This window comes from Diceros bicornis, chromosome 1 (assembly GCF_020826845.1).
Source record: "Diceros bicornis minor isolate mBicDic1 chromosome 1, mDicBic1.mat.cur, whole genome shotgun sequence".
NCBI classification, from domain to species: domain Eukaryota; kingdom Metazoa; phylum Chordata; class Mammalia; order Perissodactyla; family Rhinocerotidae; genus Diceros; species Diceros bicornis.
In genome coordinates, this window is record NC_080740.1 from 4,149,121 (window position 1) to 4,210,068 (window position 60,948).

The following is a 60,948-nucleotide window of genomic DNA, read 5'->3' on the forward strand; positions in this document are numbered from 1 at the left end:
ATCACCCCAGCACGCGCTCCCAAACAGACTGGACGCCGTGATTTGTCAAGAAAAATTAAACGTTACCTGGTGAAGTTCTTCGTGAACAATAGGTCCAGATGTTGGCTTGAAAAATGTCCCTTGTGCTTGTTTCATTTTAAAGTGTGTGGTTAGAAGACTCTGGCATGATTTATTTGTTGGTTGGGCGTGTGGTGGAGTAGAGGGAAGGGGGCAGAAATTATATGACAATTTAAAGCGTAACAGATTTTGTTTGGCACTCCTTGGTGGGAACTTGAAATCGAATACAGTAGCAAAGTCATCTGTCAAGGGCAACTTGCTCTGATGTCCAAGAGAATCTCCTTAAGAGCCTATAAGTCATCGATGTAAGAAATAAATGACATTTTCGTTCCTTCCATTCTTCATGTCTTGGGGATATAGGATGCAAAGAATGAGGTCTTGGATTGTAAATCATGGTGACTGGCTGTTAAATCTGAGACAGGGCTCACAGGTTAGCCTGTATGTTCAGCATGTTCATTTCCAGCTCTCTCATCCCACTCCCCGTCACCTCCTGGACTACTCACACACACACACACACTCACACACACACTCACACACACACTCACACACACACTCACACACACACTCACACTCACACACACACTCACACTCACACACACACTCACACACACACACACACACTCACACACACACACACACACCCGTCTTGTTATTCACCTTCATTTATCTTGGTAAAGATGACTTAATGGGAAACTGTTAAGGCTTGAAGGAATTACAAAGAAATGGTCAAAAGAAAGATTAAATGTGGTCCTGCCTCCTCTTTTGGACTGGTGATAAAACTAAATGATAAATGAGGGAGAGGGGGAGAAATTGAGTTAAACCAGCAAGTTTCTTTCTCACACTGAAAAAATACATATTTTTTGTGAATATGACTCAACATTGGCATCTGCTTGGAAGATCTTTAATAATCTGATGGTTCAACTAAGAAGATAATTTCCAGCCTATGTCTGTTCCCTGCACCTAAAAGAAGTCAGGATTATAAAAGTTCATCTAGGTCATCAAAGGAAAATAAAGAAGTTGCTTTATTTTACATAACACCAACATAATTGTGGCCCTGAGTCCTCTTAGCGAAGTGCATGTGTGTGTTGGAGGAACGGAAGGAGAGCAATAAGAAGGTGGGTCACCCTGACCAGACGCTGGCCTTTTCCAGTATGTGCAGCTGGAGCCCTTCTGCCCAAGTCCACAGCCTCCACGCGTTTCTGGAGAGCGTGCTGCCAAGGCTGCCAGCTCCGGTCGCATGGGTCTCTGCTCCACTCAGTCCTGGACACGGTCAAGCCTGGAATCCAGGAAGGGTTGCGGCAGGATGGAGGAGCAATTATCTCCTTCCGCGCTGTCGAAGGGCACACTGCTATCACACATCCCCAGGGGCAGAAGGAGGTCAGGCTAACTCCATCCGAAAATCTCTTTTTGCAGAAGGAAAAAGAAAAGTTATTTCAGTCAAGAAGCTGACACACTGATTTACATCAGTTCTGGCAGGAAACTGACAGGAAAGTAAGTTTTTACAAATAAACAGTGAATGCTGTGGCCCCTTAAAATGGCCTACAGCCATCAGTCCTTCACAGCCTCCATGTCTAAGGCGGCATCCCCGTGAGCAGGAGCCTTGCAGAAATCTTATTTTTACATGTGATTATTCAGGTCCTCTGAGAATGGCAAGAGGTCAGAGGGAGTCAAAATAGTGGGTGGAAAGAAATGAAAATAAATTAAAATACACATGAAACTGAAGCACAAGCTGGTAGATGAATGCAGTCACTTGCCAAGTCCAGTCCACAGAATCAGAGTGGCCAGCAGCCCCCAGGCCCATCGACAGTTCTCTTCAAGACCAGGAAGACTCCAGCTACGAGTCGTCTTCTGTTTCAGGTCAAGGAGAAAAGCACATTCCTCTACAACCTAGTCTTCCTCTCTCCTTGCTCCGGTTGTTCTCCATGTCATCTTTGCCAAGCTCACAAGACATTGGCCAGCAATCCAAAATTCTTGTTTATGACTTTAGGGGTAAACATAATGGCCAAGATAACTGGACTTCTCATGTCAACCTCTTTGAACATTCTGTTTCCAGCAGGAAAATCAAAATAATAGCAGAAGCTACCTTGGTGGGTGTAATCATTGCCAAGAGAGTTGGACTTGAGGAATATTTTTATCAAGATGTTACAGCTCAAGAAATCACCTTCTCTCCCTGTAGGAATTCATCTGCTGCTTGGACCACGGTTGGTCTCTCTGTCCCTTGAGTTTACAGCCTGGAGAACTTCAGGTTTTCCTGTGGTTAGTACACCCCAGTTCATCAAGATGAGAAAAGAGTCAGCGATTTGGGGCAGAAAATCAATCTACGTGGGCAAAACTTCTCTCTCAGAAGACCAAGTGAGGCAAAAGTGTACAGAAGCCACATGGGCAAAACAAAAGTCTGCTAATCTACAGAAGTGGAATCACGATCATTGTCAAGCGTTCATGCTCTGGATGCAAATCCAGGCTCCACCACTTTCTAGCTGTGTGACTTTAATCTGGTTATGTATCCTCTCTGAGCACAAGTCTCTTTACCTCTAAAATGGGATAATAACGTTGCTGGGAGGCTTAGAAGAGTTATAAAACAATACGCAGTGCCTGGCACATTATAAGTGGTCAATACACGTGAGCTGATATAATCATCATCATCTACCATCTTGATTTTACCATTTTCACCTTATACACTCTCCAACTTGCTCTAGATTTCTCTCTATTATGCAGTGATCCTTCTATTTAAAAAGATGGGTCTCCCTGACCCACTATACTGTCCAAAATTTTCTTATCGAAGGTAAAAATAATTTAAGTAGTCGATTGGAAAGGAGAAAAGACATTCCTTAGTGCATATTCCTTATTTCCCAGAGAGGCCACCTATGACCACGCTGCCCACCACTTGGCTGCTGCCCAGGAGACTTGGGTGTCTCACCCAGTGGCATGGAGGCCATAGGAGACTGTCCTCTCTCTCTCATATGTGGAATCTAAAAACAAAAACAAATACTGAGCTCATAGATACAGAGAACAGATTGGTGGTTGCCAGAGGCAGGGCGGGGGTGTGGGGGGTTGGGGTGAAGGGTGGACAAAGTGGGTGAAGGGGGTCAAAAGGTACGAACACCCAGTTATAGTGATTATAGTTAATAATACTGTATTGCATATTTGACAGTTGCTAAGAGACTAGATCTTATAAGTTCTCATCACAAGAACAAAAAAATGTAATTATGTATGGTGACAGATGTTAACTAGACTTATTGTGGGGATCGTTTTGCAGTACATAAAAATATCGAATCATTATGTTGTACACTTGAAACTAATCTAATGTCGTATGTCAATTATACCTCAAAAAATAAAAAACTGTCCTCTGAGGAGAGTCTCCCAGAAGCCAGGGAGTGCAACCCAGCCTACCATCCCTGGGCCTCTTGGCTCCTGAGAAGAGTATGCCTGACCTGGTCCTACCGTGGCCTCATCCTCAGCCAGCTCTGCCAACTCAGAAGGGGGAGAGCAAAACATTCTCTGACTTTCTCCAAGTCCAGGGTAATTGTCTTCAGAGGAACTTTGTTTCCAGAGAAACTATTCATTTGGTATCTCTGGATGTTGTTTGGTGTCTTTACGAATGTCCAAGACATTGTGACCCATATGCTCCTGGGAGAAAATCACTTTGCGTGGTGACGTATTCTCCAGGTGCAGAAGAGCACAAGTATGATTATGAAAACAGAAACGGAAACCAGGGTCTCTTTTATCACAGTGGATCATCATCACCACAGCAAACAGGTAACTTATTGCTGCTCTCCCTCAGTCCCAAGAAAGGAAAGTCTTCATATCCGTCTACCCAAAAACCCCACTTACGAATTTGGCATGGATAAGGATATTCACTGTAGTATTGCTTCTAATAATAAAAAATTGGAAAAAGTCTAACTAAAGTATAATAAACTACTATACACCTATATTTTAGAATACCATCTAGAGTTTAAAAGAATGATATAGATCTTCATGTAGTGACTTAGAAAGATATCTAAAACCTATTAAGGAAAAAAAAACTCAAATTACTGAGCAAATATAATCTCGTTTGTGTTAAAATGTGTACACACATACATCACACAGAAACAAAATATATTTTTCTATATGCACATATATGCATATAATTGTAAATGCATAGAGAAAGGGGGCAAGGTGGTCGGATTCACTGGAGAGGGGGTTGGCACAATTTGGCAAGAGGGCTTTAATTTTCCTGTATTATTTGTGTATTTTACAACAAGAGGATATTTGTGCATTACTGGTGTATTTAAATATGGGTTTATTTTTTAAAGGAGTTATTAGGAAATTTCGTGAAATACGTAATCTCAATTAGATGAAAATAATACACATAGCCTCAATGTCATTCACAGCCCTTACCAGCCCTTTCAACAACAGAGAGACCATTTTGTTTGGCATAAAAGAAAAGCCTGAGGCAAAGATTTAAGGGAATCCGAGGATCACATATTTTAATGAAATCAGGTTTAACCATCTGGTCAAATTAAAGATAACCCATCACCTGTTGAGAGCCACAAATCGTTTACTAAATTTGAATCTACCTACCAGGCAGGCAAAGATTAATTTGCCAAGCCCAGCAGTAATTCGCCCCAAATCACTGCTTTCCCACTAACCATGCCTTTCCTGCGCAATTTTCCAGTCTCTTTGGTTTATAAAATGGAAGCAAGGGGCATAAGCCCGTCTCACACAGCAGGGACGCCAACATGCAGCAGGGAAGGTGAGCAATTCACATGAGGTTTTCATAAACTCTGAACTGTTCTTTCGGTGTCCTGTCGTGGGACACAATAAAGGGTGATCGCAGCTGTGAACACAGAGCCAACTGTTGTTGCATTATCACGTTTCTATTGATTAGTTGACTTTTCAGCCATTCAGCTGCACAATGTCGTATATTTTCAAAGATAACTCTTCTTGGTGAATAAAATGTTAGAGAGACATTCTGTATCAAGTTCACACTAAAGTTTGAGAGACACAAATTGAAGCCTTGCCACCCTCCCGCCCCCAAAAAGAAAGCAGCAAGTGAAGAAGCATCACTTCTCTGGTGAGCAGCACATTTTTGAAACTCATTTCCCCAGGATGTTGTCAACAAAAGTCTGGCTCAATTCCAAGAACACAACGGGCATAATTGCCTTCCTTATTTCCAAAGCATTTTAACATCTCTTGTTGTTGATACAGCACCCCTGCAGAATGGGCAAGCAGATAACAGTGCTCCCACTGCACGGATGCAGGCATCGTGAGAGAGATTTCAGAGTCCAAGGTCCTACAGCTAAATACTGACGGGGTCGGGCAGGAATCCAGGGACATTGACCAAATCAAGGTCTTGGAAATTGCTTAAGTAAAATATCAATTACCTAGTTGGAAAAGAATATTTATTCTCTAAAAATGACATGACTGGTCGTTTAGTCAAGTCGTGTAGAAATGACTGCCTGCTTAGGGTGGGCCTCAGCTTCCCTCAGTGAGGAGCAGACCAGTTGTCCCGGTCTGGGCATGTTCTTGTTGCTTTGCAGGCCCGGCCTGGCCTGCAGCTTCAAGTTGTTTCAAATTTCCGGCACACAGTTGTCACAGCCTGTGATGTTTCCATCCAAATCATTTCAAGGTCAAAACATGTGGGCGTCAGAAGAATATCAGTGGGGCCGGCCCCGTGGCTTAGCGGTTAAGTGCTCGAGTTCCGATGCTGGTGGCCCGGGGTTCAGATCCCGGGCGCGCACTGACGTACTGCTTCCCCGGCCATGCTGAGGCCGCGTCCCACGTACAGCAACTAGAAGGATGTGCAGCTATGACATACAACTATCTACTGGGGCTTTGGGGGAAAATAAATAAATAAATAAAATTATTAAAAAAAAAAAAAGAAGGCTATCGGGAAGCGGGTACTGCCTGCTTTCTCCTTTTGAGAGCCATGTGCTGCCCACAGGCTCTCCAGGAAGCCTCAGAGTAAGCACGACGTCCCTTACGGATTAGTCTTTCTAACTTTCCACCAAGATGACAATCCACATCCCTATTAGTAATGCCTATCCAAGTCTCCCAGACCTTGGAAATGAGAGCTTCCTGGCTTCAGGAGAACTCCAATTATCTAGTGACACCACCCTTCCTCCTATTCAGCAGACACACTGTCCTCCCCTAGAGAAATGACTCACACAAATGACTTGAGGCTGTTGTTGCAGGATCAATGACCTGAATATATTGGAGCAAAACTCCCCTAGAGAATTAGACTCAAGAGACTTGACGCTTCCCAGGAATCTGAAAGAAATGGCATTTAGGTTTTCATGGCCCACTAGAGCTGGTTAAAAGGTCAGAAATAAAAGGTTACTGACCCCGGGAGATTTTCTTGAACAGAGGAGGAGGGCACAGCAACAGCAGCCCCTGGGTCCCTCTAACTCGGGGATCATAAAGGAGCTTACAGGTCACTGACTCCGGAGAAAATAAAAGTAGGGAATCCATTGGAAAATCTGCTCTGCATTTTATGTGATTTTTATTGGAGTAAGTTACTAGGTGATGCTCTGCTTCCAGAAAAAATACTCTAGCTCTGGAGCAAATTATATTGGTTTGTCTTGGGTTTTATATTCAAATTCATATTCCTTTAATAATTTCTGCATTGGAACTTCCTGAGGTCCCAAGTAAGTAAAGAATTGTGTTTCTGGCTGGTTCTCTGTTATCTCCTAAAAATTACCCCATTGACTTGCAACCAGGAAACAAAGCAAACATAAAATTCCCCTTAGCTTTGATCAAGACAAAATGCCAGTCATCTGAAACTGCGCTTGAAGAGTGGACGTACGATAGGAAGTGAACTGGTAAACTGGGTCATGAAATTGGAGAAAAGGGAAAAAGAAAAAGTTCACTGATCAAAAAGCTGTCACAGCAACTAAGATTAAACGTCTCCAGACATGACACTGGACACCCTTTTGGAAAGATTAGCCTTGCGGAAAGTGCAGTTGTATATTTCCTTAGCATGTTTGGAAAGTTCTCTGGGTCAGAATAATCAGGAGGCTGTGAAAATGCCACTTTCTCTCAGAATCCACAACAACCTGGAAAAGCCCCTTTCTTGGCAATTTATTACACCCAGCCTGAGCCATTAACATGCAGCTTCACACACTTCTTGGAGTTTGACACCGGTTGAGCTTGTTTTTCTGGTCCCCTGGGGCCAAAAACAAGCAATAGCCAACAGTAATTTCACATTTTAAAATGTCCTTTCCTCCCCCAAACCCCGCACCGCCCCCCCCCCCCCCGCCCCAACCACCATGCAATACCTGAGCTGGTGTTCAGAAGAGGAATACGAAAGGAGAGCCGACACAGCTCAGCAGCCAACACTCCCAGTCAAACAACGGGGCCATTGGTCACAGACAGTTGACCACCAATGACTGGACCGAGACCAACGAACAACTTTGCACAGGCCTCTGAGCAACCATTAAGTGGGAATGACTTGGGGCTGAGTTAGGCTTGAATCAAGTGACTTGTTAAGGCATCTCAGGCTGCCATCAATCTCAAACCTTATAGTTCCCTGTGCCTTTTGATGGTTTCAGATCAGTACAGCATGTCCAAATTCAAGCTTTTCCCTTGGGTACGTTAGAAACGCCAAGGGGCAAAAAGTAAACATATTGTTTGCCTGGCACTATATCAAGTACAACGTCACAGAGGTGTCATTCCTACAGCAGCACGTCTGGGAAACTTCATGAGACAAATCCAGTGATGTGCATGTTCGCAGCGTTACTTTCTTGACTCCAGAATGAGGGAGATGGATAGAGAACTGGAGAGAAGAAGGAATGGAAGAGACAAGAAACAAAGAGAGAAGGAAGGGGCTGGACCAACTGGGCATGGGAGTTTTTGCTTGTTGGTGTTTGGATTTATTTTTTTGGTTAGAATTAAGAGTACGGGAGAGAGAGAGATGGGGAAGGAGCACTCCTTTCTGCAAAGCACCCTACAAGTAGCTGAGAAGGGAAGATAAGACTTTGAAGATAATTTGGCATAAATTAAGAGGGTATTTCCTTCTGTCCTTTCTCTACACATAAGTTAAAAATGAAGTCGCTATTAGTTATATTTTTCAGTTAAACAACTGTTACTGTAAACCACCCTGAGACTGGGCCACATGGGGCCCCAGTTATAATCAAGTTATTCTTGAAACCAGTAGTGGCAAAACAGAGCTCTAATAGGAGTTCCTATAGTCCTATAGTCACGGCTGATTAGAGCCCCACTCAGTACAGAGACCCATTTTTGCCAACATTGGCCATTCTTATCTACTGATAAGAATGACACCTACATGACTGCTGTCCCCTGATGTACTTGAAAGATAAAAATATGCCAGACTGACATTGACCATATCGTTACACTGATAAAAGTGTTCCATCAACCAGATGTCTCCCGTTGAGTAAACAAGATCTAGATGATTAACAGGAATTTTCTTTTCATCTGGATGTTTGCTGTGAGGGAAATGTGGTCTTCGACATTTCAAGTGTCAAAACCCTGGTAGGTTTGATACAACGCATGCTGGTACCTCAGCAGAGAAATAAGCTAAGAATAAAAGCACTAAGTAAGATAGATGATGGAATGGGTCCTTTGGGGGAAAGGATAGCATACAGTCCAAATCATGGTGTTTAAGAAGCACTGGGAACTCAGACTCGGTGCCGTACCTGGAGTATTTGACACAACAAGTGGATAATTTTTTAACACCTTCCCTCTCCTCAATACAGCAAAATCATTTTTAGTAATAATCATGAAATAAACCTAAGAAGAACAAAGACCAGAAAAGAAACAAAAACAGTGAAAATGTTCTTTTATTGAACTGCCTGTGTATAATCACGCGTTTAAAAAATAATAAGAATAATAAATATCAAAGTAAACTAAAGTATATAAAAGGGAAAAATTAATTATTAATACTTTCTAATTTACATTAATGTATTTTTTAAAAAAGAAAAGACTTACATATCGGCCTGTTACAGTAATGAATCTCGCAGTTTCACTGTAAAATTTTAAACACTAACAAAAGCTCCAAGTGATCATGTTTCTTGGTGTTCACAATCACTGTGCCATCACTTATTTTTAATCTACTGTTTAAATACAGGACTGTCTGGTATCACAGGGCTTGGAGATGCTTACTTGTGCCCTAAGCGAGCTCAAATGATTCTGAATTGTCACAACTTAGGAAACAAACATGCGTCTGAGCCTGCCTGCGTTGGGGGCCAGTTGTATAACTAGAAGTCCTCAGAATTGAATTCCATGTTTTCATGGAATGTGTATTAAAGGACAATAATAAAATGTGTATTACAATTGTATTAAGATGTGTGTTACAACTATATTAAATAACAATGTGTACTGAAGGACGAAAATAAAAATGTGCTCATTTGACACATATATTATTAAAAGTCACTTGTTTAGAACTTAGAAAATGTACCCCCTTATTTTTTGCACCCTGAGGGAATTGCTCCCGCTGCCCTGCCCTTAAAATGCGACTGGGCAGGCTCATTCTCGCCCAGCACGGTCATTTTGATGAAAGGAGCCCGGCTGCAGGAATCTCTAAGTAGCTTCAAGACGGGGAAACAGAGTCTGAATCAGAAACTGGACACGCACAGAGGGAGTTGGGAAGGCTACAGCGTATTTGGCACTCAAGACTGACTCCACTCCTTACCTGCTCATCAGAACTGGATTTTAATTTTCTGCCAAGTTTGGCCTAGATACTCAGGACCACGTGGGTGGGGGGGGCCTCGGGGGAATGTCCTTTGATCTGAGGGTGAGTGGGGCAGCAAGCACTGGCTTGGACCGGTGCTTCAGGAGGTGCTTTATCAATATCCGACGAGCGGAAGACTCAAAGCTCTTGCAATCAAGCAAGCGTGTTCACATTATTATTCCAAAGTGTGCTTATTTATAAAGTGAATGTTAATTTGGGGAAGTCCTCATTTGTCTTGTTCTTGGAAGAATTGAAGAAATGAAAGGAACAAATAAAAAGATGCTATAGCAAACTATTTCTTTGGCTGCTTTTCCTGGGGTTTCTGATGTGGCCACTTTTGAAAAACTTTACAGATTTCCCAAGTTACTATGTGACTGTAGTGCTTCAAAAATTACCTGCTCAGCAGGTTCCTGAGCAAACTTTAATTTTTAATTATTATAACCACCATTTATTGGGCACTAACTATGTTCCAGGCACTCTGTTAAGCCACATCTATAAAAGTAATAATTGGCCTTTTTGGTGCAGATTTACAAGGAGATAGTCCCCCATCACACATAAGAACAAGCAGACAGAAAATAGCTCAAAGGAATTAGTCATCATCCCAGCTGATAGATATAATCACATGAAAGTATGTCAGAGTCAGGAAATACCACAAGGTTAAGAAGATTATAAAGGACGAAGATGACTCTAATTACTTACGTTTAACTGAATAGCATAATTGAATCACATAATTCATTTCCATTATTTAAGTTCCTGGCTTAAGAGGGGGATGTTATCAGGAATCAGGAATGACCTACACTCCACTTCACTCTTCGTTGGCCAGAGATTACTGGGGAGCGAGGGGCATGGTGTTCAATGTGGCAAATAAGGGTCTCCTGCCATCCACCTCCCCCTGAAAATTCAGTGACAGATGAAGGCTCTGACATTGTAAACTACAATAAGACAAGCCTTTGACTTCTCCGGAAAGAAGATTCTAGGAAACAACTAGAACCACTCGAATGACAATGCACTTACGTGGGGGCTGTGTGTTAGGAAGAACGCAGGATTCTGCAATAGATCTGAATTTACCCGTAACTGGTTTTGGACCTTAGCAAGGTGGCAGCCTCTGGGATTCCTGTCTGTGAAATGATGACTCTGTCCTGCTTACCTCGCAGGTCACTGGTGAGGATGACGTGAGATGATGCAAGTGAGCGCGCTGTGGTAGGCAGTAGAGTCTACCGAAGAAAGAGGTCTCATCCGTCAGTGTATTCTACCTTCCATCCCAAGCGTATGCTAATGACCACAGTTTTTCTGAGCAATAGACAACATTAAATTCAAAATACACTGTGTTGTAACAATTATTTCAGGCAATGCAAGCTTCATTTCTTTTTTGTCTTTTATGAGAAATGGTTTAGTCATTTTGCTGTCATACAATCTGCTTTTAATCTTGCCATGATATTCCATCGGGCCAAACAGAAAGCAGAAGTTAGACAAGCAGTGGGAGGCTGGACCAGACTCTGGCATTGTTTCATTTCCACGGAGGACTCTGTGGCAGTGACACAGGTTTTAGGGTAGAGGAGGTGGGAGTAAAAGAAAGTGAGAGAGAACAGGAGGGGATTTCCAGCTCTGTGAAAATATCCCTGGCCAGGACACAAAGCCTCAGGGCCTCAGATTCCAGAAAGGCATCAATTCAGTGTCAGCTTGAGCCCACCACCAGCTCAGCCCTCAGCTCTACTGCTCTTTGACAAGAGTCCAGTTGGAAAGCCCACCCCTTGGGCCATAGGACTTGTGCATTTTGCTATAGCCCATGGCCTGGAGGACAGTGTCAACATCAGAAGAACGTGTTTACTGAGGTTGTGGCAAGGCTGGCTTCGCCACAGAGTAGGTGTTTACTTAAGCCTCAAAGCTTATTAGATAAATTAGCAGTTTGCTTTCCCTGCCAGCCACCTGGGCCAGCTCATTGTTTTGGTGACTGTGTGCCTTGGTGTTGGTGCTCATTTGTTTGTGTGGCTGGAGGGGGGTGAGTTGTAGACCTTGTGTGTTGGAGAGGTCTCAATAGATTATTTCAAATAATGGTTCATTTCAAATCATCTATTTTTAATATAAAATGAACCTTTCTTTTAGAAGGAATAGGCCATTAGCTTAAATCGTATTTCTGGTTCTACCAAACTTCCGCTTGTAATACTTTTGACCACATTCACATTTTTTGATTTCCATTTTGCTTTGATACCATAAACATTATCTTGCCTGGGAACATATATTATACAACAAGGGGAAAATAAGTCAGCAGACCACTCAACATTGATTCTCCGTCATCATTCATCCAACACTATGTGCCTAACACAGATGCCCCAGGAGTAAGCAGAGGCATGAAATGTTTGCAAGAAGACCTGATTTCCCCCCAACCTCCTCACCTTACTCATCAGGGGCAAGAGGGATCTCCCTCACTGGGGGTGACATGAATGAGCCCTGTGCCCAGAGACCACTAAGACCAAGTTATCATGACAGCCTTTCTGGAGAGTCTTATTGGAAGGCTGGACACTTTGAAGAGAAGCACAGCATCAGGAAGGCACCAGATGGCCTGTGTTTCAATCTTAGTTTTGCTGCTTACCAATTATTACCTTCAGGCAAGTTCTTAATCTCTCAGCACCTCAGTTTCTCCATCTGTAAATTGGGAGTAATTATGGTATTTTATGATGTGGTTGTGAGGAGTCATTGATTTAATACATGTAAAGCAATTACAACAGCACCTAGGTTATAGCAAATGCTCAATAACCATTACTTATTATTATTATTATATTTGAAAAATACACTGACAATTATACCAAAAAAAATCTTTTCCCCTCCTATCTCTAATGAAAGGGACTAAAACTAAAGAGGTAGTAATAGAGACAAATAGGATTTCTGAGCTCACAGAAACATTCAACATGGTAGCCATGATCTTAAAACTATGCGTATGAAGTAAACCCAGACAGAAATCAGCCTTGTTAACGCAGAGTTTTGAAAAGGGGAAATGCACCCCTGGATCTGCCCACTCTGAGTCCTGATTCTGACTTTCATTGTCCTGGAGGATCTGCCGAATCAGGTTCCTCGATACAATATTACCTATGAGTTCTTTAACTCATGGCTTTATGGGGACAACAAAAGATTTTGTTGGGAACAAAAGAACCCACTCTCTGAGAGTTATGTACAGTGTACTTTGTACGGGTATTATAGATATGTGTGTGTATTTAAAATAAGCATAAAGGATATACAATCACTGTTGATCTCAATTTTAATTTCTCTTTAGTGCAAAACCACTAGGAAACTCTTTCCCAGTGTTAACCAGTGTTAACCAGGACCTGTCCAGTGTGCAGCCTCTCCTGGGTTTCCCAAGTTGACCATGACAGTGCAGCCTGGTGTTCACTGCCTGCTTCGGGGCCCGAGTTTCCAACCACTTGTAGTTCTTAGTCTTTGTTGCTCATTAACCCCAGGAGTGGCTGCATAATGTGATGGTTCCTACTCCCTAACTAAGCATTCTCTATGTGTCTTATTGTATTATTCAGCAAAGGAAGGGTGGCAGTTCAACACCCCTTTTGTCAGAAAGAATTTCTGGCTTAAAGCGGAAGCTAAAGCAGATCTCTCACCTATAAAAATATGGGTGTCATGATGCTTCTCTGGAACTCTGTTGAAGAGCCTTCTGGCCACAGGATTGGGATGTTACTACCTAATTTTTCTGGGCTTGATATTGTATGAGTTGCTTGCCTTTCCGGCAGGGTCTCTCCCAGCTTTTTCCTTTCCATGCTTACTGAAAGGAGAAAACTTTTCCTAGGTCTCTGCTCCAGATTTGCTGCTGGAACCAGACAGCATTCAGGCTCTCCAAAGAGCCTCCATAAAGCCCAGGGTTTCCAAACTTCAAGACCCTTGACTTTGAGTCAGTCTTCCCACCCTCAGATTTAGCTCATATGGGGGTGAGAGCAAATTGATGAATTTGATTTAGAAGCAATATTAGTGTTGAGACTTCAACTACATGCATGAACAAGTTTGCCACTAAAAAGATCAAAAGTAAATACAATAAAATGGAGAAAAGATAGGCTTTCCAACAAATGGCGGTGGAACAACTGGACATCCACAGGCAAAAACATGAATCAGATGCAGATCTTACACCCTCTGCAAAAATTAACTCAAAATGGATCATAGACAAAAATGTAAAATGCAAAACTATAAAACTCCTAGAAGATAACATAGGAGAAAATCTAGAAGACCTTGGGTTTGCTGATGATTTTTTATTTTTATTTTATTTATTTTATTTTATTTATATTTTTATATTTATATATATATAAATATATATTTATAAAATATATATATAAATATATATAAATATATATTTATATTTATATTTTATTTATTTATATTTATTTTATTTATTTTTTTTTTTTTTGGTGAGGAAGATTAGCCCTGAGCTCACATCCAATGCCAATCCTCCTCTTTTTGCTAAGGAAGACTGATCCGAACCTTCGAACCCTGGGCTGCCAAAGCAGAGCGTGTGCACTTAACCGCTATGCCACCAGGCCAGCCCAGTGATGACTTTTTAGATACAACACTGAAAGCACAATCCATGAAAGACAGAGTTGATAAGCTGAACTTCATTAAAATTAAAAACTTCTGCTCTGTGAAAGACACCATCAAGACAATGAAAAGACAAGCCATAGACTGGGAGAAGATATGTCCAAAAGACATAGTTGATAAAGGACTGTTATCCAAAATATACAAAGAACTCTTAAAACTCAACAATAAGAAAACAAACAACCTAATTTAAAAATGGGCCAAAGATCTTAACAGACACCTCACCAAAGAAGATATATAGATGGCAAGTAAGCAAATAAAAAAATATTCCACATCATATGTCATCAGGGAAATGCAAATTAAAATGACAATGAGCTACCACTACACACCTATGAGAATGGCCAAAATCCAGAACACTGATAACACCAAATACTCGTGAGGATGTGAAATAACAGGAGCTCTCACTCATTGTTGATGGGAAAGCAAAATGGTGCAGCCACTTTGGAAGACGATTTGGCAGTTTCTTACAAAACTAAACATTCTCTTATGCTATGATCCAGCAACAATGCTCCTTGGTATTAAAACAAAGAAGCTTAAAAGTATGTCCACACAAAAATCTGACACAGATGTTTCTAGCAGCTTTATTGATAATTGCCAAACCTTGGAAGCAACTAAGATGTCCTTTAGTAGGTAGATAGATAAACAAACTGTGGTACAAACAGACCATGGAATATTATTCAGTACTAAAAAGAAATGAGCTATCAAGCCATGAAAAGACATAGAGTAACCTTAAATGCATATTACTAAGTGAAAGAAGCCAGTCTGAAAAGTCTGCATACTATATGATCCCAACTATATGTCATTCTCGACAAGGCAAAAAAAAACTATGGAGACAGTAAAAGATCAATGGTTGCCAGCGGTTAATGGGGAGGGAGGGATGAATAGGCAGAGCACAAAGGACTTTTAGGGCAGTGAAAATACTCTGTATGATACTGTAATGGTGGATGTATATACATCTGTCCAAACCCATAGAGTGTGCAACACCAAGATTGAACCCTAATGTAAACTATGGACTTGGGGTGATAATGATGTGTCAGTGTAGGCTCACTGTTTCTAACAAATGAACCACTCTGATGGAAGAGGTTGATAATGGGGGAGGCCATGCATATGCGCAGGGACAGAGAAATCTCTGTACCTTTCTTTCAATTTTGCTGTAAACTTAAAACTGCTCTAAAAAAATAAAGTCTTTTTTTAAAAAATCACAATTTAATCTCCACCCTTGAGCTCGAGGCCCCAAGCCAAATGGCTGCTCATCCCCACCCTCTTTCATAGGATCTGTGCATGTGTTCCCAAACAAATCACTCCCAAGAAAGCCTGTGTAGCAGAAATGTGCATAAAGTAGTGTTTCTTGGCATTTTGAGGAACACAAAGGTGTTTAAAGTGATAGACTCTTTCTCCAGAAAAATTATACATCACAAATTTTCATGAAATTTTGGAAAGCTATGCATCCACCACTCCTGCGGCCATCTTTGGACTCCAAGAGGTCTGTGAGACCTGAGCTAGAGGTGAGAATCAGGGTTGGGACATAAAGTATTTGCTGCCCCAGGAGAGTGGAAAGCTCACCCCCACCTGCACTCCAAAGAAAGTCTGTCGCCCCATCTCTCTACTGGGTTGATTCTTCCTGGAAACCAACCATGAAAGAATTCAGCTCACAGCAGCAATGGATTTAGTGGCCCCCAAGTTTTGGGAAAATCCACACTGTGCTCGCCTACCTCTAGCACAGGTCATCTCTAAGCTGCCTCTCAGGGACTTGCACTGAGGAGAGAAAGCCTCAAGCATCCCCAGCTGCCCAGCTGTGAAGACTGAAGCTACAGTCCTCAGAAACTTTCACTTTCACACCATCGATCGAGTTCTTGTAAACACATACTCTGTCTCCAGCACGGAACCAGGTGCTATGGGAAATGGGGCATCTCCCAGAACTGTGCAAGACACGGTCTCTAATCTCAAGTAGATTAAAATCTCCTTGGAGGCTACAAAACAGATTCAAATCATTTTGAGAGAGAGAGAGAGAGACCATGTGGTCAGGGGTTCGCAGCCATCTAAGTCCAGAATATTTTACGAAGGCCAGTGTGCTCCATGACCTGAGGGCCCGCAGAGCATAAAAAGCTTCCAGGAAAAGGTGGCGCCTGCGCCAGGCTTCTTTTAGGTGCCCCTGTAACTACCGTTCCCCTCAGACTATACTTTCTTCTACCCACCTCCACCCTAATCCACCAGAATCCACCTCTCAAATGTTGTCTCAGCACCTGTTTACTGATTAACACTAATGAGCCACACAGGCCCGCGTGAACGCTGCCGCCGAAACTCAGACCTCGGGCTCTGGGCTGCTTGCATACCGTCACAGAGTTTCAAGGTCAGAAGTGACTGCAGAGGTCACCTCGTCCAAACTCTTTTCTGTAGCTTAGGAAAGAGACCTCTGGGGACGCGTTCTCCAAACTTCCTAGGAGAGTAAACCTGGTGGCTGTGGAGGTCTGGTCAACAGAATTAGCCTTGTGCCCCTGAAGAAGCAGAAGCTGTTAGGACACGAAGCCACCTGAACCCCCTCACAGGCACGAGCAGAACACAGCCACCTCCAAGACTCAGGCCATGATCATGCCAAATTGTGTAACTATGGCCATGCATTGAATTATCCCTCCAACCAACCAAAATTCACCAGACCAGCCCTACTGTGGTTATCAAGTCTAAATCTCCAAGTGAGGTGGCAGTCTGGTAGTTCACACCCACGCCAGCTCTAGCCCGACTTAGAACTCTTGGAGGGCAAGGACTGAGCCTCTTCACCTGAGCATCTGCAGGCCTAGTACAACACCTGACACTCAATAGAGAGCTCAGTGTGGCTTTGGTGAACGGAACCGAATTGCACAAACTAAATTGTACTCAATGATACAGAACTCATTACTGCGAGTTAGAGCAGTATCAGGTAAGGAAGTGTGACAGTGGCTGGAAAGGAATAAAATGATGAGCAAACCCCCTCCCCACCTCCCCAGCCACCTCAGGATCTCTCAATCCAGAGAGAAATGTCCATTCAGAAATACGGTGAGATAAAGATACTGATTCCTTCTGGAAACAATATTTATAATAGCCAACATGTATCTAGACCTTCATAAATGGCAGGCAGGCACTGTGCTAAATTCCTTACGTTGAATCTTCACACAATACTGCGAAATAGGTTCTCTTACGATCTCCATCTCACAGATGAAGAAACTGAGTCTTAGAATAAAGTTACGATCAGTAAGTACAGAAATGGGATTGGATTTTTTGGAAGGAGTAGAAATTGAGCTGGGTGTCAAAGGATGGGTAAGACTACAATATCAATATTTGGATAGAAAAAGAGGGGAAAATGTGAGAAGACATTCTCAGAGGGGTAGGAAGAGAACCAGGACAGAGTGACATCACAGCAGCCAAGAGGAGATGGGGCTTCAAGGAGAGAACTGAGAGAGTTTCATGGCAGCAGACTTGGCAAATTGGATAAGGACTGAACTTTCCGCTGAATTTAGCCATTAGGAGGTCAGAGTTGGCCTTAGTGGGAGCAGTAAGTGGAACAGCTGGGCTGTTGTGGCCGGAACAGGAACGAGTGGCCGGAACAGGAACAAGTCAGAGGACCCCTGCTGTGGGTCGCTCGGTGGAAGCAGCCTGAGCTGGTGTGGAGCAGAATCAAGGAGGGTTCTTTACGATGAGAGAAGCTCGTGCTTCTCCACATGTGCAGCGGCAGGAGCCAGAGAAGAGGGAGAGGGTGGGAAGGCAACAGAGAGGGATGGTATAGATGGAGGGGGGATTTACCTCAGGAAGAAACAAGAGCAAAACATCCTGCACCTTGGCCGTCATCCTCTTCCACAACCTCGGCACAGATTTTCATGAAAAAAAATTAATTTTGTCTTTTTGCCTTTAAAAAAATGGCAAGACAAGAAAACTCACAGGTAGGGAGTACGCATTCTGTGTCAGGCTTTGTACCAGGTAATCTGACACTTACTGGATCATTTAAAAGTCTCAAATGCTCAGCTGGCTTCAGGAGTGAAATGCCAGCCAGGGGACATATGGTCCCAGTTCTGTGAGACTGGAATTCAGGGCTTCAGAATGCTCATGCCAGAAGGGCGTCGACGGAGCAGGCAGCCCACCACCATCTGCCCACTGAACCTTCCAGGACGGCAGAGAGAGAACGACTCAGTCCCTGGCATTCCCCCAGTGATCTCCTTCTCCGGTAGTCAACGTCTAAGTTAGGCAGCTCAATCACAAAACATTATCTTCTCTTTCATCTTGTAAAGGATAATAAAATACCCTCAGGTACTCACAACCTGCTTACTCACCGAACACTTATTAAGCACCTATTGTATGCCAGGCTGCATCAGTTTGGTTTTGCCGCATAACAGTTACCCCAAAACAACAAGCGTGTGTCATTTTTCATGATTCTGCACGTCCAGGTAAAAGTCACGGATTCTGATGAAGGGACAGTGGTGGCCCAAAGATGGGAGGGACCATTTCCGCTTGGGGAGCTCAGGGAAGGCTCTGAAAAGAGAAGCACTCAGTGGAGGTCTCAGACCTAAGACGTTAGGTAGAAGTTCATCAGGCAAAGAAGGAAAAAACAGGGGCATTTCTGAAGAAACAAAAACAGCAGGTAAAGTGCAAAGCAATGTGAAACAACTGGGTGAGTTTGGGGAACTGTCCAGAAACCAGTGGAAGCAGAACATAAGGTGAGGCAGGTGTGGTAGGCGATGACACGGGAGAGGCTGGAGAAGTCAGATCTTGAAAGATGGTCAGCAATGCAAGGGAAAGACAATGGGGAAGAGGAGACATTGCTGAGAGCTACTTTGAAGTAGACTTGACGATTGGGTGCAACAAGTCAGAGAGAGGACGAGCCCCAGGTTTTGGCCCGTGTTAGTGGATGGACAGTGGTACCATTAGTCAGGAGGGGGTTAGAGGAAGAGGACAACAGGAGAAACAATGATGAATGTGGTGTCCCTGGGACATCCTGGAACGTCTGTTCAGTCGGTGGTTGTCTACACCGGTTTGGAGCTCAAAAAGAAAGTTCTGGGCTGGGGAATTCAATTTGCAAGCTGTCAGCATATGTAGTGCTTTAGGGATATTAAAAAGAATAGAGATCTTAATCGTGGATCATCCCAGCTGGCAAAAACAAAGAAGAAAAAAGTAATTTATTTTTTAAAACGAACAATCATTTTCAAATTCTTTTCTCTCCTAACAAAGGAATCAGCCAAGGGTTTGTTTCAAGACCAAACAAAAAGGGGGAAGTGATCAGCTTTCTGTATGAATGTAATGGGTAATTCACAAGGCTCTGAAAAATGCAGCTGCAGTTCTGCCAATAATTTTCTGTGCCTATGTAAGCAGTACCACATTCTCTGACTTTTTCCCCTTTCAAAAACGTGAACTTTGCTTTGCCAATAAGTAGAGGCAAAACAGTGTACTCAGTCTTCAGATTCTTTCTGAGTAAGACCATGTTCTTCTACAAGAGTCTTCAGATATTAAATGCATGGTGTCCTACTTTGGTTACTTCTTCACTGGAGAACTGGGTTCGTAACATGTTGGGTACAAGTGCTCAATACAGTTAGCTGTTACCACTCATGTTGCTGATGAAGATTAAAGAGAAAGGAGATGGGTCCTGGCAACAGGTTTCTCACTGAAGTATATCCCTGCATTGTAGGAAGTGCTTGCTACTCTTTCAGGAACATTTCGCTACTCTACCAAAAAGAAAAACAGAAATAGTAAGTTTGCCATCAAGGAAACTGGGGGAAACTGGACACTAAATCCGCTCTTAGAAAACCACTGTCGTGAAGACACAGTTTAACTTGATCTAAGTCAGTGTTTCCCCAGATTTATTTGGCCAAGGAAACTTCATTTCACGAAGCTCTTACTATGATCTGATGGTCTTATGAAACCCCAAAATGCATCTTGGGAACCACTGTCTCCAGAGCATCGGGCCGCTGGCTCCGCACACGGACCTGAGCCTCCTACTGGGCATTTCCATCAGGGCTGACTTGGATGTGTAAAATCTGACGATACGTTCTCCTATCCCCACAGACCTGGAGACAGGACCTCAGCTCTGGGCAGTCTCTCCCCATTTAAATTCTGAATTTGAGCAGTCAAAACAGCTGCCTCCCCTCCCCCAGACCTGCCCTCTCAGGGAGGGATCCTACTAAAGAGGAAATCCACCATTTCCTGCCCAAGCAGCATCTCTGGTGAAGTGGGCCTTTGACCTGCTGAATCAGGGGTCTGTCTGTGGGATTTTTCCAGGACAGAGGAAAAACTCCTCTTAGAAAAGAGTCTTTGTCCTTGAACAGCACACCTCTAGGGAAAAATAAAAACGAACACAGTCATCTTTTGTAGCCTCATTTTCTATTCTATTCTGTATATTAGGTCAATGGGAGGTACTCTTTTTTTTGTTATTTTTAAACAAAATTCAGTTCAGGAAAAGTAAAAATGTTTATGATAGCTTTTTTCTTTTAGATATTATATCCTATTTTAAATCAGGAAATGTATCTGCTCTTAAGGATTCTCTTTTTATTTCCTCATCACCAAAGATTTTTAGCTAAAATGTCAGACACTATAAATTTGCATGCACCTTTGAAAGAGCTTTGTGTAAGATGAGGCCGGGGGTACTGAGGGAAAGTGCTTAAGAAAAATGGGAAGATGGAGGGAATTGAGAAAGGGGTGGAAATTGGCACGAAAGTCCAGCCATGACAAATAAACAAATAAAGAAATAAGCAAATAAATCATGTATTGACCTCATTAGGAGATTCCAGGTGCTGGAGAAGCAGGAAAGAGAAGTAGAGAGAAAGAGGAGTGTCTGAGAGAAGCAGAGAATGGGCATGTGATGGGGGGCGGGGTGCGAGTACAACATGAAGAGCTGACTTTTCATTTTCACTCAGGACGTATAAGACAGGCGACTGCAGCATTCTTACTGCATCACTCCCTCATGTGTGTAGTGGAGGATGGAAAAGAAGAATCTTTCACCTTTCTTCTTGGGTCTTTGACTTGTTCCTTCAACCCACGCTGTATCATCCACCCTGTGCTCAGGCCCAAATGCTACCTTCCAGGCCTGCATGGACGCCCCAACCCGTTGGAGACCCCAGGCGCCACCATGGAGGAAGGAAGGTTGACTGAGTTACTCAACTCAGGAAGACCTTTCACATACAAGTGTGTAGGGTTTATACCAATCAGTTAGACTTGCTCTCAACTGCAAGTAACCAATAAAGTGACTTAAATAAATAGGAAGAATCTAGAGGGAGGCAGCTGTTGGTTTTGGTCCAGTACATTACCGAAGTCAGGTTGACTTCTGCAATTTTTATAGGCTTTCCCTTATGGTCATAAGATGATTGCCTGTGCTCTAGACATCACATCTACATTCAATCTGTCTTTTAGAGTCTAATAACAAAGAGAAGGAAATAGGTCCAGTGATGTCTTTCCCTTTTATCAGGAAAGAGATATGTTTCCCAGAAGCCCCCAGCAAGCTTTGAATTATAACTCGTTGGCCAAAACCATATGACATAGACGTGCCTAGCTTCAAGAGAGGCTGGAAAAGAGGGTACTGAGCTTTTCCAGCCTCTAAAATGGAGGCAACAAGAAGACTGAATAGGTCTATTGGCTTAGCCAATGATAAGCGTCTGCCACAGGATTATTACCCATTAATTTTATTATGACTGGATGCACATTCCTGAAATGAGATCAAGGGCCCCACTGCGAATCTAATGAGGTCACATTCTGCTCGTCACTACCCTTGACCACTTACAGTTGAGCTATGGTGTTAGTGAACTAATGGTTTGCAATAACTTGGTTCCCATTTAAAATAAAAGCTTTTAAATTAGTTTAATTTTTTTTTTTTTTTTTTAGGACCACTCATGTCTTCCAAAAACCCTCAGGTTTCTTTGGTTTACATCAAAGTCCCATCTAAATTGCTCCCAAGAGGAAACCTACCACAATAGTGAGGTTGTATATTTCCACAGGGATTTTCCCTAAACTGTTAATGAGTTGTGACTTCCTTATAAGTACATGCAGAAGAGACTGGAGCACTCCAAGCAGGTAGACAGAATTCAAACCAGATGGTTCAGCGAGAGGAAGCTGGATTAGCAGATCATTTCAGACACCTCCACGTGTTGACTGAAATCCATAAGGGGAATGACAAAACACGTACCTTATTTTCTCAACAAACTGTGCACCATATTGAATGTTAAACACTGAATTGAGGGAGGGGTAGAGCAAGCTCTGGTTTTTCTTTCCTTGTCACCAGAACCATAGCCTAGTTTTGCCTAATTAATGTATCCAGAGGAAAAAGAAAGAAACGCGTGGCCGGTTCATAAACTCATACCACCGAGGGACCCCGTGGTAATCCCATAGCAACGGCATTTGAATAAATTGGAGGTGGCAAGGGTGTGTCTAATTTCCATGAGTTCCTGTATGGAAAGCAAACCCCATTTTGCTTGAATTTCCAGTTTAAACAACAAACCATAAGAGTCTCTCATCCCCACCCCTAAGCCAACTTCATTGAAACTGGGGCTGATAAAAATTAAGGCACTTTTTAGTAGTACTCAGGCTCCCATCCCCCACCCCTAGTTTAATTAAAGCCCAATTTGGGTGAGGAGTAAACTGGTATTTACAAATCAGGAGAAAATCTGGTTCCAGTAATTAAAAGGATTTTCTAAATCTTGTCCTTCATGTTAAAACACTCTGTTTAATAGCTAATTAAAGACTCCTTAACCATCCTTGGAAGGAAATTTGAAAAAGAAAAGATTAAGGACCTGCCACAAAGACATTACTGACAACAGGGACTGAAATTCTTTGTTAAGCCCTTTTGGGGAAAACTAAAGTCTTCTTTTACCTAAAATTCTTTGGGCACGCAGATTTCTTTTTCTTTTAATGAAAGGAGATACTTATTTACCTTCGTAAATAAATATAATTTGACGGTAGCCCTGTAAATTTCACAGCTGTTCCACAACAATAAGCCAGCTTGCAAGTCACCTGCATGCCACTGCCATCGCAGAGAGGGCAGGCTGGGAGCACAGGTGTCTTGTTCCTGTGGTTTCCCAAGCTATGGCTGGTGGCAAAATGACAAACTCCTCAGGCAGGGCCCCCTAGGTACCAAGCAACATTCCCCCTTGGAGATTCTATGTGCCTCTGGTATTCAAAATGGGTTTAAACTAGTTGGATCCATCATTCAATCAACATTTCACCAGCCCTGGGCTAGGTGCTGGGAGGGACACAGTTGAATACAGTATAGCCCTCGCTGCTCAGGGACTCGACCCTAACTAAGAAGACAAACACTTGTCCAGGTTTGTCCTTGCTAATGCAAGTTGCACAGACACAGGAGATATGCTAGAGGTACAAAGGACACCATGAGAATGGGGCGAAGAGGGAAAGACTGGATGAGAAACTCTCCTGGAGGGGTGAGTCCAGCTCTGCCTTGCTGGGTAGGAGAAGCAGGTATAGGGAGAACACTATTCCCAGACAGAGAGAACGAAGGCACAGTGGCAGGGAGGAGCAGTGCACGCTCAGGAAAGAGCCTGAGATGCCTGGGCTGGAGCCAGGGGTGCCGCACGTGGGCCTGGGAGCAGGGGAAGAAGGCTGAGATCAGCAAGCACCATACCGTGCAGGGGCTTTCCCACCGGCTGAGAGATTTGTTTCGTTCTATAGAAAAAGGGGTTTGGGGGGACGTTAGTAGCTGAGTGGGGGGCAAAAAGAGACTTAGGCAAGAGACCAGTTCAGAAGTTACTGCTCAGCGCTGTGGCAGCAGCACCCAAGGTGTGCTCTGAGGCAGGGGGTCTTCAAACAGAGGCACTCACACCCCTGGGGACACAAAGACTTCCCAGAGGTACAAACGCTAAATGGATCATTTGAGGGGAATCCGTTTCTAGATCCTCAACTTCTATATGACCTTTTTTCTAAAACTGCCTGATAACGGGAATCACATTTGAAAAAGAAAGCCATACCCCTCAGCTGTGCCAAATCTTTCTGTGGTGGGCTGATGATTCATCTCAGCACCTTGTCCTCTCGGTTCTTTCTGTTAGGGATGAAACTTGACCCTTGAGAGAGGTTCTGAATTCAGAATAATCAATGCAAAGTATAGATTAGTGACATCGATCCTTCAAATGTTCTTGGAATGTTTCCTAGAATTATCAACGTTTTAAAGAGAAAACCCACAAGTAAAAACTCTATTTAAATTCTTTCTGACTCAAACAGCATTTCAGGAAATTACTTAAAATCTATTTTACCAAATCTGTCATAAAATATTTGTTTTAATTACAGTCAATTCTCATCTTATTTCAAATTATAATATGCTTAATATTGTCTACCTCCTATTAACAAAGAGTGAACTTCTTTAAATCCAGGATGAAAAAATTAGTTGTTAAATGTTTACAAGAGAGTAAGTTTTTGAAAAATCTTTTGGGAGTGTCCAAGCAAATGGGTTTTAAGAAGCCCAACTTCCCTGGGATATCAGTCTGAGTTGGGAAGGGAAACAAAGTGGCGGGAGGTTGGCTTCTGTGGTGAGTTAAGTTTGAGAAATGCTGAGTTCAAGTGGACCGGCCTCAGATCCGTTTAATACGCTAGAGATGTTAGGATTCTCTCGAGAACTACAGCATTCCGTTTCTCCCAAGCTTTGACCACAGGAGATAAGCAGCACCAAGGGGCAACTTGACGGCGCTTTATACCTCCCCCTCGACAATCTCCACCACCACAGCCTCCCCCAGCCACGCCCCAGAGAACAGACACTGAGCACATACAATCTCTCACAGTATACAGGAGCGTCAGGTAGGAGCCTGTTTGCATGGGCTCACACCAGCAATCTGGGCACAAACAGCAAATTAAATGTCCTCCAAGAAAAAAGTTCTGGAGCAGTAGTTCCAATCACCCGTGACCATACTGCTGCCACGAAGGAGAAGCAGACAACCGAAGCAATTGTGAAGATAAGGCCAGATCCCTAGAATGTCTGCCTACTTCCCTTATCACATCCAGACATGTAAATCGGATATTTTTCCTATTGAATTATCTGGGAACTTGCTTCAGTTCTTAACATCATTTTGTACGAACATGTGCAGCCTCTGTTCATAGGATACTTAAATTGTTCCTGATTTGAGCCTTATTAGAGACATATTTTTCATACCACAAAGTATGTAGAGAGAAGCCAGTTAGCTAAAGGCATGGACCAGAAGTTAAGATAAACCCCATGATAAAGTATCAACAATTCAAGTGACAGATCAAATCCTATGCTTATGCCTATTTCACATGGTATGTCTTTCCACGTCAATCCAGAATGCTCATAAGTATTGTCCTTGCCCTTCCTGAACAAGATTCTAAAAGTGTACTTGCTTGTCTACATAATGCCCCTAAACATCTCCAATTTAGTTAATTCTCTGAATAAAAAGATGTCTTTTGAATTCCAAAATTAATAAAATTTCTTATCTGATATCAATTCAACAAGATAACCTATTGATTGACTGAATCTTTGACTTTTCAATTGAGTATTTTACCTTTGTGTCTAAGATGACATGTGTCATTGTGCAAAATGGAAAGGCCGTCTGGCAAGAGCTCTGCTAGATAAGGAAGAAGCCCAGTATCCTACAGCAGTGATGTGCAATATTGAGCGATGTTGAACGCTGTAAATTGAAAGCTCTCCAACAAAAAATGCCCTTCAGACGCAAGCTTCATATCTCCCTGTCACATCTGTGCTGTCTCCATGCAGTGACAAGTGATTGTGACTTAGCCTTCCCTTGCCCTCAGAGTCCCCACAGAGCAGGGTAAAAGACCAGGATGATTCTCTAATGCAGAGTCAGCAACATATAATTTCAGAAATGAAATGGAAGCTTCTTTTCAAAAGATGGTGTGACTGTCTATGAACTTTCTTTTGTTACAGCACATCATTACATTACTTTGTAATTACATATTTCCCAAGACATCTGCTCCATCTGCTTGACCGAGAGCTCCTCAAGGGCATGGGCCTAATGGGCCTTATTTACCTCCAAATCCCCAACAGCCAGCAGAGAGACTGACACAGAGTGGGCGCTCAACAAAGATTTCTTAAGTGAATGAATGAATGAAAAATTGAACGAATGAATGATGAAGGAAGGAAGAAATTCAAGATTTGAATCCCTACTTTCTTCTGGACAAAGTGGTCTAATAAATCTAAGAACCATCTGACAGCATCTTTTGGTCAAACTGGTTGTCACCACCTGTCTGCACCACAGCGTGACAGGCGACGACTGACACTTCCATGTCTTAGAAATTTGCTCTGCCCTATAGTCTCTGAATAGTTGCACTAAAATTGATAGCCCATTCAATATTGGGTTATTCTAGGCTTCGTTTCATTTTTTGTCCTTTGATATTTAACCTTCTCTTTTTCCAGATATTAAATAATTTATTTCTGATGATGATGATCTTCCTTAAATGTGCATTTCTCCCCTATTTATCTTCTCCGTCACTTTTAGAACACATCAATACTTCCTGTCTGTACTGCCTGATATTGTTCTAATTAAATTTCTTCTTTGGAAAAAAAATATATATCTTTTTTGTTTCCTTTATTTCTTGTCTGTAATTTGTTCCCAAGGCCTCAGGTCTAAAAGCTGTCCTTGATCCCTGAACTGACACTGAGTTCCCACAGCCACTTCCTCAGCTGGCCTGCTTGGCACTATCTCTAAAACATTCCTAGAATTGCTGCTTGCTGAGGTCGAAACCCATGTGCACACCTTAATCTCGACTTATCTTGACAGTTCCAATTTTCCCATATATGGCAGATCCACATACCTCCCTATTGTCTGAAGGTCTAAGATGAAAATCCTGTGTCTGCTCCACATCCAGGAAGTGCATACATCACTTCCTTGAGTGTCCTCATCTCCTCCGACCTCTGGGACTTCTCTCGGCTAGCTTCCATCCTCACATCTGATACGGCCCTTCAAGTTGTTTCGTGAGAGCCAGTCATCACATGTGGAGACTTGTGTTTTGTTTTGTTTTTCCCCTGGCTCTGCTACTGACATGATAAAAAGCTGGAGACAAGCTATTGAACTTGACTCTCTCAGTGAGTATAAAGCAGGGATTTAAAATACTTGGCACTCATCCTACTTTGGAGTATAGCTCTAAGGATGAATGAGTCTATAACCATAGTAAAGAATTTATTACTATGGATGGCTATTAGCAGTACTATAATTTTACCGATGATGGTAATGGAGCTCATAATAATATGGAGAAATATATTAGCAGGCATTGAGGCTCAGAAAGAATTATCTGCGCACTGTGCTCCCTCCCATCTCTAAACCCTACTGGATTCTTTTGGCAAGTATCAAACTGCCCAGTGATTCATTTTTCTGCTACCACTTTCTGTGGGTTAGCTTTGTCCCAATGAGACTATGAGACCCTTGGAAGCAAAGCTCCTGCCTGATCTTTCTCCTGAACCTCTGCAGTACCAGCTTCAGGAGAGGTCACGTAAGTTCTCAATAACACTTTTTGATTGGCAATATAACTTCATCCTTATCATTCTCCTTATCAGAGTGAATAAAGGATGGTTTATGATTTCTAATGAGAATGCAAAGCTGAAAAATTACTAAGTTCAACACATTTTTTTTAATATCTCTGGAAAAGAAATTGCTCCAAGCCCTCCCAAAGCCCTGACTGCAGCCCACCAATCCCCGTGTCCTTACAGGCCAGCTGCCCAAGAGCTCCTTGCTCCCGCCTGTCTCTCGCTCTCAGGAGTTGAGGCTGAGCGGGAGCTGGTCTCTTTTCAACTCACCCATGTTTTGGAGTGGCCACACTCCTCTCCAGCCACCTCACTTGTGTAGTCAACCCCTGAAAACGCCACACTTACCAGAGACGGTGGACTCAATAAGCATAAGCCCCACCCCGCCCCGTGTACTGCAATGCTGGTCCCGCTCCTCTCATCTGCTGCTGAGGGAAGGAGGAGCTCACAGTCACGGAGTACCTGCTCTGGGTCAGGGACCACCCTAGTTGCTTTACAGTGTGTGTGTGTGCGTGTGTGTGTGTGTGTGTGTGTGTGTGTGTATTTCTTCCCAAATCTCTCTTCCTCCCTCCCTCTCTCTCTCTCTCTCTCCTCTCTCAGAGAGTTAGTTTTGGGGAAGTGGTGTGCTAGTAAATGTGTAACAACCAGTCTGGCAGAGGGAGCCCTGAATGGTAGCATTGGCCCATTGTCATGGTGGAATTAGTACCACCATAGTCAATTTCCAGTTACCAACGTGACCTCGTGACCTCGCTGCACACAATCTGCCCTGCAGGCAAGGTGGAGTGGCTCTGATTTGGGATAAGGATAGGTAACTGCAACTCAAAACTCTCTCCCAAAGTTGCTGTGAAACCAGCTCGTAAAGAATAACCATAAATTTGGCTTCAATTTTTTGGCATCTCACTTTTAAAATCTGACTTGGCTCCCTTATTATACATGGAGGACCAACTATTTACCCTGAAGGGTAGGAGAATATGCTACCCTCTGCCCAGGGTTGCTTACAGAAGAAGGACTGCCTCAGCTTGCGAAAAGCATTTTTCTCCAGTTTCTTCAATGCAAAGTATTCAGGGAAGTTTCAATAAAAGGCACTTAATAAAAAATAAATAGCACCTTCAGACCACTCCTGCAGATGACTTCCCTACAACCCCTGGAAGTGCCAACGGCCCATGAGCTAATTATCTTGTAAATTTCCTTTTCGTCCTCAGTGTGGAGGTGAGATCTAATTTGAAAGATTAAAACCTTTGCATGATTACAGTATATGGTAATTGTTAAGCTCTGTAGTTACATGCTCAATAGTTACTAAGTGCAAAGAATTACAAGGTGATTTGTGCCTGTAACATAAATTCCCAGAATTTTGCTTTTACAAAAGGCAAGGAAATGGAGGTGGCAGAATAACAGATGTGCTAAGTGGAGCAATTCATTGTGGACTTCAGGAAAGAGGGCCTTAGTGGGTCTCTGGATTCAGACAGGCCAAGTGGGAGAGTGCCTTCCTGTGCATTTCTTAGGTTGTGCTCAACTTTACTTACATAAAAGCTCTGCTCAAGTGGGTTAAGTTATCTAAGGAGTATTTAGCCTAGACTTCTGGAGGGGTTCCAGTGTCTGCTACTCTCAAAGTAGAGGAACAAACCAAACTACATATTCATCACTTTCAAACACAAAAAGCCAAGTCAGTCTTCTTGAACTCAATACTAGAGTAATAACATGAGATGTTTTATATATAAGTTTTAAAGAAAAAATAATAAAGCTTTTAGTATTTATGTTCCCAACTCCACCACTATTTTGTTTTGTGCCAACCATTCTTTCTCTACCTTAGTAGATCACACCGGAAAATTCATTCATTGAACAAATATTTATTCAGCACCCAGTGCATACCAGGCTCTTGTTCTTGGCACTGGGGACATGATGATAAATGAAATAAATAAAGTCTCTGCTCTCATGGACTCAGAGTCCAGCAGGAAAGAAAGATTTACTAATACTTACCAGTATCAATTACAATTACTAATACTTACAAGTCCTGGAAAGAAAGGGGCAGAGTCCCATGGAGAGTGTAGAGTCTGTCCTAGTTTAGGAGGACATCTGTGAGGAAGCATCTGTGAGGAAGTCATGCTTCTTGGATACCTGAAGGATGAATAGGTGGTACTAGCTAGGAGAAGGGGGAAGGGCAAAGCCAGCCCTTTCTCCAGTCAAGGAATGCAAACGGAGTTTCCACAGCTATTGTCTTTTAATGACTTTCTCCCTCCACATCCTGGAGAACCCCAGCCCAGCAGGCTTGTTGTAGCTAAGAGTCCTTTAATTTTTCTAGCTATAACGTCTGATGTTACTGGGAGCTGCAGGCATAATTCTAAGGGAACAAGAAATATCAGACCTGATGAAACTGGGCCTTTATGTAGACAGGCAATAATGAGTCACTAGAAGTTAAAACTCAGAATGGGCTGGGAGAGGCTTGTGCTACCATCCATTCCGTGGAGGTGTCCAAGCGTCCGGCTTCTCTAGTAAAGAGAAGGGGACATGTGAGCAGCCCCAAGAAGGAGGGGCTGGTGGGTGAGGACGGAGGCAAACAGCTCACACAGTGCAGGGTAAATGGTGGCTCACTGGGGGGTAAACACAACTGTTTCAGGCAACCAAAAAGAGTAATGTAGAATAAACAAACTCCTTTCCTTGGCGGTTCACATATGCCATGATAAACGTAACTAGACAATTGTCAATTATATGCCTCATGTTTGATTATAACGACTCAGCTTAAACCACGTCAATATCCAGAATTTTTGGAAAATTCACCCATTCCCTTAATGGTAGGATTTTTCAGCTGACACCAGAATAGGAGCCTCACTATTCACTTGCCTTAGCCTACAATCAGAACACATCATTATCGATGGTTTTCACATTTATAACCTTAGAAGTAGGTTTTGTTTTTTAAATAAAATTAGAAAAGTAGAAAAAAAGGAAATACATGATCCACAGCTAAATCACCATCCTAATAAAACCATAGTTCACATTTGGGTATGTGTCTTTTCAGCCTTTTTTCTTCCACATTGTTTTTGGGTTTTGTTTTTTCTTCTTCTTAATGAAACTAATTTAATACTCCACATACGACTCTGAGAGCTGCTTTATTTTTATTTAACATGCTACCATAAACATTTTCCTCTGTATGACATAACTTTTGTAAACATTACGTCTAATGGTTGCACAATAGTCCATCAAGTGGATCTGCCATTGTCTACGTCACCAGTCTTCTGCTGGACGTTGACAGTTTCCATGAGCATTCCTTCTAACCTGAAGCTTTCTCAATAATGAAGATTGTGTCCATAGTAAGGACCCTTGGATGTGGCATAACTGGGTCAAAGGTATCAACCTTTTAAAGATTCCTAAAACTATAGTTCAGACTGTCTCAAAATATTGTGTCAATTTATACTTCCACTGACAATGTATGAAAGCACTTGTTCATTATACCCTGTCAGTTCGTGCTCTCTCTCCCCCTTAACTTTTGCTAATTTGTCAGGCAAAAAAAAACGAGATAGTAAGTTGTTAATCTGCATTTCTGTGTGGTTGATCTTTTTCCCGTACTTTTTATTAGTTTTATTTTCTCTTTGATATATTATCTACTCATGACCTTTGTTTATTTTCATTTAGCCCTCGTTCATACTTTTAGGAAAAAAATTGCCCGGTTTTTGCCTTAAAATTTTTTTTCTTTTTTTTTGCTGAGGAAGATTTGCCCTGAGCTAACATCCACTGCCAAACTTCCTCCTTTTTCTTTTATGTGAGCCGCCACCACAGCATGGCCACTAACAGACAAGTGGTGTAGGTCCACACCTGGGATCCAAACCCAGGCCACTGAAGCAGAACGTGCAGAACTTACCCACTAGGCTACTGGGGCTGGTCCCTAAAATTTTTTAACATGTGGAACTTTTTCATTTTTTTTATGTTCATTCTGAACCATAACCATAACACAGATAATACAATTTTCATTCGAGATACTATTTAAATGCAGCTTATTTTCATTTCAGATTAACTCAACTACTCTGAGACTGACTCTACAATGCATCTTTTTACTAGGCTTACGTCTTTCCTTACTTATGTTCTTATAGCTTTTGCCTCCTTACTTTAACAATACGTATGTATATTTGTGGGTCTGGCTCCCGGGAGCGGACCTACACCACTCGTCTGCCAGTGGCCATGCTGTGGTGGCGGCTCACGTACAAAAAGAAGAAGACTGGCAACAGATGTTAGCTCAGGGCAAATCTTCCTCAGCAAAAAAAATATATATATGTATGTGTGTGTATACATGTATATTAATGCACACACAATGTGCAGGCAGAGACAAAAAGAGGAGATAAAATTTAATTTGCTCTCTTTTGTTTTAGTCACTGGTTCAATAAAATATTTGGCTGTGTTATAGGTGTTCATTATATATGATATTCTTGTCCTTAGAAGTATAGAAAATTGAGAATTGAATGTAAAATAAAAACATTAACTGAGAATCTTTTATTTTTTTTAAAGAGCTAGCATGTAATTTATTTTTTTTAAATAACTATTTGGAAGGTTGTGCATTGATTTCACTGAAAACATTTTTTTTAAATCCTCATTTGGAATTGCCTTCAGCATTGTATTCTGAGTCTCCTTGGTTTTTACTGCAAACGATATTACCCAGGTTGATTACGATTCTTATTTACCTAGTTTGATTTAACCTACTTGGAGAGGGTTCCACTGGTAGAGTTTCTGTCATCTCAAGGACTAGAGGATTGTCACAATGCGTCTGCCCTAATCAGTCCATATTCCCAAGAATCTAACTGCAAATCCAAAAACCAAGGTAGGGCGGCAGTTTGGGTAACAGAGCATCCTTGGAATAGGTGTAAGGCATCTAACGGTGCTGCTCACACGAGGCCAGGTGCTTCTGCATCCATTGGTTCTGGTGGGGTCTCTGTGAGCAGATGCGCCATGCACAACCAGTACCACCGAACGTGATGGCCCTGCTTCTCAAAGTCCATTTTGAGTCCTTCCTTAAAGTTCAAATACTCAGAATTGCTTTTATTTTTTTTCAAAAACTAAGAAAAGTTGCATAAAATCAAGATTAAACTGAAATTAGTAAGGCTGCATCATATCAGATTTATCACGTTTTTTTTACAATTAACCGTGTGCACACAATTTTGAGCACTGCTTTTTCTGATGAAATGTGAACTAGTCAAGTCTACAAAGGGGTAATACCACGATTTAGGAAACTATCACCCGTGACCCTCTGCATATAGAATGGCGCTTATGTCCATATACATTTGTTTGGAAATTCCTAAGATGCTCATTTTCTGAGGTAGAATCAACAGTGTGATCGATTATTCATTTACAAAACACTCTTGGGCATCTCAGCAATAACGAACTAATGTCTTTGTAGATCAATAATTTTTCTCTCTAATCACAAGAAACGCAGAGCATCAGAAAAGTCATCAGCAAAAGCATACAACGATATGTGCCAGCTGTTTCTGGCAGCCCAGTGTGAAGAGGGGACAGAAGAAAACAATAAGAAATGTTTGCCATATGTTGGGAGATGAGTGGTAATGGAAAATATTCATAAACAAATGACTAACCCTTGTCTGTATGTTATTCAGGTGCGCAGAGAAAACACGTCCATCTCCTTAGCGACGTGTCTTCCGCATGCAAATCACCCTACAGCTCAGGCCGTCATTTCCAGAGTCACGTGATTCCTCCTGCAGACTGAACCATCACTAGTGTCAGCAGTTTTGCTGCATAAGCACTTAAGATTAAATCCTAACGTCTGAATTAGCATGAAACATTCTGTGTAAAATAATTCACATTAGAGGCTTTCCTTTTCAATTTCCAAATTGGTGTTGCTGTTGTCTTCGAAAAAGCTTAGAAATCTTTTCCCTTCTCTCTCATTCCCTTTCCCTGGTCCTGGGCCTGACACTCCTCACCAGTCCTCATCGGCCCTGTCAGGCGGCTACTTCTGCTGGGTTTGCTGGGCCGCCTGTCTGACGCAGGAGGGAAGGAACGTACCGAGTCTGCCCCACTGTGGGTCAATCAAGCTCGGGAGGAAACAGCCCTTTCCTTTGAGTGTGTTGAAGCAGGTATCAGAGATGTATTCCCTCAGGAATCCACTGTCTTCTCCGGGAATTCAGCTTCCCCAGAGCAAGAGGCAGTGGGGCAGACGCAGTGGGCAATGAGAATCCTACAAAGTGTGCCCAGGCTGCACACGGCCCTTCCCAGATGTCAGTCAGTCAGTCAGTCATCGACAAGCCAGATTGTGGCTTTGACCATCTGATGGGGGTTCAAACACTCGGAGCAACATGTCCAAGGCTTATGGGAGACTGGGCAGACCAGCCCTCGAGGCTGTGGGACCCCAGCGGTGATTTCGGTCCTGACCACGTGTGCCTGCAGCCGTGAGGGCTCTTTAATTTGGGCGACTTTGTTGAAATAGGGACCTAACAGAGGTTGCTGCATCTCTTGCTTTAAAAAATCTTGAGAAAACAGTTGTGTTTAGACTAGAACCAGAGAATTGACTAACTCAGTTCTCAAAGGAAGGGATGTCACCCCCTGGGGAAGTGTGACAATCTGTGGGAGTGTTTTGACTGTTGCCCTGATGGAGAGGCACCGCTAGCATCCTCAGTGGGGCCAGAGGTGCCAAACACCTACAAAGTATGGGAGATGGTCCGCTTGACAAGGACGTTTCCCATTTCCTGCCCTAATTTCAAGTGAATGTCCAATTATGTAAGTTTGAAAAACTTGATAAAATTATCTGAGCCTAATAACTATTTAACATATAAACACAAAGTATTTTTTCACAGATTTAAGGTACATTGAATTTTTCAAGAATGCAACCACTGTGTGTAAACACTTGTTTTGTTTGGAATTTTACCAAGAATCAACAGCCCTTTCAGTAAATCCCCGATAGCAGTGTACAGTCTGCATATGTAACTCTGCATTCAAGTAGAGCTACAAATATCCTGACCTAGCCCTTATTCCAAAACGCAGAATGTAAAGAAAGAACGTTGACAATATTCCCTTGAGTATCGTCTTCTCTTAAGCCCAAACTAATTCATTGTAAGCATTGGACCACTTTATGATATCCTTTAGTTCAGCCATGCCAAAAATACATATGCTTTTATTATAAATTACTTTCCTATTATCTCCCTTCTGTTACAGTTTGTGCTGGACCCCGTGTGTCCCACCCAGATCCTCACTTCAGCGCTTCCCCAGGGGCTGGAGTATTGACCACTGACAGCCACAGCTGAGGAACACCACCCCCTCCCAGCAACCGCTCTGGTCTCCAGGGGCTGCCTCTTCCAAGCCCACCCCTGCTCCCCCTAGGAGCAGCCTGCATCCACTGACTGGTGGCTGGGGGGAGTAAGGCTCTGATGGGCACATTCCGCAGGATCACCCCAGCTCCAGAGCTCCCTGTGGGATCTGCTGAGTCATTTGTGGGATTGACTCAAAGCCCAGCCCAATTTCGCCCTCTGCCCACTCCTGCTTCCCTCTCTCTCTCCCACAAGTGTTGGTCCTGAGAGCATGTCCCATACACTTCCCGCCCCTCACGCCATCTCAGGTTCTTTCTCCCGGAGAACCTGAACTGTGACACAATTAAAGCATTATAATGGTTTTTGGACATCGGGTGGTATGTTATCTGCCATTTTCATTTAGGACAGTAAAGGGAGAAATTACAAAATATTTGTAATTTAAAAAGAGGCACAGGGCCGGCTCCGTGGCTTGGCGGTTAAGTGCGCGCGCTCTGATGCTGGTGGCCCGGGTTCGGATCCCGGGCGCGCCCCAGGGCACCGCTTCTCCGTCCAACGCGGGGCCGGGTCCCACGTGCAGCAACTAGAAGGATGTGAACCTGTGACATCCAGCTATCTACTGGGGCTTTGGGGGGAAAAAATGAATAAATAAAATCTTTAAAAAGAGGCACAGTACCTGATGGGCGTGAGAACCTTTGGACGAGGTGACTTCTTCAGGGCGCCTCCACCTCAAGACCCTTAGAGCAGGAACACCACCTGCCCCACAGGGGCTGCAAGTAACCAAGACTCCAATGGCACCGTACATAACTGTTACCACACACTCTCCTGTACAGCATCACTTCATAGCAGCACCTTTTCCCCAGATTATCCACCCAGCACACCTTCTGTCCCTCGGTCAGTACTTGCTACGCACCATGCAGCCAGCTAAACCCAGCAGTGTGTGCCCATCCACATTCCTGAGGCCTGACGCCCAGAGGGCCACGTGTGTCCTCAGCTCCCTCTAAGAGAGACGAGGTGCCTAAGAAGATCACGAGCTGCCTCGATAGCACCCGCACTTTGACCGAAGGGACCTAGAGGAGGACGATCCAAAAGCAAGACCAGTGAATAGTACATTTGTTCCTCAGGTCTAACTTTCTGACCAGGCTGCCCCAAACTGATGATTCAAACTCCTTTGAAGAAACTTAATTTCCCTCATGCCAGGAAAGTATTCTTTTATACTCAATAAAGCCAGAATAAGGATTATTTACCTGATTCTGTGACTCCATTCAAATTAAACTTTTTTCTTTTTTCCTGAGGAAGATTAGCCCTGAGCTAACATCTGTGCCAATCTTCCTCTATTTTATATGTGGTTCACCGCCACAGCATGGCTGATGAGTGGTGTAGGTCCGTGCCCAGGATCCGAACCCACAAACGCAAGCAGCCGAAGAAGAGCATGAGAGCTTAACCACTAGGCCACGAGGCTGGCCCTCAAATTGATTGTTGATATAATACTTCAGTGTGCCACAGGGTCATCAACAATCTTAGTCGTTGGACGTTCAACACAGAAACACAGGTCAGTGTCTGAAAGTTTGAACCCAGCTCCTCAGTGCTGAGGTACTGCCTCCAGGCTGTCAGGTATCAGAGGCTGTCCTGTCACTCAGTGTCTCTTCCTGAACTCCCTCACCGGTAATGCTGGGATGCTGGTCAGAGTTTCCACCTCTGCTTCTTCCTAGGGGTGTGGTGATGATTAAAGCAATACTGCCTTTCCAGTACAGAAACACTCCGGATTAAAGACACTACGTAATTGAACACCTTTTGCTTCCAGTGACATAGGCTGATGTAATTGCAGGCTATGAAAATAAGATTAAGCCAGGTGTCCCAACTTCACAGCAACGCCATTTGCCTTACTCTCATGACTTAGGGCCTGCCTCAATATGAAATGAAGCCCTAGTCCCCAAGAAAGAAGGCATAAGGTAGAGAAAGAAATGCTTTCATCCACTCAACTTTCATTTCATCAATCAAAAATTGTGTACAATTCTATTTCAGCCACTTAGTTCAAGGCTAAAAATAGAGTTAAAAAGTAAATGTCACGGGACTGGCCCCGTGGCTTAGCAGTTAAGTGCTTACGCTCCGATACTGGCGGCCCGGGTTAGGATCCCGGGCGCGCACCGATGCACCACTTGTCCGGCCATGCTGAGGCCGCGTCCCACATACAGCAACTAGGAGGATGTGCAACTATGACATACAACTATATACTGGGGCCTTGGGGAGAAAAAGAGAAAAAAAGGAGGAGGATTGGCAATAGATGTTAGCTCAGGGCCAGTCTTCTTCAGCAAGAAGAAGAGGATTGGCATGGATGTTAGCTCAGGGCTGATCTTCCTCACAAAAAAAAAAAAAGTAAATGTCACATCTATTTGTTCATCATGTCATTTGTACTTTGGAGAGAGCTTCTACAAAAATATTCATGTTGCTGTTAAAGGCAGAAAGACTATGTAAGGTCCACCAGTTAACCTAGGGGAATGCTTTGCATGTTCATTTTCTTTTCTCCCCTGTGTAATTGGCATGCTATCCTGTTACACATCTGCTCTGCTGCCCAACACATCAGCTCTTAACTGAACATCTTACTTCCCACAATGATGTGGACTGATGTAGATCCTGGCACATCACTGTAAAGGCTCGGCAGTGTCAAGGCTACAAACCACAATGGTGGAATCAAATGCACTGCAAAGATATCAAGAAGAGTGGTTTGGAGGATTGAGCTCTTTGCCAACAGACTGTACTTCTGTAAAATAACGCTTATGAGAGATGGAATTAAGAAGTTCTGTCCATAGCCAAGCCATAGAGAATATATTTTCTGATTTCATCCATTCAAAAATGTGTGGAGGCCCAGGTCCAAGCAGGCAAAGGACCCAAAAAGCCAGTTAGAAGTGAAGTACAAGTGTTTATTAGGCAGCTTGGATTGCAGAGGCCAATAGAATGCAAAACAGGAAAGAACAAGGGCTGTTTCTGGTTGTATATGTCTGCTAATGGAGCGATACATAAGCTTGGCCACGGTGCCTACTTTATTCCTAATATCCAGATGTCCAACCCTCTTCCAGAGGACAAGAGAACAAGACTAGAAAAACACTCACATGGAAAGAACTCAATGACGTACCAAGAGAAAGATGCCAGCTGCAGATTAATAATCACAGCATGACTGATCCTCCTTGCTCCACTGCTTGACCAAAGTCACCAGAAACCAAGCAAGTCTGATATTACAGATCAGCTACATTTGGACCATACAACTTTAGGGGCCGTCCCAGGAACTCTACCCATCAAGGAAAACATGCTCTCCCTGGAAACATGGCCCAAATTTCAAACAATTCTTGCTTATCAGCTTTTAAACATAAGTCATTTTTAAAAGCTTTCAAAAATTTGTTACATAATAAATGGCTTAAATGAGGATCTTCCTTGATTCTGATTTTTCAAAAGCTGGGTGGTTTAAAAAATTACCTCCCAGCTGGCAAGCTGATTTTTCATATCAGCCTTGGGTGCATTTCTGGGGACCCTCCCACTCTAGGTGCAACAAAAAGACCGGAACCTCACCTCCAAAACATTTCTTCAAATCCCCTGGAAAATATTCCCATCTGGAACTATGACTATCAGGTTAAACAACAAGTTGAGAATTTATTACTATTTAAATAAATCTAGGTTTTTTACACTGTACCACAAAGGGAACAGCCCAAGTTACTTAGATATATTTTAATTTTGATAACAAGAAGTGTGAAATTATTTTTATTAAGCTGAAACATGAAAACTCCTCAGTCCACTTTTTCTGGATGTAAAAAGCTTCTTCAGGGCCGGCCCCGTGGCTTAGCGGTTAAGTGCGCGCTCTGCTGCTGGCGGCCCGGGTTCGGATCCCGGGCGCGCACCGTTTCTCCGGCCATGCTGGGGCCGCGTCCCACATACAGCAACTGGAAGGATGTGCAGCTATGACATACAACTATCTACTGGGGCTTTGGGGGGAAAAAATAAATAAATAAAATCTTTAAAAAAAAAAAAAGCTTCTTCATCATCTGTCATTTCTCCTTCAGTTTAATTCTGAGGATGAATTTGCAACAAGGCGTGTGGCTGTCAGTGACTCTATTTTCGCTCTTCAAGAACATTTCAGGTGGATGAAGGACAGGACGCCAACCAAGTTTAACTTCACCTTCTGCTCTCAGCATTTCAACGGAAGGGACTCTCCGTAGAAGTCACTTAATAACTCTCAAATGACAAACAACTTGATGATATAAAAAGGGAGGCCCCAAACTTTTTTTGTGCGACTAATATGGTTTCTTCTCCTCCTTCCTCAAGACTTTTAAGTGAATCATAGAGACGAGCTAAAGGCTGAAAACAATGTGTCAGCTTTTTAATGAGCTGCAATTGTCACCACAGAAAATTAAGCACAGGCCAGGAGCCAGGATTCGAGGTCAACTATAAACCCCAGACGGGCGATCAGCTCTGATCCCATGATAATCTGAGAGCTTTGGTGTTGGGGTAAAGAGAGGTTCAGAAAAACCTGCACGGAGCACTGAAAGGAAATTTTCAACTTCCGGTTGAGCCCCAGTTCAGACACTTTTCAGTCCTTTCCCACCCTCTTCAGTTTGGCCAAGGGACCCTAAGGAAGACTGCAATGCGCAAGCCCTTCGCAGGCCCCGGCTGACGGCATCAAGATGGTGGTATCAATAGTGTCTTTTCCAAGGCATTGTCCTCGGTCATCTTCCAAGACTGTATTCCAGAAACAGAAAACTAACCTTGAAGAAAGACGCTTACTGAGCGGTCAGGATATGTAATAAACTGAAGGTGACCGATGTGGGCTCTGCTGCTTCCAAAGCCAGCGGGCCGTGCAGATGCGTTCAATCAACGTACTTCTCCTGAGTAACAGAGCAGTTTGGAAAAACAGGGAGGAGAAATAACTGTGGAATTCAGTGTGCTCAGTATCTATTCTCTAACAATGCTCAAAGGTCTCCATTGGAAAATCGTGAATAGATGCAACAGTCATGCTTTTAAAAACGATCACAAAGTGCTGGGGCATGATGTTATTATAGAACCACGTTACTTTAAAATGCACATTAAATGGCTTCCAAATCCTTTGATTCAAAACCCCCAGATAAAAGGAGTAATTTCTTCTCAAAGAAACCAGGACTACTTCCTCCTCAGAGAATAAGCTGTGAGAGCTGGTAAGACATTAGCAAATAGCCTGTCCAAGCAACAAAGAAAAATAATGGTTTTGTTTTGTTAACATGGAGAAGTGCCATTCCCTCTAAGGCTTTGCTATAGAAGGCTGCAGGATGATTCTACTGCTATTAACCAGAGTGTTCTAATTGGAGATTTGCTCATTTATGGGCAGAGTTAGGAAGAGTGTTTGCCCAGGTGACTTGTAACAAAATGAAATAAGCAGATGTTATGTCTCCTGAAATTACTGCCAAGTTCTCATGAGTTGTTAGATGCTGAGATGCTCTGAAAATTCTGCCTAAAATTGCAGCTTAGTTGTGAACAGAGCAATCATATCACTGGGCTCAGGCAGATTGTTGCCAAATGCTAAGAAGTTTTCAAAAGCTTTTAGTCATCTCCCCAAATATAAAAAAGGAAATGAAGAAACTCACCCTCTGAAAGTGAGATACTAAAAGCTGGGCCACTAGGGTGATCTCATCCCTTGTAAGAACCTTCCCTTCCCTGGGCCTGCACCTGCCTTGCCCACGTGGAATCACAGGGCCACAGGGTGAGATGATGGGGGTGGGGGTGATTTCAACCGTCAGCTGTAACCCTCGGAGTTAAGTTGGGACCTCCAGGAGCAGATGTCAAGACAGGCTTAGATCAGCAAGAGATGTCCAGGGAGAAAGGCCTGTGAACAACGCGGGAGAGGACCAGAGGGGCAGGGAGAGCATTCAGACCACAAGGCAGGTCTGACCCCTGTGAAGGAAGGCAGGAAGGATAGAAAACCCTTTTCTAAACACTAACCTTTCCCATTGGTAGTGGGCTCCTGTGTTGGGCACGAGCTGCTCCGTTTCCTCTTCTCTGTTACCTCACCTTTCTTGCAGCTTCTGTCCAGTGCCATAGATTACAGAGATGAACACCACGCACGTCAGAGACTCTCTGATGCCTTTGCAGGCCCACCAGTGAACAAGGGTGTCCATGTGTAAGCCAGACCTGGAGAGAGGGGAGGAGGGCAGATCTCCTCCTCTCTCTGCCTCCAATTCCTCCTCTGGCTGCTCCCCACTGAAGTCTAATACCTGGCCTCTGTTTCCAGCTGCGATTACAGCAGCCCTTCCCTCTCCAGGGTGGCTCCCTTCCTTTCCGGTTCTGAGAAAGCAACTACAAGCATTCCCAGAGATGCAAAGGGAGGAGTCAGGCCCATCCCTTGTTCTCAGAGGTAGAGAAGGATCTAGTAAGGACAGCTCACCCCCACCCTGAGTAACTCCCTGAATGCTGAATATCAGGGCACAAGCAGTGCCAGCCCAGAGACCTCAGGACTCCACGGTTCTGTCCTTGGATGTGGTCCTTGGAGGGCAAGAGAAGCTGTGAGTGCCATTTAGAGATTGTACAGGCAGTCACTGCCCCAGACCCGTTCTCCTCACAGCCCTCTCTCTGGAAGCAAAGGGCACCCAACAGCGTCTACTCCCCGCTCCCACGAATCATGACTCTGTACCCCACCCTCTCCACCCCCAGGAAGCCCAAGGCTGAAAGGTGCCTCTTCACAGAAAGTTCCAGGAGCCCTGCCCGCGCACAGGCCAGCAAGGCCAACCTACCATCATCCAAGAGAAACACTCTGCTTCCCCAGCTCTCTAATCAGCCCTACTAGAACTTTTTGAAAGAGCCACTGTTCTCCCATAAGGTTTGGTTTATCTCTGAAAATTTCTACATTTCCACCTGAGATTATTATCCCTTCCCTGACAGTTTTTTTTTTCTTTTTCTTTTTTTACAAATAAATAAATGAAGAAATGAATTTCTGGTCACATATGGGCACTTATACACCTGTACTGCCATTTATGCAGTTAGCTTTCTGCTCCAGGGAAATACCTGAAAAGGAAAATAAAAATATATTACAGTAATTAAATTTCGAATGCTAGTATTGTGGAGGAAAAAAATTTGCAGAAATAAAAATCCTGACTCAGCATTTACACGGTGGGTGCATATATAATGACGTCACTCCACCACTGTGGTATCCTACAGAATAGTTTCATGGCCCTAAAAATCCTCTGTGCTCTGCCTATTCATCCCTCCCTCTTCCTTAACTGTAACATTTTGAAGTAAAATTTTGCCTTTCTCATTCTCTCATCTGCTACAACCACACCTGCAGGCCTCCTCACCCCCAGGATCCCCTGGGTGTGCCCTAGTGTCTGAGCCCCACTCAGGCAAGCGCCCCCCAGGGGCCCTGACACAGCTTGTCAGCACTCCCAATCCCCATCCACCCTTCAGAGGGAGGGCCTGATTCCTATGAATGTGTGAGTGACTAACAGCCCCAGATGGAGCTTAGGGGTTTCCATTTTGAAAAGGTGCGCTAGGGCCGGCCCCCTGGCTTAGTGGTTAAGTGCGCGTGCTCCGCTGCTGGTGGCCCAGGTTCAGATCCCGGCGCGCACCGACGCACCGCTTCTCAGGCCATGCTGAGGCCGCGTCCCACATACAGCAACTAGAAGGATGTGCAGCTGTGGCATACCACTATCTACTGGGGCTTTGGAGGGAAAAAATAAATAAATAAAATCTTTAAAAAAAAAAAAAAGAAAAGGTGTGCTGGTTGACACCACCTCCACCCCCGCCATCTCTTGAACAGATACAGTCTCAGGAGGCACCAGAAAGGGACGTGCAGAGGGCCGCCACTCACCACACACCTCTCCCTGAGGCTGTCTTCTGCTTTCTCGTCCTTCCCCCTCCCTTCCTTTCAGAGTACACAAATGATTTCCAAGTTCCAAGATTCCTTCTCTCAAAGTGTTTTTCCACAGGGCCGGCCTGGTGGCGTGGGGTTAAGTTCCCACACTCTGCTTCGGTGGCCTGCAGTTCACCAGTTCGGATCCTGGGCGCGGACCTACTCACTGCTCATCAAGCCATGTTGAGGTGGCGTCCCACATAGAAGAACTAGAAGGACCTACAACTAGGATATACAACTATGCACTGGGGCTTTGGGGAGAAAAAAAGAGAAAAAGAGGAAGATTGGCAACAGATGTTAGCTCAGGGCCAATCTTCCTCAAAAACAAAAAAAAGGATTTCCTAGCAGCAACGCCCTGGCCAGAATATATGTGGGTGTCTGAGTGATACACGGGTGTTTGCAATTTAGAGCTTGTATCTATATTAGTTAGAACTGCAGAGAGAGAGATTTTAGTTCTCACTTTGCAGGTGCCTAGTTCATTTCCATCAAAAGGCTAATTTCATCTTCTTTGTGATTACAATGTTAGCATGTCTCCTGGAAAAAAAAAATCCTCTCAGCCTTTCTAGGATATCCAGTAAACACTCTCAGCACCATCTAAAAGGTGGGTGTAAAATCACTTTTTGTGACAAAACAAATCATCTGACAACACAAGAGAAGGATTAGCGAGAAACTTTGCTGAAGTTCGGACTGCCTTTCCTTGATGCAGTCCCCCATCTTTGTGCAGATAAAGATTACGGTTGCCAAGGAAACAGGACGAGAGAGAGAGAGAGAGAGAGAGAGAGAGAGAGAGGGAGAGAGAGGGAGAGAGAGAGAGGGAGAGGGAGAGGGAGGCAGGGAGGGAGGGAGGGAGGGAGGGGGAGGGGGAGGGGGAGGAGGAGGGAGAGGGAGAGAGAGAGAGAGGAAAAGAGAAACTTTGTCTCATTTGGTTTTCCCCAGACTCACAAAGCAAGCTGAGCTGTAAACAGAGCTGGATGAGATTATGGTAGATTTATAATTTACTTAGTCAAATTGCTTTTAATTCATAGTCATGCCTTAACGTATATTTGTTTTCCCTCTGAAAGTTAGATCTTGCACTTAGTTGTCCAATGTCTGACAAATAACAGAGCTTTAAAATTCATTGTCTATGATTAAACTCAAATGCAGGACAGATGGCTTGTCTGAGTATGTGTCAGACAGGCAGAGCACTTAAGATTGGTGACAGGCAAGACCAGGAATTAACTGCTACGTTTTTGCATTTATTCATACATTCATGTGTACCATAAGTATGGCCATAAAACTTATTTAAGTGTTCTCACTTTATTCAAAATATTCCCAAACAAAGCAACTTCTCTCCTTTTGGCAAACCAGATGCCCCAATCTCAACCCCATTAACTCAAAATCCATTTTTCTCATGCTATATGTATTGTGTACATTTCATTTTACTCTGACATTCAGGATGAAAACAGCATCCTTTGGAAAGCCCAGCTTGCCTGGAACCCGCAATATTGGTTCCCACTTCATTTTTATGAACCTTTTTATTGAAATATTTAATTATTTTATTGAACAAACATTTGTCTGTGGAAATAAACAAAGATCCGCCAAATGAGAACAGGCAAAGGCTCTTTATTCAGAGCTTGCTATAGCAAGACAGTCAGCCACTGTGGTTCGCATTTGGCAGGGACTCAGGCAGGCAGAGGACTGGGGAAGCTTTCTCTCGGAGAAAGGGAAGGCTCGGGTGGGCCCCTGTTGGAGGCTGGTGGTGAGGGGCAGCTGCAGGCGGACAAACTAGAAGCAAGGCATCCTATTGATGGTCAGGGGTGCACACGTGGCTTCCTCTGGTTGGTCCTAAGTTGGAAGCAAGGACAAAAATTAGGGAAGGTATCAGTTCTAGCTGTTTGGGGCCAATTGTTACAGGGGTCATTGTTTGGCTTCCCGGACCAGCTGCTAGAGATAGTGGAGATAGTGGCCTGACTTCCTGCAAGGCTGGCTTCCTAGGCTGGCTACTGGAGAAAATGAGTTGGGTTTCCTGGGCTGATTGTGCAAGCTATGGGTCAGAGTTCCATTTTTACACAGTCATGCACCACATAGCACCGTTTCAGTCAATGACGGACCGCATAACCGACGGTGGTCCCGTAAGATTAGTACCATACAGCCAGGGTGTGTAGTAGGCTGTACCATCTAGGTTTGTGTAAGTGCACTCTATGATGTTCGCACAATGACAAAATTGCCTAATCACGCATGTCCCCGAACATGTCCCCATCGTTACATGACACATGACTGTATATGATCTGGCCATCGACCATTTGTATTTTCAATCTCTCAGTCAATAAACATCGTACAAACAAAAAAGCACCACAGCTTAAGTGTAAGCTGAGTGAATTATCAAATTTAGCAACCACTCAGGGGCCCCCGTTTATCTTTAAATTCTCCACAATCTTACTTTCAGAAACCTGTTGTCAAGGAACATTCTGAGTTGCTCCATGGACTCTTACCATGTGCTTCTTGAGTTCTCATGTCCAGGGGTGGGCCTCACCAGCTCCAGGCCTCCCTGGAATTCTCCTGAAGTCCAGTCTTCCCAGACACGATGGACCGGGACAGCCCTGGGTTCCCCACAGCCGGGCTCAGCCCCGGGAACCACCTTCCTGCACATTCCTGGGCAGAAAGGAGCAGGTTGGAGAGTGAGCCTTGAAAACCAGGCCCCACCACTCCCTTGGGCAAGTTAGAGGATCTCTAAAACCTTTCTTTTTTCTTTTTTTATTGTGGGGATCTGTCTTAAGTTTATATCAAGCCAAGTTGTTCAGCTTCAGTTTGCAGGGCTTCACAAAAAAGGGTGGTTTCAGTTCTCAGTGATTCCAAATCAAAAGGATGGGAAAAAATTGAAAATACCAGTTTGGAAATTTGTAGCCAGATATTTGGGGCAACTAGAAGAATTCAGAATCCAGTCTAGTTTACAGGCAGAAAACACAAACCTCAAAGATAATTAACAGAACTAGAATCTAATATCCACAAAGGTATGCTACTGGAACATAATTTTTCTCTCTAAAATCATCCTCATCTCTACTCTAAAACCTGTTTCTTCGTCTCAAAATGTGGGTAATAATAGTGCTTGTGCTCATAGCGTTGCTGTGAGGATGAAATGAGGCAATGGGCATGGAAACTCTCAGCACAATTCCTTGCACAGCACCGGCACTCAGATTTAGCTTTATTGGATGGATTTCTCCCAGTGGTGTTTACAAATGACAGCTGACAACTACTGAGAACCTACTCTGTGCCGGGCACGGAGCTTGGTGCTTCCCCTTAATGTATGTTATTGGGTCTTTCTATTAGGTACATACTGTTAATCATCCTTATTTTGCCGAAGAAGGAGCAGAGGCTCAGCGATGTCAAGAAGCCTCTCTGCACTTCCCTGCATTTGTTGTGAGGGTTAAACGCATGAGGAAAGCATGTCCTTAGTGCCGTCCCCAGCACATGGTAATCACTGAGTCTGGGACCATTGTCCAAAGTGACCCTTTGATTATCCAGGTAACAGGCCCTGGGCAGCAACCCATCCAACGTCTCTTCTTTCATCCTTACTGCCGGAATCACATTTTTATGTGGGGTGACAATGTGCCCCCGTAAAAGTAGTCATCTTAGTCTCCCTTATTTCTTTGGAAGTTCATGTGACCTAGTCCTGCCAGAAGAGATAAGCATAGGTCTCCTAGGTGGGCCTTCTGGGGAAACTATTACGGTCCCAAGAAAAAGGAAGAGCTTCATCTGGCACATGCCTTTTCCCCTTTGTCTGTTCCCCCTGTGCTGCCTGGAAAGCACAGGTCACGCCATGAGGAACAGCTGCCATCCTGTGAGCAGGACAGAAGGCCCAAGCCCAGGATGGCAAAGCAGAGACAGGAAAGCCCAGGACCCGATGGCCCTGTCGGGGTGCTGTCCCAGGCCTGGACTGCAGCCTCCAGACGGTTTCACCTCTGTGGTTAAGCCACTGTGGCCAGATCTCTACTACATGCAGCCCAAGGCAACCCCAACGATGCAGCCACAATGCAGGTGATCTGAATGCCGAAGGAAACCAAATTTACAAATGAATGAAAAGCATGTCAAGTATCTTCTTTACTCCAATCTGTCTACCTATCCCAACTGAGATGACGAAGAAAAAGAACCCCAGAGAATGAAAGGTCGGTTCCCAATCATCTCTATGTGAATCCCTGTCAACCTTCTGAGGATTAACATCAAGCCTTGTTCTGAATATCCGTCCCATGTATCAACCTCTAACTGCTAACCTTCCCCTCTTCCCTGTCATATGGTATCACATGTGGTGTCATCAACAGCGTTTCCGTGGGTCATCAGCATCATGGACCTGGGATCTGAGGACTCAGACTCTTGCTCTCAGACGTGGCTCTAGCCCAGCCTCGTCCAGGACGGACCTAAATGACCCTTCTGTAAAACCTGAGGCATCTGCTCTGGCCTCTTGGCCAAGGTCCAAAGGCCGTAACTCCACTCTGCCTACTTGTGAGTTCTAATTAGGCAGCATTTATTTTCTATCCAAAAAAGATTATGCCCAACATTGCTCTGCACGTTAAAATAACAAGAGGTCCAACCCAAGTGATAAAGGAGCATCTCATGGTGACATGAACCGATCACGATGTGGGGGCTGGAGGCTGCATCCGGCTTTATGCTGAGCCAGATGGGACGGCAGCTTTCAACTTGAAAGAAGCTAAGTGTATCAGAGGGGTTCAACTTGTGGTTTTCTGTGCCTTCGTAGGAAAATAATATGCACATATTTCCACTTTAAACGATTTCTAAGGTGATATCAGATGAAAAGAGGATTGAACTCTCACAGCTTTCCCATCAAAATATAACCCACATGAGGAATACAAAAACTAAAGTCCTTCTCTATATTAAGTATGCAGTCAACCTCGCATGGTACGACTTTTTATATTCTAAGCTATGAATAACCCATAATTGAGGTATTTTACTTCACTTAAGGAAATATTCTAAAAGGTCAAAATTTTAAATTTAACATGCAAAACTGCTTTCATAAATGTATGTGACTAAATGGTGAAATATAAGACATTCAGAAAAATTTAAAATGATCCTCCTTTTGATTAAACTAGAAAAGGCACAAATTTTCAATGCCTAAAACGATGTTGTATTCAAATAAAGACCCATACACACAATGAAGAGAAAATCTCTAATAATTTATTCGACCTTCAGCTTCACATTGTGAAAAAAAAATAACAGTTTTACAAAACCTCAAAAATGTAGTAGTAGCAAACAACGACATATGAACACGAACACTTTACTTCTTCAACTTACACAGAGTTTTGTACGTGAACCACATATTCAACAGCCCAGAGAGGGATATTATTCAGCTCTAATCATTCCTATTCAGACAGGTGTCAAGCCCAGAGAAAAAGGGGCTGCACAATTATACCAGAAGTGGAAGGCTGCCCTTTGTTCTCCGTTGCCACAGCAACCAGTCCACAGAATAAGAAGAACCTTCTCTGTCTTATGCCAAGGTTTTTGTGTGCACTGTGCTGTGAATTGTATTTGCTTCAAAGTGTGGGACATTTCACAGGGTGAGAACGGTCAAGTCGTGAGCCCAACGCCTACATCAATTCAAAGAGTGGGATTCCAGAAAGTCCCCTGCAGGCTGGGGCCCACCCTGACCACAGCTCCCTCGGGCTCACACACAGTAATTAATAGAGGATTCAAGGACAGAGCACAACTTTGAAACAGCTGCAGAAAATTCGTCGAGCTTTGAGAAGCCATGCGATGACACACAGATCTCGGCAGATTTGCATCACAAACTACAGAGCTGTAACCGCTACAATATAGCGACACCGACCATGCCGCCCGCGGACGATGAGACATGTGCACTGCTTAGAACACATCTAGGGGCCAGGGGCTGACTGCTGGAAAGTATTGTGATTCTTTTATTCCAACAGCTCATTTATTTTGGTCCAACTACAGCCCACTTATTCATGGCACGGACGGACACATACAATTAGTCTGAAGTAGACAGGTGGAGAGAAATGTTAAGGATTTATCTGTCATCAGACAATGCAAACACACTCACAAGGTAAAAGGTCGTCACCAGTTTTAAACCCTATTTTCTAAAAGGACAGTAATACGAGCGACATCGATGAAAGCAGTGTGAGCTGCAAGCCCTGGCCTTCCCCCGGCGCCCCTGAGGAAGCCCGAGCTGAGTCTAGCACGAACACCTACCACAGCACAAGCACTTGAACTAGCAAAGAACATATTCACAACCGACCCCACCCAGCCCTGAAACCCTCTCAACAGGGGCCACCGCTTACAATTCTTTGGTGTTCTGTGGCCAAATGTGTCACTTTTGCGCACCAAAGAGTTCTTTTAGAGATTTACCTAAGGGTGAGCACTAAGTACACATTGTCCCAACGTGAAGACTGACTCGGAGAACCCCTACACTTGCTAAACTGTACGGCAAGAAGAGAGAACAATGAATCCAGGTCAAGCAAATCCGGTGAGTGAATTAATTTACATCTGTGATAATTCAGTTTTTTTCCCATTAACTGTGGTTATGGCAAGGAATTCTCATAGGATAATAAATAGATAAATAAATAAACTTTGGACAATGCCTCTACCTGTGCCCTATATACAGAACTATTCCATAGAATTTTCCAGGATTTCAGGACATTACACAAAAAAACTGCAAAGCGATTTGGTCCTTTCTAAATGTCAGTAGCTGAGACTGAAGTAGAGGATCAGATAAGAAGGAGAAGGGCAGAAAGAAGCCTCCCCTCACCCATGAGCCATCAGCATGACCAGAGCCCAAGAAACCCCATTAGAACTGCAGAGTCTAAGAAGAGTGGCCTCCAGGCTTTCTCTACCTCTCCGATGTAACTTAAGTTTCCATCTTGTAATCCTTCCCTGTCTTGACATTTACAAAATCCCCCCCTTCCCAACCCACCCTCCAGTTATATTCCTAATTATAACTCCAAAGTTTTCATTTTTGTGCAAAGCACATCACAACAGTCACAAAATTGTGCAAAATGTACAACCATTCACACATGTCCATACACGTGAAGACAACCGTAAGCATTGTTTCAGCATGCAGGCATCAAACAATAAATAGCTAAATCTATAACAAACTTCTTAAGAGCCAAGGGAAAGTTGCAAGTCACTTATAAATAGAAACACACATCTACCAAAGGGTTACCAACAATGTCCCCATTGTTCCGAAGCCTTCCCGGGGAGCACAGCCCCTCAGAGATTAGCGGAGAGTCCAGTGGTCCCCACTCTGCAGCCAGCCACGCCAGCTTCCCTCCTGGCCCCACGGTTGAGCTTTCAAATCTCCAACAGCAGCTGGTGTGGAGGCTTCAAGCTTGCTCCTTAGAGAGAGGTGACAACCATTTCAAATTTTACACATCAATGGTGGAGCCCGTGGAAATCAAATGCTGAATATGGTACAGCAAGGGAAAAGGTCCGGCTTTTCTCTCCCTTTGAGGGGCTGATTAACGCTGACATTAACCCACAAGTACAAGACAAGGACTAGATCACAGGTTCATTCATTCCTATTTAAACCATGTGCCACTAGCAAGGAGAATCCCACCCCTCCCCCACCCCCTTCCTTCATGTCCAGTTGGAGCATTACAAGGTGCAGCTGATTGACTTGGAGCCTTGTAGCAACTTTTCTGTCTCTTCATTAAATTTGGCCTCTCCAAAGTAGAAATCTCATTTTGTCTCAGTGAGTGATGGAGTGAGCTAAAACAGAAAAAAAGGAAAGACTTGTTAGCAGCCTCAAAATCTAAAAAGATAATTAAACTCAGGACAGAGCTGGTCAATGTTGCTTCTACAGGTCTTAATTACACGTTCCGTAGGAACTGTGCAAAGGTATTTAAAGGGCTTGCCTTAGATGCACACACATGTGCATACATGCATACAGACAGCTGGCCCAACAAAACCAATGGTGGCCAGAGAAGGACCTGCACTTCTTTCCCAAACATACATATGTCCAAATTCAAACCTATACATGCATCCAGGTGCTGTTATGAGTTGCCATCTCCTGCTTCCAACATTCATCATTCCTCTCCATGGTTAAACAGAGCCACTGGAAAGTTATCAACAGAGGGTCAAGAGATTCCTGTGCCAACCCTCCCTGGCCCATTGACCAGAAAGGATTCCAAATCACATTGATTCACATAGAAAGCAGACATAGTAATCCTCTTATTTAAATGCATCTCTTCTGTTCATTACGGCAGAAATCAGTCTCTCCTCCTTCCACATGACAACATATGAGGCCTCATCAGCCCAAGGCTGGAGTTTATTCTCGAAGTTCATCAGTCCACACTAGGGAGACACCGGCTGTGGTATGCAGTGTTATTATCTACAGCATCTGCCAACGTCGAGCATCCATGTAAGTTCAAGGTGCCTGCACGTTGGCTCATGGGAGCTGGCATTTCCTCTCATGACCCATCCTCCCCATCTGCTGGAGTCTAATCTCACATGCGGAGATTGTGTAGATCTTTCCAACACTCACCCTACCTGCCCTTGCAGCAGGCTTCCAGCCCTTGTGTAGGAATCTGCATCCCCCTTGCGTAACTCTAAGTACAGACAAAGGGACTTCCGGAGGGGCCGCTCATTACTTGCACTGAATTCTTCTCGCCTTTGTGTGCTCAGAAGTCTGATTCATTTCATTAGTTGTTTCTTTTGGCAGTTTCGTAACAGTGACTCAAGCTTTCAAGGCATTCCTTAGACTACGGTGTCATCCCCCGCCCCCACCTCACTGTAACCTATATATCAACATTAGGCCAAAAGAATGTATCTTGTAATACTGTGAAATTTCAAGATGTTACATATTCAAAGAGGAAAAAAAAAGAAAGAAAGAAAAACTCTAAAAAAGGAAGAAACAAATCAAAATTCAAATGCTGTCAGGTTGGGGCCACACAGCACCATGAAAATGGAGAGCAATCAGAAGTAATTTCCTTTCTGTCCCTCCCCCCACTGACAGAGCAGCAGGAGACGGTTACAATCTCTTTGGTGGCTGGGCTTTGAGACCCAGGGACGCTCTCTGTTAACACTGGATTAATCCAGTTCGCACCTACATCTGGAGCAAAGAGAAGTCGGGAAGTTGTTGCAGCTTAGGACTGATTCCTACAGGGCACCTCCTTTAAGTCACTCCATCCAGCTTAAGTGTTCTAACACTATCTAGTGTGTAGTAAACTTCAGAAATCTAAACCAACATTCCCCCTGTCAGAAACTGCACGAGTGGCTTTGATCAGGCCCCCGCTGCCCTTGAAGAAGGCAAACCTGGCCCTGTCAGATTTCCTTGTTCTGTGCTTGACTCTCTGGCTGGCAGCCCCAGGGCAGAGAGGATGCTGTTTCACATATAACCTAACACTTGACTTGCTCCGTTTCCCAGAGACCGGAAGTGTGTGATTAGGTTCAAATACCCAGGATAGGGTGAATTCAAGTGTCTGCCAACATACTCACTCTGGGCTGAGAAAGGAGGCACCAAAAATGAAGTATAAAGATCACAAGCAGATAATAGAGAAACTGCATTTTCCCACCACACACAAAGTGAATTTCCTCGCATGCTGCGGTCTAAATTGAAGGGAGGAAAGAAAACTAAGAGTATTGAACACTTAATATACGCCAGGCACTGGGCAGGTATTTTCACCTCTTTCTTCTTTTTTTTCCTCATTTATCATTCACCTAAGTCTGAACTGACACAGATCTAGGGGAAGGATAATTCAAATCACTCATTTGACAAAGAAGCAGTCTGAAGTCCAGAAAGGTTACAGACTCCTCAGCTTAGAACGAGAACCAGAATGCACACGGGATCTCTCTCTCTGCCTCAAGTTCCTTTCCTGGCTGCCAGGGTGCCAGCCAGTCTACCAGTTACCGTTCTGATGTCCCAGCACCAGCACTGACAATTTTCATGGCTCTCCTATGCAGATAGAGTCAGTTCTGGCCTAACACCCAATTCTGTGTGCTGTTCATCGGTGCTTTTGCCTAGGAGGTTCCTGAACCTGCTTCAGAGTTGAGTCAGGCACTCATATCGCACGTGAAATAACCGCTCTCAGAGCGCTTGTTTATTCAGGATTACTGAGATGCCAGCAGGGCTGCAAAAACCAGTTTGGTGTGGGATGCTGTCAGCCTGGTCGCTCCCCAGGAGGTTTCTGGCTGTTCCTGCTCCTTTGGAGGAGTTGCATTCCAAGGAAACACTCTATTACTAAGAACTCTACTAACTGCAGTAGGCTGGAGGAGATAACTGAGGAAACGAAAAAAACAGAAAGACTAAATGGGAAATGAGGTCAATTTTCATGGTGTTTTAAATAAGCTGCAAGAGATGAGGAAGGAAAAGACAAATGAGTCAAAACCCCTCTTTGCTGAGCTTGCAACGACCCCCTAGATTTCCTTGTTTCCCTTTGAAAGCCTCCTTCAAAGGTGTGAAACATACTAGAGAAAACAGAGCCAAAAGTTTCCAACTAATGAGTTAGTTTTCATTGTAGTCCCCCCAAAGCAGAGCTTTAATTTTATTCTCTTATTATTACTAATAAGCCCAAGAATCATCAAAACAAATCAACACATTCCGTGTGCTGTGTCTACACTGAGACATGCTTAAGTGATTCCTGGGGCCAATCCTCAGAACGCTCAACAGCAGCTAAGCGGCCATTAGCTTCGTGAACACTGAACTGTGTAGGCCTATTAATTATTTGAGCCAAGAGTATTATATACTCTTAAGTACACAAGACAACCATTATGTACTCAGATATATGACACAGCAACACAACTTTTGTTAGCCCCGACAATAGGGTCAGCCTAACTGATTAACTCCAAAAAGCCACAGTGAGGGCATTTTAGACGGCTCGGTGTCCGAACATCAGACAAATCTATACAAGGACAGACCGAGATTTGTAGCCTTTTACAAGGATAGACCTAGATTTCTCTAAAGTTAATAAATGTCCTAAAGGGGGATATTTTTTGAGGGAAAAATTTTTAAATAAGCTCATAAATAATTTTGGAGAGAATAAACTAGGAATAAATTTAAGCGTTCAGTTTTTTAAACCCTACTTCATTCCAGAAAGGGTTTGAGGAAGCTAAATGTGAATGTCTACAAATATCTCTTATGGTAATACCACCATGAAGCTGCAGTGTACTAAGCGGCAGTTCGGCACGATGCTCAAACACCTACGCTCTGGAGCCAGCCCGTCTGGGCTGATTTCCCAACCAACCCTACCGCCTACTAAACTCGACGGCCTTGGGCGACTTGCTCAAGCTCTGTGTGCATCAGGCGTTTTCATCTATCAAGTGCTCCAGTAAGGATACCTCACAAGGCTGCCGTGAGTGTTAATGAAATGATCCACGTGAGACACACGGCCCCACTCCAGGCACACGGTGAGGGCTCAGTAAACGTCAGCTGGCATTACTAACAGAGGCCAGGGCTTCTCAACCTGGCTGCACACTAGAATCATTGGGAAACTTCTGAAAAATACTGACGCCTGGGCCCCACCCAGACTAACCGAAACCGAGTCTCTGGGGTGGGCGGTTCTTGAAAAGCTCTGCGGGAGATTCCGAGGCTCAGGAGAGGGTGAGAAGCGCTGGCCTATGTTATGGGGAGCTGCAGCTGTGGTCAACACACTAAGTTCTGGGGGTGCAAGGGCTTTTTCTTTCGCAGTTTTGGTAGTACTTCGATGCTCTAGGCTATACGGGGCACGTCTCACTCCACATACAAACTCACACAGCTGGCTTAACTATCACGTGCTCACACCGACAGCTAAGCTAACCTCTTACCTCATGCTCGCCTCCTCTCTTTAGGATGTGTTGCATTTAAGAAGGCAGATGTTTCCAGGTGCTGACAAATGCCGTGGGGATCAGCGAGTACGGGACGGTGGTGATGCTGTTCCACACATCCAACGTTGGATCATAGCAGTCCAAAGTTTTGCACCGCTGAATGCCAAAGTACCCTCCAACCACGTAGAGTCTGTTTCCGGAGGCCACAGCGTGGCAGCTCATGCGTTTTGCCGTCACGTCTCCCACCTTGGTCCACTGGTAAGTCTCACTGTTGAATTTATAAGCAGAGCAGGCGGAGAACTCTGTATCTCCCCCCATAATAAAAATCTGGTTACCCAGCACGGCTGCCGCTGTGTAACGCCAGGGCTGGGGACAGGTGGCTGGCACCGTCCACCTGTTTTCACACTGATCATAACACTGAACCTTGGGGAGCTTGTCATGACTGACGCTGGTACCTCCGAAAGCGAACAGCTTGAGCTTGGCACTCACCACTGCGGCATTGCTAACGCCTTCTCGGAGGGGAGCCACCATCGTCCATTTGTTGGTTGTGGGATCATAATGCTCTACTTGCTTTAGGGAGACTGAGGGGGAGGCCGGGAGGCAGCCGGTCGCAGCAGTATGCCCCCCGACCACATACAGGCAGTGTTTCAGTTCGGCAGAGCCATGGCCGAACCTGGCCACCAGCATGGGGGCAGCCTTGGACCACTCCTCGTGCAGGGTATCGTAAACCCAGACATCTTTCGAGACTCCGTTCTCAGAGCCTCGCCCCCCGGTAATGTACACTTTGCAGCCAATCGCACACGCGCTGAACTCTTTTCTTGGGCTGGGGATGTCGGCCTTGGGAATGATCTCTTTGGCCTTCTGGTCTACCAGATACAACTTGTCACACATGAAAGTCTGTCCTCCCAAGAGGAAGAGGGCGTGGCCAGTTTTCCGAGGCCGGGCGCAGAGGCTGGTTACCACGCCGTCGTTCTGCAGGATTTTCAGTTTGCACCTGATGGCCTCTTCCACAATCTCCTTGCTCTTTCTCTGCTTGGTGATGAGTTCCTCCATGGCCACGTTCTCCATGAGATAGATGGCTGGCAGGAGAGCCAGCCTCACTGTCTGCAGCAGCTCGGGGAGGTGGCAGTAGCGTTTCTTCAGGTCGTAGCTGATCCAGTTGATCGCAGACTCGTACACGAGCCTTTCGTCTTCTGTCTCCAGCTCTTCACTGGACAGGAGCTGCACGACCATGTCCTGGGGCAGCTGGAGGAAATCTTCATTCTTCCTGATGGTCTGGAAGTTGCTGAGACACATCCTCCAGGAGAGTTCGTACAGCTTGGTGCACTGGTGTGCGTCGGAGAGCAGCAGCATGCCCAGGCAGTTGGTGGGGTGCAGGTTCTTTTCCAGGAACTCTGCACATGCATCCCGGATGTCTTGAAACTCCAGCATGTCGCCAGCTTCCAGGAGCGACTCCGCGTTTTCTTCATTGATGATGACCCGGGAGGAGTACGCGTAGTCGAGAAGCAGCTCCAAGACTTCCGGGTGGATGGAGTTGTCGAAGTTGACTTCGCTGTCCTGGCTCTCTTTCAGGCCCCCACTGAACATGGCTTCGAAGTAGCGGCTGCACGCAGCCAGCACTGCCCGGTGACAAGGGAAAGTCCTATTTCCGGCGTGGAGAAGGACGTCGGTGAAGAGGCGCTGCTGGCGCAGAAGGTTCAGGTGAGTGAGGACGCTGTCAGCATAGGAGGACTTGTGAAACAGGTAGATGTTAATGGAGCCGCTGCTGGCTCTGGACTTGCGGTTCTCGTGCACGCTGACTGACATTTTGTTTCCACTCCTAAAAAACAAAACACAACAACTGACGTGATGTTCCTGAGGTTCAGAACAGCAGAACAAAAGCAACGATCACTTCGGACAGAGTGAAGTGCTGCTGCCTACTGTTCTGAAGAATGGGCGGCCATTCCCCTAAAGTCAGAGACAGCTACCCGGAAGGAAAGGCATTCACCGCGATACTGGTGAACTATTTGAACTATACACTGGTAAAAAAAAATCACTGCTTAAAAGCAGGTTCATCTTGGAAAACCTGATTGCCAACTTTCAGGATACTGAAGTCCTTGAGAACGTAACTCAGCAAAAGCCAAGAGGAGCAGGGCTCCTTCTCACAGCTCCCTGTCCTTGTCTGCTGATTCACCGCAGGCCACTTACGGCGCCAGGCCTCCAGCTCTCATAACGCCAGGATGGGCAGCGGTTTTAACGCCACATGCAACATAAAGCCATGTGTAAAACAAATACCCACTAATTAATTCCATTAAGAATTCCTTTGGTAAGATCCAGTCTCCCTACGTATCCAGTAAATGGGAAATGTAACCTTAAAGTCACTGACTTAGGCCAAGTTCTGCAGCGATCAGACCTTTATTTAAATGTTACAAATAATTTCTAACCAGACAGCTTTACCACTACAGAGTCCTAAAAGAGCCCCAATATCAACATTACCATATATTGATCAGCAGGCTTTTGTGAAAACACAGAATAGATTCCAGCCACAATCATCACCCATCTTTCTTGGTCTGGACAGCTTCCAAAATGAGGATTTGGGCACATAAAAGGAAGAATATTTTGAGTAGAATACTCATGAGTGCTGTTTTTCTGTTCTTCCTGCTTTATATCAATTCTTGGAAAACCAGCTGCAAGAACAAAGGATCCATCCACCCCCTCTTGTGATCACAGTGCATCGCAGGACCATTCCTGCGTACCTGCGAACGCCGCCACCTGCAGAGAGGGAGCTCCAAAAGCAACACTGCTGTATCTAAATCAAAACACACGCACACCCGCATGTGGATGTATATAGGCATGCGTGTGCCCGTGTGTGTGTTGCCAGCCATTGTTAATTTAGAGCCACCCTAGAATTTATTTGCTGACTAGGGTGTTTTCCTCAATATCTAAATTGAAATTACAACAGAATTGAATGCTATCTTCGGCTTTCTTCAGTACGTGAACTCTAGGCTAAAGATGTAGGAAATGCCTATCACCTATCTTCAAAAATTGAATCACATTCTTTTTTTTTTTTCTCTTTAACCCTACCCCTCTGTTACTTCAAAGGAATAAAGCCTTTAACAACCTGCCTGTCAAAAGATCCCTAAGGGCTGGCCCCATGGCTTAGCAGTTAAGTGCACACGCTCCGCTCCTGGTGGCCCGGGTTCGGATCCTGGGCGCGCACCGATGCACCACTTCTCCGGCCATGCTGAGGCCACGTCCCACATACAGCAACTAGAAGGATGCGCAACTATGACGTACAACTATCCACTGGGGCTTTGGGGGGAAAAAAAGGAGGGCTGGCAATAGATGTTAGCTCAGAGCCGGTCTTCCTCAGCAAAAAGAGGAGGACTAGCATGGATGTTAGCTCAGGGCTGATCTTCCTGACAAAAATAAAAATAAAAAAATAGATCCCTAAGGAGGCTATTTATCCGGGAAGGGTAAACCGTGTGGTTACAGTATCTGTTCCAAACATGGAACAGCCAGTCCTTACAGCACAGCTGAAACTCACAGCCTCCTTGTTTCCTTAACCATTCAGATATTTACTTTTTAATTTATTTCCCAGGAATTATTAATAAATGCAAATGAGAGACTTACCACAGATTCATGGGCTAGCCCCTGAACTGCACCCCCAGCCAGCTGTGGTGGGCAGAAACAGACCAGCAGGGGATGCAACTTGTTCTCCTTTATTTTTGTAACGTCACTTTCCATTCCGGGTAAACAGGGCGTAGTGGAAGACAGTAAGCAACGAAGTCCCAGGGCTCTGGTGTTGGGAAGACTTTACAAAGCACCCATTCATCTCCTCAGTGAGCTGGGATATGACAAGTGGTGAAGAGCTGGGGGTCACCCCACCTCAAGCTCAGCCTCTAGAGTCGAGTCCATGTGAACCAATGCCAGTGCTCCAGAGAACAAGCCAATGACCCCGTGTGATTGCACCAGGTTGCCAAAGTGCTAAAACACGGTCAGCATCCCGATGCTCTACCGTTGTAGCTGTCACTGGGATCAGCACATTCAATCTGAAGTACTTTCAGGAAGATTTCAAGCCTAGACCTCAAAAGATGGTATAAATACTCCTATGCCTAATATACAAACTTAAAAAAATTCTAAATGAGTAGCTACGCTTTTCTATTTTTTTTTTTTTAAAGCTAATGCTTCCAAAGCAACCTCAAAAGCCGTCTCCTCTCAGGCTGAAAGAGGATGCAGCTCTTACTGAAACAGGAGCCCCTGCGCACGGGAAGCATCCACACACTGAGAAGGAATCAGAGGGGGCCAGAACAGGTTCGCCTGAGCATTAGCTTCCGGGCAGAGAAACCACAGTCACAGCCAGGCCCATGCTTAAGGAAACAGTTTGTTCAGAAGACCTGAGGATATGGGGACTGCATCTCTCTGCATCATCTGTTTATGCTGCTGTATTTTCCAGGTTGGCCCATAAAGCCAGAAGGAAGAGCCTAGCCCGTCCTCTTGGATACCATCCAGGTGGAGAAGCATGTCACAGTCAAAATCCAACACTCTCGAAGCAATATTTGATTAAAATAAAAGGTAAACTTGAAGACTCAAGGGAAACGACTTGCTTTCTGGTTTAAAATTATGCAAACATCAAAATAGCAGAAACCTTTTATACAGTCAGTAAACACACCTTCAACATAAAATGAATCATCCTTCCGGCATTTTTTAAGCCCCCAGAGAAATAACATTTGCATGCCAAGTAAGTGGCCAAAAAAAGGCACACATGCACTTAACCTGCGTCTACAAAAAAGACAGAGAAAAGAGCTGCTATTATCGTGAACATCAAAAGGGCTTCTAGTTACAGTAACTTCAGTTCACTCAGTGCTCCTTACCCAGGCTCTCCGCCTCCAATGCTTCGCGTCCCCTCACACCTCTTGAGGTTTTGAACCGGATCTCAATGCAATCAAAGGAGAAACTAAGCAGATTTCCTCGGGCATTTACGTCATTGATAACAATGGAACGTTATCAAGATCTTGTTAATAAGAGAAGTCTTTTACCGTTCAGTCCTCTATACCACTTGCAACGCTCTTTAACACGCTGGCCATGCCTCTGAGGGCGACACCAAATTACATGCCGACGAGTTCAATGGTTCGTCTCCACCACGCCCACCAATTCCTAGCCTTCCAAACGAATAATGTTACACTAAAGGCCCAATACTTGAATGAGAAGAAACAACTTTTCAGAAACCAGTTTTCATTCATTCCCTACACACATGCCGCCGCAGTGCGCGTGCCCTCAGGAGGGATGTCTGCGCGTGGCCCCAGTGCTCCCCGTGCCGGGTAGGGTGCAACTTGGGCCAGCGATGGCGCGCGCTCGGCCCCGGGGGCTGCGAAGTGCGGGCAGCGAAACATCCCCCACCCCAGGGAAGCGCTGGCTTCCGTGGGGAGGGAGGTGATCGTCCCCCAGCTCGGCTTCTCGCTGTCCCCGCAGCTCGCCAGGGCGCCGCGCCGCCCTGGGGAGGCCCTCCAGCGATGCCCGGCTCCTGCCTGCTGTGAGAGGGCAGCTCCGGACACCGAGGTCTCCGCCCCAAGCACAGCTCCCCACCTCCGCCCAAGTCCGGGCTCCGGGCTCCGGGGCGCACGCCCGCCCCCGGTGAACACACCCCCGCAGGCCACGCGGCCCCTGAAACCGCGGCGCCCGCAACAGGTCCCGGGCAGTGCGGGAACTTACAGCACAGGCGACCGGCCGCGGCGCACAACCAGCTGGGTTCTTGCCTCGGTCACCGGGAGGGGAGGCGACGAAGCGGACGTCTGAGCCCCGGGGAGCGGCGGCGACTGCCCGGGCGAAGGGAGCGCGCGTGCGGCGCCAGCTGGGGAGAGGACCGCGCCGGGGGCGCTGCTCGCGGGCCGGCTACGGCTGGCGGTTCGCCGCGGACCCTGTGCCCGCGACCCGCGGAGCGAATCCCGAGCGAGTCTCGGGAGGGGAGCGAGCCTGCGGCTGCGGCGCCGCGGAAGGAGGCGGGCTGTGCGCTCGGGGGAGGGAGCTAGGAAGCGCCGTGCGCGGCGGCCGCCAGGCGTCTGGACTGGGTCTCCGCACCGCCACCGTCGCGCCGCCTCCTCTCCGGCTGCCCGAGCAGTCTGCGCTCGCCGCGGCGCGCCCGGCTATAAGCAACGCGGCGGGGAGGGGAGGGGAGAGAAGGGCGCGTATGCAGAGTGACACCGGGGGAGGCGGGGGGAGGCGTGGAGGAGGAGGAGGAGGAGAGAGCTGGAGAAGAGCGTGTCGGGGGAGGTAATCGAGAGAGGAAGCGGGGGAGGGGGCTGCGGAGAGTGGAGAGAGACAAAGCGGACGCGGCAGCTCAGCCCCTAGCAGCTGCAACCCTCGGGGACCGCGAATAAAA

The 60,948-nt window shown here is 44.7% G+C and overlaps 1 protein-coding gene across 2 annotated transcripts; it reads right to left on the bottom strand.

Moving 5' to 3' along the window:
- Positions 1–50,416: 50,416 nt before the first annotated feature.
- ENC1 (ectodermal-neural cortex 1) lies at positions 50,417–60,653 on the bottom strand. 2 transcript variants are annotated; one of them, XM_058562020.1, is made up of 3 exons: positions 60,282–60,653; positions 54,591–56,409; positions 50,417–50,558 (listed from the first exon to the last, which is right to left on the bottom strand). In XM_058562020.1, exon 2 carries the CDS (start codon positions 56,394–56,396, stop codon positions 54,627–54,629), a length of 1,770 nt encoding a protein of 589 aa, XP_058418003.1. In that variant the 5' UTR covers positions 56,397–56,409; positions 60,282–60,653; the 3' UTR covers positions 50,417–50,558; positions 54,591–54,626. The 2 variants fall into 2 exon arrangements, with proteins under 2 accessions (XP_058418003.1, XP_058417939.1); XM_058561956.1 differs by lacking the exon at positions 60,282–60,653 and adding an exon at positions 58,203–60,250.
- Between the last annotated feature and the right edge of the window lie 295 nt (positions 60,654–60,948).